Here is a 72,089-nt window from a genome sequence, read left to right as displayed (position 1 = left end):
ATTATGTTATTCTCACATTATTATGTTATTATTAATTGGTGTCTTTCTTCTGTTCACTTTTTCCTGTGGTCACCCTCTAGAGTTGCAGTTATAATCTGGGTGGCTATTTAAATCGATCTAATAAGGGGTTTTTTTTTTTTAAAGAAATAAAATGGCTCCCTGAACACTTATTAATGGCTGTTGTTACCTTTGTAATTAAAATGGTTTGTTTATATTCCTTCATTTTTGAGATTATTGTATGCTTCCCAGATAAATCTAATTAATAAATAAAATGTGTAGGGTACCCAGTTGGCAAAAAAGTGATGTCATTGAGCGACATCTCTCATCACTACTAATTTTTTGGGCCATGCTGAGTAAACTGAAGGAAACAAGAATCTCAAAACATTTGGAGGATATAAATGTTCTCTATCCCTGGAAAGGCAATGAACAAGCAAGCAGGCAACCATGCATCTTTTGCAACGCATGAAAGAAAGAAGGGAGAAGAGAAAGCAAACAAGACTAAAGAAAGATTTATCTTTACTGTAAGCAAGAGAAATGAAACAGAAAAACAGGATTTAGGCATTTCATAGAGTATATTATTCTTGCTATAACGCTGAAAAAAATCAACCTAGTGCTAAAATTAAATATTGGTGTTCTGATTAATGAAAAATTGTGTCAGCTAAGTGGCTAAAGTAAAATGGCTGTGTTTCAGAAGTAGCTTTGTATCACTAAGTTTCTTACTGAATAAAAATGCGTTCAGATTCTTCCTTTTCTTCATTCTTGACTTGGGGAATTGGGCACCCCTTGAGCTCTTGGGCCAAGGACCAAGTTTCCTATGGTCCTCATGACAATTTAAGACCTCTAGCTCATATAAATCTTCCACAATCTGATGGTCTCATATGGGCATATTCTATTGTTTACTTATAGAATATAATATATAGACTATACATTCTGCAACTTTTTATTTCCCTTTTAGGAATCTGTAGTGCTAACATAGCTGAGTAACCCATTTGGCAAGCCCATCTGTATATACATGAAGAACAAGCAATGAAAGTATACAGATCTAGTACAAATAATGCAAAATATATCAATCAAGAATATCTTAACAAAAAAAAACCTGTAGAGATGTTTGCCAGAAGATGCGTACTTACACTGATTGGTTGATTGATTGATTGATTGATTGATTGATTGATTGGTTATCCAAAGTAGCATCTGCTCCATTTTCTAAATTAATCACCCAGTGTAGTAATATCACTTCTTTTGAACAGCTGATTCCAAGCCTTTACTGCTGTAACTTTTATTTACTATAGAAATCATATGCATTAGCTAATGCAAAGGATAGAATTAGGCTCAAAATTTACACAAGAGATTCTTCTAACATAGCAATTGTTTTCATCTTGATATACAGTATCACAAAATATGTAACCTCGAGACAAATCTTTTTTTAAAATAGAAAGCATATTTTTCTCACCACATAAGCCAAGTAATATATAGTTTTAGAGATGTGACCTTTGGAACGAGCTCCCCGTGGAAATTCGTACCCTCTCCACCGTCCAGGCCTTCCGCACAGCCCTTAAGAACTGGCTAGCCCGTCAGGCCTGGGGATAAGGATAGCCGCCCCTCCCGGATGATGAATGTATGTTGTTTACTATTTTATTATATGTTCTATGTCAATGTCTGTATTCCCCCTCCCTGATTTTATGTGAGCCGCCCTGAGTCCCCTCAGGGAAAAGGGCGGCCTACAAATATTAATAAAATCAAAAAAATCAAATCAATCAGAAGAGGAAAGGTGGCTTTAGCAAACAGAGCATTAGTTTTCCCCAATCTAATCTTGAGCTTGTTAGGGCAGCTTCTAACATTGACTTTTGGAATATTGTGTGTGGGTGTAAATATTCTTAAACTAGCAGGATTATAAAGACAATCTGGCAATAATATGCATCCTCTGTCAGAACTAGTTTTGTGTTGTCCTATTTCTAAAATATTCCCTCAAGCAATCAATACCCATTATTCATTTTCACTTCTAAAGTACTTACAGACAGATTTCATTATAGTGAATATTAAAGGCCCAAGATTTGACATATGCCCTATGTAGGATGTAAGAAATATAACCCCATCACTGTGAATTAATAGCACTTCCTGAACAGGGAATAACAGCAGATCTAATAAGTAGCATTTAGAACAACTTTCCTCAATCCATTATTCTCTGCTGTGTCCATAACTAGAACAGTATTAATCCCAAAATAATAATGGCTGGAAGTTCTGGGAATTATCCTCACATCTGACTTGATAAGGCTAGTTTAATCCAGCATTGAATTTATGGATGAGTAAATTATTTTTTTATCCTAACATCTGGCCATCCATCCATCAATCAATCCATGATTTATTTATCTGAGATAAAGTGTTATTAAACTCAGTGTAATGCAATTCTGAACAAATATCATTGAACAATATAAATTCATTGTAAATTGCCCCCTCCATTTGTCTGTGTGTAATTATAAATCACTCTCTTACCTCTTCATACCATATCCCTCATTATTCTTCTACCCCATAAACAGGGGATCGAAAGTCACAGAGAGAAAGGGAAGGAAACCTTGTCCCCTGAATCTAAACTCTGTTCCATTCATGGGAACAATGTTCAAATTAACCAAATGATCATACTAAGTGGAGGCCTACTAAAATGATAGAATTTAATCCAGATATAATTAATCAATTCATTTTTTTCAACAGTTCTATTCTAAGAGTTATGTCATAAAACACACTGAACCATTAAATAACTCACTTGCTTTTGATTTTGCCCATTGTATGAATTCAACCATTTCATTTTTTAAAACCCATAATTTATTATTTAACATTTGTCCTAATAACTCTAACAACGATTGTATACCAGCCGATGTGTTTAATAAGACATGCTATATATTTCATGTAGTACAAATACTATCTAGTTTTCATAGCAATGCAGTGACGTTCCCAGGACGAGATGAAAAACTGAAAGATGGCCCCATCTTTGATGATTTTCTGGAAGCCCCTTAAAACCTGGTGGTGTTGTCAGACCTGGGAGTCATAAAGGAATGTTGATATGATGAGACGGTTCTATTGTTCATAATCTGATGCTTTCTCTTAGCCTTTCTATAATTTCTGTACTTATTGTAGGTTTTTTAAATTGTCTCTGTTTTTGTCTCTGGTTTGCTTTAAGTTGCTATCCAGAATCAGCATATTTATATGATCCCTCATGGTGAAATGAGGGGGTCATATAAATAATGATAAATAAATAATAAACAGTGACTAAACCCACAGCATATGACAAGCAGATGAAAAACAGTCGTCTCACTATTTTAATATTGATAGCAATTTGCCAAGTAACATAACTGCAAATTCTGATTGAACAGAATAATTTTCCATAACTTTAAGAGCAGTTAGACAGTAGAACTAACCAGGAAAGGTAGTGAACTGTTCTTCACTGAACTTAAGGTTGTTGTGGAATAGCATTTATAATACAGATATCTGTCCCTATTTAATGCAGAAATGCAAACATTGCATGAAAAAGAGATGAGACAGACATTTATAATTCTATCTACTGCTGTTAATGACATCTGGAGTTCGCCTGGTTGGGGACATTAAGCAAAAAAAGAAAAAGCCTGGTTAATCAGCATATAAGCAGACTGCAACCTTTCCACGATCATTATCTCACATCACATACAGCTTTTTAACCAAAGCCAAAAACATGATGTGTTTATCTGAGCTTTCATGACTTCCATTCTTGGTTGTAGAAACCGGAATTTAAAATATATGCATATCAAAATCTGGTTTTTATATTTCAAATGATGGCTGTTCTAAATTTAAACTATATGGTAAGCCTTATGACTGCCTGCAGTAGAGGATACACAACATAGAGTGGGGAAGAATTATGACACACACACACTCATAAACCAAGCTTTGTGGTTTAGCATGTCATGTAAACACAGTCAATAGACAAGCTAGTTTGTAACAGACCTTGTTTAACTTTACAGGAATAATGCACAGGAAATTTATTTCCTTGTAGTACTAATTGGTTTGTAAGGCAAACTCAAGATAACAAACTAAAGTAAATAATTTTGTAAATAAGGTTGCTGCATTTTTCAGCTTATCTACTGACTACTCTCACTTAATCTTTGCAAATTGATGCATTTATCAATTCAAGAAAAATAGGATTTAGTAATACAAAAAATAATGTCATATAAAAGGAGCTTGACATGTTGAAAAAAATAACTTGAATGGAAGAGAAATCACTTTGAAAGCTGAAATGAAATGCATTTATCTTCCTCAGTCTGTAATTATATAGCTTTACTGAGAAATCTAACATTTAATAGGGTCATAAATTAGCAATAACTTTGATGTGTTTTAAAAAATGTCCCATTTAATCAGAAGACTGCTAAGTGCCTTTTAGAAATGACGATTTGTTGTTTTGGAATGCCTGCCTTAGGGGAAACTGTTACATGCAGTTGGAAGTAAAAAAAAATTGCAAAAATTATTCTAATCCAAGAAACCCGTGGTATTTTACTCCTGGTTAAGTGGAGCTCTCTGGAGTGAAACTAAACTGACAGTTTCCATTCAGAAAAGTGTTATGTGAAATAAAGCACATGCAATAATTAAATATATGTTTCAAGTTGGGGGAACAGCAAAATTTTCAGTACAATTAAGCATTCTTCCAAGATACAACTACAATATGTTGGTCACCACACTATAAAAAAGATGTTGAGATTCTAGAAAAAGTGCAGAGAACAGCAACCAAGATGATTAGGGGACTGGAGGCTAAAACATACAATGAACTGTTGCAAGTACTCGGCATGGCTAGTCAAGAGAAAGATCAGGGGAAACATAATAGCAGCGTTCCAGTATTTGAGGGGCTGCCACAGAGAGTAGGACTCAGGCCATTTTCCAAGGCACCAAAAGGCCAAACAAGGAATAAGGGATGGAAACTGATCAAGGAGAGATTCAACCTAGAAATAAGGAGAATTTTTCTGATAGTGAGAACAATCAACCAATGGAACAGCTTGCCTTCGGAAGTTGTGGGAGCTTCATCACTGGGAGCTTTCAAGAAGAGGCTGAACTTCCATTTGTCAGAAATATTGTAGGACCTTCTGCTTGGGCAGGGGGTTGGATTAGAAGACCTACAAGGTCCCTTCCAACTCTGTTAATCTGTTAAAACCTATTCCACATTTTTCCTCCATCAAAATAAGAGCACAATTCTAAATCATTTTTAGGTCAGAAGTTCTGAATACACTAACATGTATTCATGAAGGAAATTAAAACATCACTATTTAGTACATTTTATAACTGAATGCAATGAAGATTTGATTTTGCCACATGTGCAGCCATATGCATCACATTCTATAATTAAGCCTACTTCAAATTAGGTTTGCCTTATCTAATTTATTTCAGATGCCTAAAGAATATTTATCTGTGAAAAATATTTAATGTAATAATGGTTACACTCTGGATTAGTTTATGAAGGTTCTGTGATTACAATATTTAGGCCCTAGCGAGTCAACCGTACCATTGGTATCTGATTTACATTAATAATGATCTATTAAATTTATATGCTGCCTGACTCTCAATGAGTCTAGGTGACTCACAATAATCCCCCCGCAAATGCAATCAAACATTATCATTATTACAATAAATGATAAAAAGATAAGAATAAAAGATGGCAAGTGCAATGAACCAAAGGACCTTCCTCTCCTCGACAAAGGCTGGGTGAGTAGAGCCAAGTCTTCATGACCATTCTAAACAACAACAGAGGCCCATCCAGAATGCAGGGGAGGGGACCTTGTTCCAGAAGGCAGATCAAGAGCTGTCTTTCCAGGATCCCAAAGAAAATTGTTAAAGGAACTTAAGAGTGTAACTTAACCTTGCAAGATCAAATCCATTAGGCAGTTGTTATGGGACATAGAGAATCTCCTCAAGTAAACAGGCCCTGTGTGATGTAGCAATGTTTTGGATAAAATTTATTCCGTGTTTTTCTGATAGTCCACAAATTAGCAGATTTTTCTGTACAAAGGTTTGTATAACTGGTACCATTATTCATAAGACAGCATTCCAGAATCACACAGCATAAATCCTGATGTTATGAATTTCTAGGAGAGTCGCTTAACTATTCAAGTCAGAACAGAAGTTCCTAAATCTTAGGCAAGTGTCAAAATAGCTACCACATCTACATTAACTGACTCTGAAATGTTGTTCCTGTCACATAATTTTGTAAAGTAAAAATATACTATCTTGTTTTGAAGCCAAGTTGCATACACAGAAAAAGGGCAACACTAGAAGCATAAACCAAAGGACGGTCTTTAAATTAGAAATGCTTTCATTGTAGCATCTTTGTAATCTAAGGTTCCTATGGCTCTTAAGATTACACATTTGTGCTTCAGGACATGACTTAATAACATAAGGTTTGCTGACTGAGAACAGCTCATTGTATTTTGAAGATTTGTGTGGGATAAATGATGAATCATTTATATTTAACTCTTGGTAAATTGTCTTAGATGTATAAGGGTATATTTCAGTGGTGGGATTCAGCCAGTTCGCACCTATTCGGGAGAACCAGTTGTTAACTTTCTAAGCAGTTAGGAGAATCGGTTGTTGGAAGAAATCTCATTTTGTTTTGTTTTTTTCACTTTACAGGGCTAATCCTGTAAGGAAGGCAGGAAGGAAAGAGTCTGGTGTTGTTTCTAGCCTAATCTTTAGAGCCCTGCTTACAGAAACTGTCTTTCTGGTTAACCTTTATGACATTATAACAACTGAGGCGAAGTGTCCATCAACCTGAGTGACGTTGAGTTGGCCATGCCCAACCAGTCATATGACCACCAAGCCATGCCTACCCAGCTGGTCATTAGGACAGAGAACTGGGTGTTAAATTATTTGAATCCCACCACTAGTATATCTAATGTATATTGGAAATATAAACTATCTAAAGGCACTTTTTATCATCTCTGGAGGACATTTAAAAAGCTAAGAAATAGTGGAATTAGGTATGCATTTTAATTCAGAGAATTTTCGAATTGAATGGATAGTTGAAAACAGACTTTTATTTTACACTTGATAGACAAGCAAATTGAGGAAAAACAGCAACACAGTGCCTTGTTGACAATAGCATAGCTTTTTATGTGCTGAGATGGAAGGAGTCACAAATACCTACAATGGAAGAATGGGTGCTAAAAGTAATGGAATTGGTGGTGGCAGCAAAATTGACCTCTTCAGTTGAAAAAGATTTTGCTTTTGTTTCTATTTGGAAACCACTTTTGGATTTTTTGCTTGAAACCAAAAGAAATGAAACTTTAACCTTGGAATTTGATTATTAGATTTGTTTATTATTGCAAAGGTACTGTGTGTTATGATTTATTGTAACTCAAAGGGATATTGTATTTTAAACCTGTATCAGTACCAAAGAAAATTGGAAATTATTCTTTTCGGCAGCTTTTTTATCTTCTTGTTTGCAATTCACAATTTTGCTTTTTTTCCTGTGTTCCCTTCCTCCTTTCTCTCTCTCCATCCCCCTCCCTCCCTCCCCCCATTTCATTCTTTGTAACACACACACATTTAATAAAATTTTATATTCTTTCAAACAGATAAAGGGGGAAAGGAGGACAGAAACAAGATAGTAATGCAAAGCTGTGTGATAGTGCAGAGACTACTATTATGGACAGGAGGAATGGCTGACAGAAGCAAATATGTGCAGTGGTAGAAAGATGATAGAAATTGTTATATGAAACAGAGAGACACAGATGATAGGAAAGAAATGGGTCTTTGGAAACAGACTTAAGAAGATCAAGTACTGGGAAGCAGTTTAGGATGTTATACGTGAAGGAAGAAAAAAAGGAAGAGGACAAAACATACAATATGATAGTGTCTGAGAAAAGAATGTAACCTGGGACTGAATAAAAAAGGAAGATCATGACTGAGTTCAGAGACAACCATAGGAGTCACAGAAATAAAAAGGGAAAATGATTAAGAAAAAAAATTAGCATTGCAAAACACTTGTAAGGGAGCGTCTAGTGGTTAATTATTGATACAGTTTTGTTATTAACCTCCACAACAATTTAAATTAAATGCGAATCTATTGTTGTATAATTGATGAGGGCACAAATTATACACCAAGGGTCAAAGTACTGTTTTATGTTCTCCTGGATAATATAGAAATGTTCAAAAGAAAACAAACAGATCAAATGAGTTGGTTTTACTGAACACGATACCTGGGTTAATAAATCAGAGTTAATGTGTTTATATAACACACTAGGCCCAAATATTGTTTGTTGGCTTGATTCTTATAACATGCTGAGACAATGCCTACATATGCATTACCACTGATTTTTTTTATGTGCCATCCAGTCGTTTTCAACTCCTAGAAACCACAGAGACAGATCTTCTTCAGGAACCTGTCCCTGACCTGGTCTTTCAGGTTTTCTAATGGTACATCCATCGCCACTCTAACTGAATTCATCCACCTTGCTGCTGGTTTTCCCAACATCACAGTTTTTCCAGATGTAACAGACGTAGTAAGGAGGTGGGTTCCCAGGAGGGAGGAGATGCAGTCCACAGAGTGAGAGTCAATTTAGGACAGATATTGTGTGAGAGAGAAAGAAGGTGAAAAGCCCCTCCCTCCCTAATAGTTCTCAGATTATATTGTAGCTGCAAATAGTGGAATGCTCAATCTGGCAAGATTTTGTCTATAGGTATGAAACAATAAAGAATTCAGCTTGGAAGAATCCACATGTTATTCTTGGTTTCAGGTCTGACAGAGCTTAATCTTCAGATAATGTGTTTGAAGTAGAATGTACGGATAGTGGTAAGCGAATGGATCATTGAACATATCAAACCAGATTTGATATCACTCAGGGAACAAATGACCTGGTTCAAATTATGTCTTTATCAATACATTTATAAACTTAATAAATATGATTAATAAATAATCTGAGCCTGGTCATTTGTTTGTTGAATGAAATCAATTCTAGTTTGGCATGCTTGATGTTCCGTTGGTTTATCAGTATCCCAATACAAAAAAAATAAGCATCACCACTACCCAAGGAATACCCTCAATGCTCTAGTGTAGAGGGAAATAAAACACACACACACATGCACACACAAAGAGAAGAAAGCAATGCAAACCCATCCATATTGTAGAAAACTGAAAATCATATACAGTCACCGGGAATCAAATTAAACTCAATATGGTCTTCAACTGTAGTATTCTCAGACTTAATCTGTGATGATCTTTCCCTTTAGCCTGCCAAGAAGTAGTGACACTTTTTTCTGGATGAAATAAAATCAATAAACTCAAAAGCCTAACTAAAGTGAATTGTAGGTTATATCAATTTGAGTGCTGTAACTGGCCTTTGCAATTTGAGTGTTGTTTTTAGATAATTTAGTTGGAGTTGATTAATTCAGAATTTACTGGAAGCTTGCCACCTAGTGGATTACATGATAGTTGCATATAGTATATGCATATTTCCCCCTTGATAGTGAGTAAAGATACAGTAAAAGCAAAAAGAATACAATATTCCAATAAAATATAATTTCATAACTTAATGAAAAAACTATACAGTTGACATTCTCAATGCAAGACACCCATTTATTTAAAATGCTTAGTTTAGCATTACTGCTGTTACTCAGCCTGGTTTTTCTCAATTATAGATTGTAGGTGGTTTCTTCTTAAATTAAGAAATTAATCAAATGGGGATAAAGGAAAGCTAATGATTATTACAAATTCTTGTGCCACATTGCCCTATTTTGATTTTGCACAATATGGTAAAATATATTTAAATGATTTGCCGGTCAATTAACATCAGTATTAATTATGGTCATTCACAGGAGGCTACAGATGCCAATAATGAATTAATGGAAAAAGTAGTGGAAAATTTATACAAATTATAGTGCAATGTCAGGCCTATCTACTTAGAGGCAGCAGAATTCTGTTTAATAGGATTTATGCCTCCTCGGAGATATACAGTATTGAACTGTCAATCTTACTCATCTGAAAGCTGATTATGTCTTATATATTTAATATTTTTGTCATACTATAGAATACTATTTATTGGTGCCTCACAGTTCATATTAAATGCATCCAGTAATATCAATATACATTGTGGTACAGCCACACACTTTCTTCCTCAATTCCTATGGGAAAATTGTTTATTTGCTTTCAGCCAACTATATTGCTGTTACCAAATATGAATTATTCATATCAGTTCTGCCTTAAATCATTATCCAACGCATTCTTGGAAAAATGTGTAATGAAGTAGCCTTTTATACTGCTTTGGGACTGAAATTTAAAATCAACTATTAGATTTGTTTCAAAATCCTTTAGAAAATTTGAATATACGATTTTATCTGCTGTGTTGTGTATTCTGCTGTAAGTAAATGACACAGTATATTTGTAACATAACTTACATGTTCACTCAGAATCTAAGAGTAAGAGAAAAATGCAGATTGTCATAGATTTGAGAGTATCTTCATATATGAGTTATGCTTCTCAATTATCTGTTAACAAATCCTAAACCTTGCCACTTAGAAGTTCTGACCCAGCTGTATGGATCAATGTTTAATGAATGCTTAATTTGAATTTTTTTTAAGTATGCAGAGTTCCAATAACTAAATCATTTCAAAACTGACAACAGTTGTTTGTTCTACATGGAATTTAATACAGAAACTAGGCCAGAAATCAAAAATTTAAACTACTTAATAGGTAGAGATGACCCTGACTTGAATTCAACCCTTAGTGATTATATGGACATGCATTTTACTGGCAACTGTGTGAAAGTAGCTTCTTCCCTTCTTCTGGGTTATCTTTTTGACTTCTGTATCTATTCTACAATCCTGGAATTCCCTTGTGTTCTCCATCCAAGTACTAACTAGATCTGATTTTGTTTGGTTTCTGAGGCTTGACAAAATGGTCAAGTGCTGCAGATACACCCAGCAGAGACTGGTGTAACATCAATACTGTGACAACTACACAACATGTATTTTACATATTTTTATCACTGCTTAGCTTTGGAAATCTAAATCAGCATTGGGTGTGTTCTTGAAGCTATCCCCTCCCACCCACCCACCCCCATGATTTTACAAAACTTTTTAAAATTCAAAGTCACCGGATTTTCTTTTATTAGAGTTTTATGGGAATGAAAGCTAGTTATATATCTTAGGGGACAATCAGTAGGGTGGAAGGGTTAAAGCATCAACCTAGAAACCAGGAGACTATAATTTCTAGTTGTAAAGCCAGCTGGAGTGACCTTGATGCAAGCACTGGTCCCTAGGAAGGAGGCAAAGGCAAACCATTTCCCCAAAACCTTGGCAAGCAAAGGGCCGGGATTTGTCCAGGCAGTCATCAAGAGAGGAGACTGACTTGAAGAAAAATAAAATAAAATTCCTGTTATTACAATAATTCCACGAAAACAAGTGCATTTAAAGCAGAAGAAAACCTTCACCTAGGAAGTCTAGCAGCCAAACAATAGGATGGGGAGAAGAGAGAATATTTGTAAGACTATTGGGCACACAGTTTAATGGGGGTGGGGTGCGTTAAAATTGAAAAGCTGGAATTATTCCACACACAAAAGCTCTGCTGATTGATCTTAATTCAACTTATTTCACCACCCTCCTCTGGTCCTAGCATCCAAGTCTGGATTTCATTCTTTCTCCAGCAACGCTATTTACGTTAGCGTAGCCAGCCTCCTCTTCTTTTTTTCCCCCCAGTAAAAGTAGAAACCGCCTCCCCGATTCCTCTCCTCAAGGTATAAAGGGAATAAAGACGCGACCCCTTTCCGCCCCCTTTTCCTTCGCGCCCCTCTCTCTGGCTGCCTTCGCTCTCTTTCTTCGTGGCTTCGCGGGGAGAAGCGGGGCTTTGCTGAAATCGACCCGCCTTCGCCCACCCACCTCCATCGATTTCAATGTTTAAAGAAAAAATGAAATTTTAAAATCCCCCCCCCCTTTTCCCTCCCTCCGACTTGCTTTGGGCCGGGCAGGTCATTTGCTGCCCCCAAGGGGAAAAAGCCGCGCGGCCGGTACCATTAGCCCGGCGACAGGGGTGGTAAGCTAGCGGACCGCCGCGCTCCCGTGGCCTCTCCCGCGACGAGCTTACTAAGCGAGGGTACGCGGTCCAGTTCGAGGTGTGGGCGTGGCTTTGCGCGGCCACCCTCCTCACTCGCTCGCGGTACGAGTGGGAGTGCCCGCCCCAGAGCGGAAGTGCCTTGCCAAACGGAGGGAACTGGCTGAGCTGGCGGCTGGGTTTGCCTCGCGCCGGGGCTCGAGCGTCGCTGTCATCGGCTTCAGCGCGGGAGGAAAGTTGGGCTCGCGCTAGCCCCTTTCGCAGGCGGCGTCTCGGATGCGGCGGAAGCAGAAGCGGCTGCTGCAGGCAGTGGGGCTGGCGCTGGCCGCCCTCGTCTTCCTCCCCAACGTGGGGCTCTGGGCGCTGTACCGGGAGCGGCAGCTGGATGCCGTCGGCGGCGATGGGCGAGGAGGAGCGGGAGCCGGCGCTGCGGGGGGAGCCCGCGGGGGGGCGCCGCCAGGAGCAGCCGCCGCAGCCCGAGAGGAGGCGCAGGTGAGAAGGTGGCGGCGAGGCGCCTTTCCTCTACTGCCCTCCTGCAGGAAAGGCTTGTTCCGCTCCGAAAAGGGACGGGAGGGGAGATCCTACGGCGGGGAGGGGGGGCGCGGCAAAAAAACGCGGACCACTCACTATGCCCTCCTCCGCCCTTTCTGTGGGCCAAGGACGGAAGGGGACGCCTGGCTTCCCTTGGGGTGAGCGAGCGGCCGCTCAATAGAAAGGAGAGAAGGGGGATCCGAGAAGTGAATGCGGACATGAACCCGGGGGGGGGGGGCAATTGAGGGGATGTGAAGAAGCAGGGAAGCTTGAATTTGACCCATAGGAGAGAAGGGAGAGAGAGGGACAGAGAGCATTTTTATAGTTGGAGGTCTTGGTTTCCTCTCTCTTGGAGAGGAAAGGCCAGCGGCGACTATTTGTGGCGGGAGAAGTTCTTTTATTTTAGGGAACAAATAAACGAGGGTGAAATTAAGGGGTTTTGCAGCTGCCCCGTGTGTGTGCGGACCGTCCAGTATCCCCCCAGATTAGTCTCCAAAAGCATTTCCCACTGCATCGCTCCCGGCCCCATTGGCTTTGAATGAAATTGTAGTGTCCTTTTAATTTCATTTCCTCTTCTCTTGATAGTGATTCCCTGGGGCTTTCTCTTCTGTTGAGCAGTTTGTTTGTTTGTTTGTTTTCCAAAAGAGAACTGTTCTGGGATTTGAAACTCTTGATGCTTGATGCCCTTGCTATTTCTTTTTAGTTGAGTTATGGTTGTCAGCTTTATTTTAATTTTTTATTAACCAGATCAATAAACCCATCTCATGATGCTGGGAAGTTTACAATAAAAGAGACCATAACTCTATACAAAAATATCAGAAGAACAAAACTAAGTATATCATTTGTACCTAAAGCCTCTTTTGTTCAAGTTACACAAGCCAATTAAAAGTCCCATGTAGGATTTCAGTTCTGGCCATAAGGAACCTGAGAAATAACATCACACTTATGATAATTTGTTTTTATTTTTACCATTCTATTCCTGTTTAATTTGCAAGAAAATTATTAGATTTACTTTTGAATAAAACTGTACATATAGATTAGATTGATTTGATGGGGTTATCTTATTAAATATTGAAACTGTTACAGAAATAGTATGTTATTGCAATCCTGTACTCTTCAAGGTTTTTTTAAGCAAACAAGAATCTGCTCTTTTCTTCCCTAAAGTAAATGCTATATGTAGTTAAAAACATTCTGATACTGTAAGATACAAGCAGGTTAATGGTGTTCTTTGTGCCTTCCAGAAATTAATAAGACACAATTCAGTGAAATATAACTATATAGAAACTACTGACATTAATGAATGCTGGATTTTAGCAAGGCTATTCAATGTGTGCTGGAAATTTATATGGACGTGTCACTGATCACACACCATGATTTCATTGCACTACAGTACTTCTAAACTTCATATTGAAGCTCAAGCTTTCATCATTTCTTGTTTTCATGCAATATTTCAAATTTTAAGAAATAATTTTTAAACTAAATGTTATGTGTAAAATTAACCAGAGTCTAATGAATTATATTTGTACGTTCTGAGAAAGAGAGACTGGTGTGAGTGTTTATTGTTATTCTCTGTTCTGACATTAAGCAGAGTATCTGCATGCTTTGTTTGAAGTCAGTTTACCTTTCCATACAATATAGCTTGTGTGACTGCAAGGAGTATAAAAATTGAAAAAATATTACATGTGAGTTTGTGCCATTTAATATGTTATCCGCATAAAACCAGAATTAATGGTGTATTAATGTTCAAACCAGGCCTTTGACAGTAAAAACCCAGTCCTTACAAAGTATTTACAAACTGTAATAGAAGGACTAATGATTTTCTGAAGGAAGCAGCCATTGAAATAGTGCATTTGTTATATACATTTGGATTTGAGGAAGATAGCAAAATTAAGATATAAAAGGAAAAATCTGTTTTTTCCCAATTTAGATTATGAGTATGCAGAATTTTATTTCAAGCATTTTCCTAGCTATATCTTTAAATTAGAACTGAAATAGAAGTGAGTAAACATGGCTTTCTACTGGGTTTGCAATTTTCTGATAGAATTACTGCTTTCATGTATAAGTGTTTTTTCTTTCTCCGCATCAAATGCTGGATAATAGTTTTACAAAAGTATCAGTTATAGATGTTGATTGTTCATTGTACTGTATTTGTGAGCTTCCCAGAATTGTTAAAGAAGTTAATAGCATCTACATTTTCTAATAACACCTGTCATCCACAAAGAACAGTTTTACTTAGAGATGTGGGTCTTCTGAATCTCATCAGGAGAAAGAAAGAGAATGTAGATTACCATGCATCATATATAAGACATTTCAGTGATAAATTAGTATTAGTCAGCATAATGTGGACTCCACAATTTTTGTAGATTTATAAGCACTGTCTGGGCCAGTTTTGTTCTAGTCCTATAGATAAGAATAAAATGATTGGGAAGTCCAACTATTTATATGTTTGACTCTTTCCTTGTCATGTCTTATTAAATAAAAAATGGAACAAGAAACTCTTTATAAATAAATAAATGAATACATACATACATACATATATACATACATACATACATACATACATACATACGCACACTATTCTTGTATGATAAAAATGGTAATGGTTATTGTCATTTACCTATTGATTTCCTGCATAAAGTAATCGAGTAGTGAATACTCAGTTTTAAAGATATTATATTGCCTCATTTATTAATAATTAAATAATGCATTTTCATTATTTCATTAAAATAAAAATGAATTAGTGTTGAAAACCTGCAACACACTTGCCAAACCATAATTGCTAAAATATACACTTATACCATATTTTTCAGAGTATAAGACACACCAAGATTTTGAAAAGGCAATTTTAAAAAAAAAAGGTTTTGCACTCTGCAGACCTCCCCAAAACAGCCCATTTTTTGCTAAGACTTTTTCCCCCCCAAAAAGGACATGAATAGCCTTTAGGAGGCTTGTACAGTGCTCCTGGGGGGTGCCCCCCCAAAATGAGCAAAAAATGGCCTGTTTGTCACGAAAATGGGCCCATTTTTTTAAAGGGCATGCATAGTCTTTAGGAGGCTTATAGAGTGCTCCTGGGGGCTGGCCTATTTTTCGCTCATTTCTTCCCTCCCCAGCCCGCAGGAGCACTCTTGGAAGCCTCCTAAAGTCTCTGCACAGCCATTTTGGTGAAGGAATGGGGTTTCAGGAGGCAAAAAATGCTGTATTCAGTGTATAAGATGCATCCAGATTTTCAGCCTCTTTTTTGAGGGAAAAAGGTGTGTCTTATACTCCAAAAAATACGGTAGTTCATAAATTGCATGGTCCAAGCCATGCAGACTAATAATACAAGTGTTATTCTCATTGGAACACACATTGATAAAGGAAGTAAAACAAGTTTAGTACTTCAACATATCATTCCTCTGTATTAACACTTTTTGCAGAGAGATCAGCTATAAAGTTGTTTTTAGGTTTTAAAAGCATTTTTTCTATCTATAAATATATTTAAAATATTCCCATGTAGGAGCTTTCTTAGGATTTGCAGCTATGAAGGTATCAAAATTTATGTTTTGAAATACAATGATTGGCATTCTGGATAGATCTTTTTTTTTTCCTAATGATGATCCTTTCACCAGAACCTCCAATTTAACAAAATAAAGCAGCAGCAACAGAAGAAAAGTAAGTATCTACAGTTTTGTTTTTTATTTTTCTAGAACCAGTGATGTCAAAACTATGATACGTGTGTCAAAGATCACATGCCACGACATTTTGGGACACAATGCAAGCATTTCCCAACATTCAACAATTAGTTTTGAAACCCTCCAAACTGACTTTGTTGTGCTTTTATTTTATTTTTGGAATTATTTGATATTTATTTATATAATACCTAGTGCCACACATTATTTTTTCAAATAACTACGTAGAGAATTGCCTCTCCTTTGTTTGTGGAGTGATGTCATGCCAGCAGAATCAAATTAGACATGCTGAGCCCAAAAGATACACCATCACTATCTTAGATTAGAGCAGTTTATTTCTTTGGTACATAGATTGTTAATCCCAATATTTACAAATGATATATTCATTATTGACACAATGTTAATTTTTAACTTAATATATTTGGGGAAGAATTGATTCTCTTTAGAATCTAATCATGTGCTCATTTTCATAAAGTGCTTTGAAATAAATGCATATTTACATTAAGTTTTGTATTCATGTATTGTTTACAAGGAGTTTTGTATTTAAAAAAATATTTTTTAACATTTTTCTAAAGGGTGCATTATTTTCTTAAATGTGCAAGGTCATAAATAATTCAGATATATTACCTTGGTAGTTTATCATAAGCACTTTTTGTGGTTCTAGTGGTAATTGTAATAGTATTAATGAACAAGATAGAATTAGGTCACATCATTTGACAATTATGATTTTTTCATATAATATTTCTTAAATAAACATTTAAATTATGACAATACTTTAGGACTTGTCCTTCTATTACAGTGATGGCTAACCTTTTCCTGACCGAGTGCCAAAAGCGTGCATGTGCCCGAATCCCCAAAATGCCATGCGTTAACACCCCCTGCGCATGCGCCCTGCCTCCAATCATGCACATGCACCCCCGCATATGAGCATGCCCCCTGCATAGGTCCTGCCCCTTGAGCAGGATGCATACCCCCCACACACATATGCCCCACCCCACGCATGCACAGCAGAGACCCAATGAGCAGCTGGCTGGTGGAAAGTACGTGCGCATGCGTGGCAGAGCAAAACTGGGGCAACTGCTCCCGTGCCCACAGAGAGGGTGCACATGCCATAGGTTTGCCATCATGGTTCTATTATATGGAAGGATTATATGAGCCTGGAATTATGATTGTAAATCATGCTGGTTGTTAATGGGTCACCAAGTGGCCATGGCAGATTTTAAGATTTTTTTGTGGCAGATATTAAGCAAATGCCACAGTCACTAAGTGAATGCCACAGTCATTAACCCATTTTAGCCAATAGGCATATTTCACTGAAAACTGGAAGTAAATGCAGGCAAAATAAGTCATAAATTGAGATTGTGTAACCATGGGACGCCTCAAATGGCAGTAAATGTAGACTGATTGTCAAATGCCCCAAATCAGGGTGTGCAGACTTCAGAACTTCAAAACCAGGTCCTAAGTACCTTCTGGGGGAATCCATGGTAACTTTAAACGGTCATTAAATGACTGCTTATAAGTTGAGGACTAACTGTAATTGTTCTCTGAGCCAATTCCACTTTAAAAAATCAAAATAAGAAGAGTGAAATAAAATGCTGTAGAATATAATTATCCCATGTATGAAAAGATATTTAAAAGTTTTAATAGAGATTTGTGGCACTGATTTACCACAAACCTAAAAGCAGAGAACAATGAATGAAAATTTTGGATGTGCTTCATATATTCTTATCAAACTTTTTATGTTTGAACAAATTAATGAAAGCATTTCTGCATAATGTGTCCCGGCACTAGAAAAGTACTCGCTACTTGTCAGTGCAATCACATTTGAAAAGAGAGTGCACCTGGATTTTTGAATAAATTATTTTTCTCCCTTTTGCTGCTTCATCTGTTTCGTCAGGATTTATTTTAGAAAGGTTTGGTATTACTGGGTAAAATTTATGAAGAATTTCAATGAAAATCCACAACCAATCGTGTAATACTTTTCTCAAAATATAGCTTATTTCAAACAAATGCTTTTGTATTATATAAAGATTTGCAGTTTATATTACTTAATTAATATAATTACTTTAAAAAGTACATTTGATAAGGTTATCTTTTGGCATACTAAGTCTTGTAGACTCTTATAACATACGTCTTTAAAAATTGAAATAATATAGTAATATGATGTTTAACATAGTTTAGTCTGCTACATGCATTGTGTGTCCTAATTTAGGTTTGAGCAGTGGTTCCAGTCCCCTATTTTCTTAAAAGGCCTTCTAGCTTATTTTCTTTTAACACTTCTATACTCCCCCAGTCACAAGTCTGGGCAATGCTCAACAAGGAATATACAACAAAAACAACATAATGATATATTAGCCATAAACATAATAATAATTTATGCTAACTTGTTGAAATAAATTCAGTACCTTTAGAAAATCAAGATCAACTATACTAAGGTAGTGCAAAACTTGAAGGCTGTTGCAGAGAAGAGATATCACTGAAACCAACTGGATATCTTTTACACCAATGAGGCAAATTCCCAGTAGAACATGTCTAGTTAGCCAGACAAGATAGGCAGAATCCTATTTGGCAAGACGGTCCTTATAGATGTGTGCCTTGTAGTGTTTTATAGATAATGATCAGCGTTTTGAATTGGGACCAAAAGTCTATTGGTACTTGATGCATTAACCTCAGAATAGACATAGTAGCAAATCTTTTCAAATAACAGTGGCTGCTTTGTTCTGCATGAACTTCAGTTTCTAGTCATCTTCAAAGGCAACTCCACATAAAATAGTTCAATTGTATGACAATCAAGTCACTCTTGCAAGAATTTCCTGGTCTACAAAAGAACCATAACTGGTGGTCTTGGCTTAGAATCTGAGCCATGCTTTCAGGAAGCTGAATATTTAATCTGTTCATATGAGGTTCTGTGAATGTGGGTGAAGCAAAATAATTGAAGTTTATGCAAACAATGGCTTTACCTGGCCCCTGCAAAATACCAGGACAGTATTTGATGAAAAATCTCCAGAAAAAACATTACAAAATCTGAGTAATATAATAGAAAATGCCTTTGCCTTGTTTTCTGACAGTATATAGGTTAATCAAAGAAAGACTTCCAATAATACCTCTAGATGTAGGACAAATTCATAGAGAAGCAGTGAGACTTTCATTTAAGTCTCTAATCTTTTTAGCGATTAACAGATAATCCACTATTGTTGCTGTAATATTTCACAAATATTGGTCTCACTGACCAATTTGGTTAGCATTAGCTGAAATATTTTGAATGCCATTGAATTACTCAGAAAAAATGAAATTAATTACTACTCTGTGTGTACAGGGATTGGTATTCAGAGTTATTTGCCAGATGCTTATGATACCCAAAGATTGCACCAAGCAATTCCTCCTCAATAAATAAAAATAATATAAAACAAAATGGCTAAAATTTCATGAAGCTAGCAAATTGATTGTATGAAAAATCTAAAAAGATTATTGACTACTGATCGTTGACACAATCACATAAATGTTAACTAAAAAACTAGAATCTATTTCTAGTGTTTTTGTAACTACATGTAGTCCTCAACTTACAACAGTTCATTTAGTGACCATTCAAAGTTACAACAGCACTGTATGACCTTTTTTCAAACAGTTATGACCTTTGCAGTATTCCCATGATCATATGATCAAAATTCAGATGCTTGACAACTGGTTCAATTTTATGATGGTTGCAGTGTCCTGGAGTCATTTGATCCCTTTTACAACCTTCTGATAAGCAAAGTCAATGGGGAAGCCAGATTCACTTAGCAACCGGGTTATTAATTTATCAACTGCAGTGATTCACTTAACAACTGCATCAGGAAAGATTGTAAAATGGGCAAAACTCACTTAACTATTGCCTCATTTAACAACAGAAATTTTGGGCTCAGTTATGGTCATAAGTTAAGGACTATCTGTATCTCTCTTGTAACTATGATAGAAAAGGCAACGGGAAATTAATTCTGTTGCTAAGAAAATATTGCTGTATCCATGTAACAAAGACTGAGATTGAATTGAGTGTAGGTTTTCCTACGACATACATCTGTGTCCATGGGGAGGTCAAAAAGACAGGATGATGGGTTCAGGAATACTATCCAAGTTCCAACCATTTGTGTGTGCAACATTGAATATTTAGACATGAGGGGCAGGCTTCAAGTGCACTACCACAACTGCAGTATTTTAGGAACAAAAGCTTTCCCAAAAGCATTGCAGGAACAAATATCTTAGGTAGGAGGAGCCTAAATAAGCATAAGAAGGACTGAGCATTTTCAATAAAAAGGACATTTTGGTTAAAAGAACTCTATAATACTAAAGTGCTCTGATGGGATGGTATCGGAGGACTAGTGTACAGTTCTTATGAGCACAATTGGGATTGGGATCTTGCTTGTTAAAGCAGTCATTAAGCGAGATGCCCAAGTAGACTTCGCTCAACTATTGCAATCCCAGATCTTCCAATTGTGGTCATTAAGCGTATGGGGCCGAAAGTGGACACGCAACTCCCTTCCAGGCACAAAATGAATCTCTTGCACTGGGCTGAAAAAAAGAAGCGGAGATCACAAAGGTCCCTGCTTTGTTTGTCCGGCCCACCACAAGAGTTCCTCTACCCTCTGCACTGAGCTGAAGAAATGAAGCAACGCTTGTGAAGATCTGATGATCTGAGCTTCATTTCTGCAGCCTAATGAAGGACTCCCCCCCCCTCCTCCCCCATACATAGAAGGGAGGGAAAATCCTTTGGCAGGCAGCAGCACCCTGCAACTTTCTCTACCAGCTTCCTCATTGACTTTCTGGGGGTGCTTGGCAACCAGTGTGCCAAACAGGTTGCCAAGTACCAGATCACAATCACACGACTGAGAGAGAGATTGTTTTACGAAGGCCAAAATTGCTTTATGGATCATAAAACACCTTGCTGAGCCATTGTAACTCTGGACTTAAATGGCTTAAATGGTACGTCAAGGACTACCTGTGATCTTGAAAGAAAGAGCATGGCTGCTGGCTGGAAACATTAATAGGAAGACTCCATTAATAACAGCAATTTGTCATTCTAGATGTCACCTCCTGATTATTCAACTAGTTGTAGATAAATTTATACTGACAAGAAAAAAGTATAAGTCAAAGTGATGTCTTATGTTTATTCTTCCTGAATCCTAAACAAATGTAGAAAAGTAGTCAGTATGTATAATAATGAATTCTTGTTGCCTGAATAGAAATAAATTACTAAAGTATAAAACAAGCTAAAATAATCTGACAGCATTTAAATGTAGATAAGACTCTTAATACAGTATGTAAAAGAAATTTATGCTTTTTAGGACTTTTATACTGGGCAGAAAGTTACATTTGAATTTATTTCTGTGTTTTTACTTAACATTTTATGCGATATCATTTAATTTTGCTTATAGTAAAGAATAGGAGGTTCTGGAGAAATTTAGAGAAGAGGGGAACCTGAATTCTTGCATCAACAATTCCAGAAATTATGAAAGTCTACAACATTTGCAAATGTGCATGTCTAATTCCTCATTATGTTATTCTTCTGAAATCCATTGTGACTTATATTTGCATTCTATAAATAATAATAAGCTTAACACTGTATTTTCCCCCCAATAATATATGGTTGAAACAGGACCTTTATGGCCAATGCTGATAAAGTTTAATATCCTATTAATTAATTACAGCAGAGGCAATGAGGTAAATGAAGTTGGTTTTAATTATTTGATTTTGATTCAGTTTCAAAAAATGAATACAGTAGGCACTTCTAGCTTCAGTGTGCATTATAAGGTTTAACTCCAGATGTTTAATACATAACTGTTTTATGGATTTTAACAAGCACTTCTAAAAGCTAGTTGTTTGGCAACATTTGAATGGGCTATAAATATATTTTGAAGAGGATATTACAATAAGACTATGTGAATTAAGCTCTGGGATTTTATATTCACATTTTTTGTTTGTAGAGATTTAGTGCTAAGGAACATTTCCGTATCATGTAGAAAGTCATATGGATGCTTTAGGGCCAGATGTTTTTCCACTTTGTTGGCAGGGAAGATAAACTACTACTTAGTGCCTGACATTTCTGAAAGGAAATATACTTAAAAACTGTAAAGGGCAGTGTGTAGAGGGGGGAGAGCACAGCAATAAATTATAGTTATCCTGCACGAATGAGTTACCAGTGTCAAAACATCTTTGGAGTATTGTTCAAACACAAAAAGAAGATTATGTTATTCCTAAAACATGACATACATCATTATGAATAAATAAAAATTGACAAAGATTTCTAATATTAGTGTTGGGTTAATTATCATCCTTTAATGGTATGCAGAAGTGCTGTCAGAAGAATATTCTGCATACCTTTGCTTATAGGGAAATGTTTCTAATTTACCCACACTTGCAATGAAGGGATTTAATGAACCTCCATCAGCTGCTTCCAAACTTACATCTCCACAAAAGTCAATGTAAATTAGAAACCATCTGCACATTCTCAGGCTGAAATTAACCCACAAAGCAAGATTTTTTTTAAAAAAAAAAACCCAATACAAGAATTAAAATGCTGCTGACAAATAGACGGAAAGAAAACTGCAGACAGGTTTTTGATTCTTTATTATAGTCCAAGCCCAGCATCATAAAATAATATATAGAAAGAATATGCTTAGATGGTAATATATTAAAAAATAAAACAATAATATGTTTAAAAAGTAAGTTTTTAAATTAAAAATGCAACATATAGTTCTGCTTGTAGTGAGAGAAGTAATCTAATCCATATGAAAAATCAGAAAATAATTTTCCACCCTTTTTCCAAAGTTGAATAACAATGCAGAAAGTTCAAAAATTATAACTTTTAATACTTGTGTTTCTTCAGATTTTATGTCTTTGAGAAACACATAACAGTTGTTGGTTCTTTGCTTATTTTACAGATAACTGTACTTCAGGATTTTAAAATTATGTTTGAAGCAAAAAGTAATGTCTGATTAATATGATATATTATATCATTAGTTACGTGTTATTTCTCCCACAGTTTACATGTGCCTTTACATGTGCCTAAAGTATCTTCATATCTACTTGCCCATGAATTTAATATGAAGATATTTATTTGTGACTGCTTAGGGCAGTGATGGCTAACCTTTTTTCTCCTTGTGGGCCAAAATTGTGCATGCACATGTGACAGCACATGCACTCATGCCCACACCTATAATGCAATGTGCCCCTCCTCCTTCCAGTGCATGCATGCATGACTCCCCATGCACCCCCGCACCCCCTGTGCATGTACACACATCCTCCCCATGCCCCATTTTGGGTCTAGCAGGCTTCCCTACAGCCTCCCAGAACCAAAAAAGGGGTGCAGGGGGATGCGCTGCACCCCCTGCGCTCCCCCCACCCATGCACATCCGTGTGTGACCGCCCTCCCCCCCCCACATGTGCATTCATCTCCCACATGTACAGCAATGACCCGAAAATCAGCTGGCTGGCAGGAAGCACACATGCATGCGCGATGAAGCTGATCTGGGCAACGGCTCGCGTGCCCTCAAAGAGCTTGCATGCCATAGATTCACCATCATGGTCTTAAGGGGTCTGCCTTGTGGGTAGACTAAGGAAAAACATCCTTAGGATGTACAATTATCCTCTTGGGTAATTCTTTTTCTCTTAAGTTTTGTTCCTAGAATGCAAAGAGTTTAAGAAATTAGCCTATACATTTCTAGTCTGATTTGATATTGTTCCCCTTGGATCAAAGTTTTTAAACTTGTTTAGAATATTTGAAGATATTGTAGCAGAGGTGGGTTGCTCCTAGTTCGGCCTGATTTGGCCGAACCAATAGTGGAATTCAGGCCTTGGTTGCAGAACTGGCAGCAACCCAGATCTACCACGCCCCCAAACCGTTCCCTCGCTGCCGCCATTTTGGATTTTAGTGACTGCGCACACACAGTCCACTAAATGGACATATGTGAAGAACAATTTACATTGGACAGTGCATGCGCATGCAGCATTTATCTGCCGTGCGCATGCGGGGGTGGTGAACAGTTAGTAAAATTGGCAGCAACCCATCCCTGTATTGCATTGTTTTAATAATGAAAAATCAAGCTAGAAAATCTAGCTAGAAAGGTGTGAGAACTGATAAAAAATCAGACAGTGATATTTTGGGCAAGCCAAATCTGATTTTGAAGAAGTGTCAGGAAAAAGTATGGGACATTTTCATTGTTTGAGATGGTTCTTGTGCTATTTTGAATGTGTTGCATTTCTTTTCCTCCTACTCCTTCCAAAATATTAAATTTGTTGGTTTCTACCGAAACCTGTCTTGTTTTAAAGTAGGCTTTGTTGGATGCTGTTATATATTTCTATGTTTACACGTACATTTTATATTTACCCTGATAGTTAATTTACCAGAATAATTACTTGTAAGATTTTAATAATATTTTTTTCATGCACAAATAGGTAGCATCCCACCATTTCCTTTTAGGGGTAAATAATATTATGAAATAAAATATAAGAAGTAGTAAAAAATATATACAGGTAGGAGTTAGGAAAAAAGAAAAAAAATAGCTAAATTCATTCTGTGGTGTTTTTTTTCTCCTTCCATTAAATCATGCCTGCCTGCCTTATTTATTTATTTATTTATTTATTTATTTATTTATTTATTTATTTATTTATTTATTTATTTATTTACTTATTTAGCCACTCATCTTGTAGCCAATTCTTTGACTCTGCCTGGACAAGTCCCTGTGGATTTCTTAGCAAGGTTTTTCAGAAGTGGCTTGCCATTATCTCCTTTTAAGTGTCAATAAAAAATTATTGGCCAAAAGCTTTGTGCATGAGGTGGGACTAAAATATGGTCTTGCAGTTTCTACCTTGATGCCTTAACCACAATACTAAACTGGTTCTCAGTATTATGTCATAAAAATTGCTCAGATTGTTCTGTATACATTTTAAATGTTTTACTTATTTACTTTATTTACTTATTAACTTGAAATTGTACAGCCACCCACAAAAAGCAGCTCTATAGATACTCCTTGATCACATTCTTTGTAACTATCTTTTCCTGTCTGCACATGTTATACACATTCTTATCTCATTTTTTGCTGCAGTCATTCTCTCATAGGCATTTCCCCCCTCATCAATAGCCCTTTTCATCTAATTATTCCACTGTATCATTTTTTTCATACTTTCCATTAGCATCTCGCCACATACATCTATGGTACTCTCTAACTGCTTTTCACTTTGTTCCAAGCAGCTTTCATATATACTTTTCCTTTCTATACATTCTCCTGCAAAGTTACCTTTCCAATGTTTTTTTCATATGAAACATTTTCTCTTCATAGAGTCATTCTACTTTCATTCTTTCCCTTTTTTCCATGCCCATTTATGATTATGTTGATTACAGTTTTTCTCTTATTGCAATTGTAAATTACAGATTGTCATCAATTTATGACCATTATGGATCCTGCCTGTTACGGTCATAAATCATGGTGCTTGTGAAGCAGATCTTCATGTGACTGACCCAATTTTACAATCTTTTTTTTTACAATTGTTGTTAAGCAAATCACTAGTGAATCTGCAGTGTTTAAGTGAATGTCACTGCTGTTATGTAAACCCAATGTTCGCTTTGGGGTGTTTTTGCTGAAAACTAAAAGTGTAAAACAGAAAAAGTGGTCACGTAGGACACTGCAAATGGCCATAAATGCCATCCAGCTGCCCAAGCACCCAAAATGCTGCCACATGACTGCAGTGGAGCGCCCTTGTCATCAAAACTTTGGAATCGGGTCATATGTATCTTGTGGCGGGGGGGCATCGTAACCTATTGTAATTTGAGGACTACCTGTATCTGTTGAACTAGGGCATAAATAAATAAATTTCATTGATTAATATACGTGCAGACTAAGCTGTACAGGTAGTTCTCGATTTATGATTACAAGGGAGCCCAACATTTCTGTTGCTAAGCGAGACAGTTGTTAAGTGTTAAATGTTGTAAGTGGAAGACTACCTATAATTATGTCCAATTCTTTGCTAATGGTAATGACAGGATGTCAGTCATTTTTACCACATTTTCTCCAGTATATTACTATCAAAGGCAAGTTTTACTCTAGGCATGCTTGTAAACTAAGAGCTTAATCTAGTAGCTATATGTCAAACATTCTGTTCCCTGCATCTCGCTAATTAGGAAGCATAAACAGTGTATGTCTAGAATGTATATATTTAATATTTACTAAATGTTTTAATTTAAAATTAAGAAAGATACCAGAGTAAATTTACATTTTAATGGATTGTACCTCCTGGGGTTTTACAGAAATCAAAATAAGTTCATCCATGCAGCATGGAACGGTTAATTTTCATAAATCCCAAGAATCTCCAAAGCATGGGGAACATATTTCAGAATATTAAAAGTACTGTACTTTTATGGAGAAATAGAATATTATGCAGAGCAGCCAATGACATCTGGGTCAAGGAAAAAAACAATCAAGACATACTGTAGGTATTAACACTGGTTCATCATTAAGTCTGCACTAACCCATTATATTTTAATATTTAGAAATTCAAAACAAGCTGACACTACAACCATCATTAATATTTACCAGTTGCCAAGCATCTGAATTTTGATCATGTGACTATGGGGATGCTGAAATGGTCATAAGTGTGAAAATGGCCATAAGTCACTTTTTCAGTCCATTGTAACTTCAAATGGTCACTAAATGATCATGCATTCAAATACTCATGAAAATTTAGCTTCATTGGGAACATAATTCAGGATAATTCTAATACATTCACATTGTCATTGAATTTCCTTTCTCTTGCCTATATCCTACACTACCTGATGTCAGAGAGCTGAGTAATTTGTATATGTCTTTTGGGCTGCTTATTGAGGGAAACATTTGTTGAATATTTGCCATACACATATACTGTAGTGTATCTATCTGCCCATGCATTTCTGCTACAAATGACTATTCTTACTCCTATTAGTTTCTCTTTCCAAAGACAAAATCCCCCAAATATCTTTAATATACTATGTGGTTGAAATAAAGAATCCCAAGGTTACATATAGGAAGTTGGATTGGGGGAACCCTCCAAGAACTCTATAGCAAATTGATTCCATATCATGCAAGAAAATTACATGATTGTATCCACATAGCCACGAATTAAACTCTATTTGAAGACAACTTATATTGAAGACAATATTCTGTACTTATATGCACTAAGGTACCTGTTGCAATTTTCAAGTGAAGCCCTAAATTAGGTTTGCGTTATGGTTTTATTGGTAGTTGAGGCTGGCAAAGCTTTAAGTCCACATAATAAGTACATAAGTGTGAAGTGAAGTAAGTGAGAGATTTCTTGCTTCCCAAGTCTGCTTTTTAGATATTATAGTGTTATAATTATTTCAATATACTACTCGATTATTGATGGGAATAATCAAATGTCTAAATTCTTTCTGGAAGAAAAAAACAGGGATTTTTTTAAATGGAAAAGTTACAAGTTTCAAAGAGAAACATTTGTAAATGCAAGTGGAAACAGTTCAGACAGGCACTACTTTTCTCATCCACCATTTTTTCTACATCTGTATTCTTTACCTAACATCTCCTGAAAGGTTTAGTGCCCCTTGTTAAAAAGAAAGAAAATGAATCTATTTTAGTACTCTCTACACAACATCCTATCTTGATAATTCCACCCCTTTTCGATGCACTTGTATCCTTGCATGTTCACACTTCAGAAACTAATTGAGCCTTTCTTCAAACTTCTGGGTCGAGTGCTTTAATGCATCCCCCGCTGTTTTCAGAGTTTCCTTTGCTGTCTCCCTGGCAGATTCACCCAGCTTGAATCATCCGTTAGTAAGAAACCCTGTTTTCTTAATAAGAGGTTGCTTTGTTTTTTAAAAAAAAAGAATAAATAGGAGAAATTATAAACTAAAATTTAATTTTCTTTACCACACTATTTTGATGCACCATTTTAAATCTTATTCTTAGTATTACTTGAGACAAACATGCTTCCAATGTTTCCTTGAAACCTGCTAATTATCAATTATGTGTCTTCATGAAACTTGCCTCCCGGACCCTAGTAATTTGAACAAAGGGTACAAATAGCAGCATCTCTTCCAATATCTATTTCTTTTGGCATTGATGCCTGTTTCTCTTCCTTTTTTAATTTGCTTCTTTTTCTTATTGCCCTTGGGACTACAAAGCTTTCTGTGAAGAAAAGAAAAGAAAATACTTACTCCTTAGGAACATCTAATAACATTGGGCAATACAGGATGATCAACCTTGATTTATTCCAGTGAGTGATTGCAGTTCAGCTGACAGTTGCATAGAGAGGACCATTTGTGTCTGTTTGTATAAACAGAGTGAAAACAATGGGGTAGATATTCATTTGTATAAAAATTAAGAATTTTATGTCTCTGAATTTTGTGCCCTCAGATCATATCTAAATGCATAAACGTAGATCAAGAAAGAACTAGGTAATTAATAATTATTAAACAGAAATAAAATCTGATTTTAATTTAATTTCAAGTTTAACTGGTTTAAATCTGTTTAAAACAGAATGTCAGAGCTGTATAATAGGGATTATTTCAACAGTCGAAAATGGCTCAGTGTTTTAGGCTAGAGCTTAAAATTGAGTATAGTGAGCATTTTTAAGATCTCTGCCTTAATTAAGTCAATACAATATAATTAACATGGGGGATATTAATAGATAGAGATATAGAAATATATAGATATTGTACTTCTATTTTGGATACTCAAAAAATGTGGATTTATAGTTACCTAGCTATACCGTTGAACGGATAATTCAGTAGCTGTGGATAAAAACATGCAACATTGGGAGGAAGAGGAGGAAAGTGGGTCAAGACCAGAAACCACCTATATAGGATTCTTCTTTCCATACAGGGCCATTGCTGCTACTATAGTTATACTATAAATTCATTTGTAAGTAATAGTTATTACATTATACATAATTATTTACAATGCTCGGATATTGCTAGAAGGATTGTTATCCTGAAAGTTGGAGTACAAGTAATTACAGTGCAAGAAGAAAGAGTTGGCGATAGTTCTAAACAGATTTATGAAAAAGTAATCCCATTGAATTTAGTGGGCATTTATCAATCAGATTATTTACATATAAATGGACAATATCATTCAAAATAGCCATCTTTATTTTTTTGTATTACCTATCTTCTACTACCATAAAACTCTTGTGTCTTTCTGATTGACTGTAATCTTCATTTGGGAAAAATGGTCCATCATAGTGCAGCAATCTTTGGACCTAGGTATCTCAAATACACTAGTTTATAGAATGCTTCTAAAATACAGAGCCCATGACTTCAATCCAGTTGGATTGAAATTTGATAAAGTTGTGGCCATTTCAATACTGCTACACTACTACATTACTATGTTGCCACGGTCAGCTGCGGTCATATTATTTCTGACACTCCCTGCCAGCTTCCTACAAGGAAATCAGTGAGGAAGACAACAGGAATTTGGAAATCACTCTGATTCCTGCTGCTTTTGTGCTCACCCATAATTATTCTGTTTCTCTGTTTAGGCAAGGAAATATCTCTGAAACATTGACCTAATGGGACATATGTTGTCACACTTGTGGAATGTTATAATCTTAACATTTAGACGTTGGATATAGTATGAAATTGTTTATAAGATAATACTTCAAAATAAGTTGGCATTAACTATTATACCAAAAATGTTTTAAAGTAAGTAGTTAATTTTGATATTGCTGCATACTTCTATAACTTACTTAATTATTTTGCTATGGAAGGAATGGTTCTTGCTTACTGATCAGAAGCATGGAATTTTATAGTAGCTGTTACTGTATTTAAAAGAGTTCAATATATTTTATAGGAATATTAGGTTTTGTAATAATTTAATAAAAGCATGATAAGCTAAAAAGAAAAATCCACATTTCAAATCTGTTTTTGTTGTATAATAAATCATTTTACAGAATTGTTGTAACTTAGAGTGGTGTCCCCAAATGGGAAAGAATGATCTAATCTGGCTACAATATTGCATTTCCAGTAATTTTAAGAAAATGAATTGTCTAATTTAGCAATCAGTACTAGAATAACACACAATCAGCAGAACATCTTATATTAATTTTCTCTAATTCTAATGGTAAAATTTATACTTTTCTTCCATTTATGTTCCCATTATAGTATATTATTGGTGTGTTCAGTTTCTGTATTATACAGTGCTTAGCTTATTCACTTTTTGAATCCTCCTTCACTAGCCATAAAGATAAATCCCAATAAATTACCTGGGTTTTGTGTGATTATTATTTTTTAATTCAGTCAAATCTATTGTTTTTCCTTGCTTTTGTAATTCATTCAGGAACATATAACTGATCAGTAGATATTGAAACCAATGATGAGGCTTTGAATATTCCGAAGAAAATTTTCGAGGACTTCAATTTTGTTTTATTAATAAGTAAATCTTTCAGTCTGTATGAATTATTATCCCCGCACTGGTAAAATTGCTTTGAATGTTCTCCTTCATAAAGTTAGATATTTCATATTGAAACAAGAGATGATAAATCTGGACTCTTATCCGATTCCTTTTAGAAATTCTAAAATGTTGCTGCTTTCATTTGTTTCTCTGTCTCCAAAACCCACTTTCCTCATAAATTAATTTTTTTTCACATTTTTTGAAGCTGCATAGCACTTAATTCTTTATAGTATAGCATTATCTGCTACTAAAACTGTACTTTAAAAAGTATGATGTACATCAAATAATGTAAAAGTTATCCTTCTTGATTTAACCAACATCTGGCAAACAAAGAGGGACCTATCTATATTAATTTTGAAATCAATAAAGACTCTTAAGAATCTCAAATAACTAAGTGCATACTTGCTCTGTGTGGGGACTTCATACTATTTAAAATAATTATACTGTTAATATTGATAGTACAGTGGAGTCAGCGTTCTTTGAGAGATAATTACCAGAAGAGCAACAATGTTAAAGAGTACACCAGCTGTAGGGCTTCACACTTAGTCCTATGAAGACATTTCAAACATTAGAATCCTGAAGTTCTAAGCCGATTCAACAAAATGCCTAAGTAGCTGAAATCTGTATTGGTACTGGCCTTTAATATTAATAAGAATCTGATATAATTGCTCTGAGAGCCAGTTAAGTATCTAATTCCCAAGGAAGTACAATCAGTTAACTTAAGAGAGGCTTTGGGAGAAAATAGAACACAAGAAAGAAATAGTTAGAGAAAGAAAGATTCCGTCCGATACAGAGAAGTAGAAGATTTGAGATGGGGGGGGGGAGAGAATCCAGAAAGGTGGTGAAAGCAAATCTTGTGTGAGTTTAGATAGCCAATGGGAAACCAGGGTGGTTTGGGTGCATATATACTTGCCAACAGCAAATCCAGGGGAGGTAGCACACAGATATTTTTGGGCTGTGATTGCAGAGCAGAGGAAATCTCTGGGCACATCAGATTCCTTTTGTGAGGCAGCAAACTTAGTGTATCACAGTATTTCTTAACTAATGGCCATAGAAAACATGTATGTTAAAATACACTATATTGCCAAAAGTATTCACTCACAACTGAGTCTGATTATGTGGATGGGTGAGCGAATACTTTTGGCAATATAATGTATATTGAAATAAAACATACCTTATTAATAACAATAAAGCATATTTTAGTACAATAATTGTTATAGCTGAGACATTGATTTTAAATGTTAATGGAATTCTATGTTTGCACATTGGAACATATCCGATTCATGTGTGGACTAAGATTTGTTAATAAAGGTTTAAATCAAAAGTTGTACTGTACTTAGACTTGGCTATAGTGACAACAAAGTAGCAAAATCATGTTGAAGGAAAAACATTAAAACTAACTCCTTGAAATTACTTGCAAAATACATTCAGATTTTGGAAATTATTTCGCTTTGTAAAGAAATCAATTAAAAAACATCATCTAGAATAGAAATGTAATTTTTATTTCAAACATTAATTGGTACACATCCAATCAGACCATTTCTTTTTTTCTATTTCATCCTTAGTATTTATAACAGTAAACAAAACAATGTATGCAAACATTTCCCAAGTAGATAGCAAGAATTTCAGTAAGTCTGCAAAACCTTTATATAGAAACAGAATACCAAGGGTTAAAGTGTTTAAATAGAGTATGCCTTCTTCAGGAAACCAAGAGTTATGACTATAATTCTTTCCCCTGTTCTCTGTGAATGGCTTATGGTAAACTTAGAAGGGTATCCATCCTTACATGAAAGAAACATGAAGCTCTGAAGATTTTACAAGCAAGTCGAATTCTAGGATTTCAAAAATCATTTGTCTAATAATGTGGTCAAAATTTCATATTAAGACAATAATGTTACAATATAGTCTGTAAACTTTTGACTTTTTACAAATCCTCACCAAGTAAATAGTAATATTACTGATTCATACAGTGTCTAGGGTTAAATCACTTTTTTAAGTTGCCTAACAAAGAATATCTTTTATCAGGAATCAAGAATATCCTCATAGTGTAGCTATAGAGGTCGGTATATGAAATAATATTTTCATTAACGGTACCTAGTGAATTAATAGAGAGTGGTTTGAAACTTGAAACCCAGCAAATAATCACTTTTTTATCCTGCAGTTCTTATATGAAATATCAAATAAAATGTTACAAATATTAAAAGTACATAAAATATAACTTAGAAATGTGGTTTGTCAGATATGAGCCAAGGTGGCGCAGTGGTTAAAATGCAGCACTGCAGGCTACTGCTAGATCAGCAGGTCAGCGGTTCAAATCTCACCGGCTCAGGGTTGACTCAGCCTTCCATCCTTCCGAGGTGGGTAAAATGAGGACCCAGATTGTTGGGGGCAATATGCTGACTCTCTGTAAACCGCTTAGAGAGGCCTGAAGGCCTATGAAGCGGTATATAAGTCTACTGCTATTGCTATTGCTATTGCTATTCAATATGGATTTTGTGTGTGTTTACAAAATTATAACAGCAATCATATTTTTTAAAGGGCTTCCATGCAAGACAAAGGAATGAAGCTTACCTTGGTAACCGACAAAGAAAAAAAGATTGGCATGACAGAGAGGCTATAAAGAATGATTTGCAGAGAACAGGTTTGTATAACTCAACTCAGTCTTAACTCATGCAGGTGCAAAATAGTACTAAATGCAGCATACTAGTGGATATGTTCATGTAACACAAAAGAAACTACCATTTTTACACTTTTTTAAAAATTAGCAAGTTATAAGTAAGTTAGTAGTCCAGAATAGAAATTGAACAAGACTTCACTCAATTCCTAATGCTTTATGTCACTCACCAGAGACAAAACCCCCACAGAGCCTTGTTTGTTCCAGGAGACAGGAAAAATGCCAAACCAAAGTTCTCGTTGGAAATTTGGAAATAACAGCAAAGGGCATGGCATAGGTCCTTAGAAACTCATTTCTGTATCTGCTTTTGTTAGTGCCATCCCATGTCTAGTTGAATGGAAATAAAAACTGTGTGGAAATGCACCAGCTGTGCCAGTAGTAAATTCTAGTAGTAATGATTCTAGATATGACTCTAGTACTGGAAAAGAGACGGGTGGTAAGGACTAAAAGTATGAGTTTGAAAGGCCTAAAAATAATTGACATATTAAAACTACATAGAACAAGATTTTAAAAACTGAACTGAATTATACTGTTATCGTCAGGAGCAGAGTAAAAATTCCGTTTTTCTCTGCTATTGTACATAAAAAGGAATATGATGTGAAGGAGGAGAATACAAATGGAAGTAAAGAGATTTGTAGAGAGAGGAACAGGGGACAAAAATATGAGTGAAGCTACAGTAGCCATGACAAAAGCACTATTTTAGTATACTATATAAACAAATCATATCCAATTTACTTGTGTTGGTTTTAATAAAAAATATATTTAGTAATAACAAAAACGTTGGCTGGTGCATTAGACAACATAGGGTAAAAAGATTCCCAATCAGTTTTTAAAATAAAATAAACAATTGGTCTTCCTTATGCAGGAAAACAATGATTCAATATTATGGTAGAAATTAAAAATGTATGATTATTTGTATGTCAAAATGGAGAGAAGAGGGGGAATTTCATGAACATGGTAAATGATGCCTTGAAAATCTGACTTTTTCCCAGGTTCTAAGTGAGGCTGGGATGGTGCATCCATCTGAATAGCATTGTGTTTGGTATGTTTGTGGTGTGTCTTTTTGTCAAGCTGTAGCTATTTTTTGAACTGATTTATTACCACCCAGAATCACTGTGAGTTGAGCAGACTTATAAATTTAAATTACAAATTATAAGGCATATTGATTCATCAGGACAAAAATCTAGTAAGTCTATTGTGACCTTTTTCAAAAGGAGAAAATTACCTAGATGTCTCTTTTTAGCATTATCCAATATTCATAAACTGTATAATCTGCTTCTTAACTAGGGAGTTTAACAATTTGGGGCGTATTATTAAGAAATCTCAGCTGCAGTCCTAGAATATAGCATAATAAGTATTGCCTAGAGCTGTGACGAATGAGAAGGCTGATAAAAGGGCTTCTTGAATTTTGAACGTGGATGAAATTATTGCTCTGTTAAATCTCTGCAGTTAATATGTGGAATGTTTTAAGATTACTCCTTGCTTTGCTTATCTCTGCAGGAAATGGAGAACAAGGAAAACCATATCCTATGACTGATGTTGAGCAAGTGGACCAGGCATACAGGGAAAATGGTTTTAATATTTTTGTGAGTGATAAAATTTCTTTAAACCGTTCTCTACCAGATATACGACATCCAAAGTAAGTATAAAATGTTCTTATAGTTGAAAATATGACTTTTCTTATTTCTATAATTTATTTTCCTGAATTTTCCCTTAAATTCCATTCCAGCCGACACTAACATTTTTTGTTGTCAGAGTTTCAGCTGATGTATTAAATATGATATCTAGTAGCATGACAACTGGGGTTACCCTTTTTTTAAAATTTAAACAGTTTCATGTTTGAAACACACCTATTTGTATTTTAAACACTCTATTTTAAGTGTGAAACAAACATATTTTACTTGAAACACTCAAGATAAAAACAATCTCAGAATATTCAAAACAGCCTATTCCATATTTGAGATGGAACAATTTGCAGTGAGTATGAGGTGTTTCAAATATGAAAAATTTTGGACATTGTTTTTGGAAAGTAAAATTAAGTAACACAAGATATTTCCATGGTTATCAAATGTTCTTTATGAATTGAAATAATATGGTCCCACTGGATGTTTAATAATTACATGAGATAATATAAGCGATTTCTTTAGGTGCTGGAACAGTGGTAATATTTTATAAATACTGATCAAGATGGTAATTCTTTTCATCTTTAAGCTGCAATAGCAAGATATATCTGGAGCAACTTCCCAATACCAGTATAATAATCCCATTCCACAATGAAGGATGGTCCTCACTTCTTCGAACAGTGCATAGTGTTCTCAATCGCTCTCCTCCTGAACTGATAGCTGAGATTGTGCTGGTGGATGATTTCAGTGACAGAGGTACATCCAAAGTATAATATAATTGTTAATACATTCATGACTCAGCCAAAACAATGGTATATATTGGATTATTTTGCACATAAAATACATTTTAATGTTGGGGTTTTAAGTACTTCCTCGGTTGTTTTTTTAAAAATATTAATGTATCTCATGTGCCACACTTATTAATTTTTTAATGCTAAGGAAAACATTTCTCTTACTTGAGTAAAACTTTTTTTAAAAGAGTTGCAGAATTAGATAAAACAGATGAACCATGCAGAATCAAATTTTCTGAATGAGATAATTATATGTGTGTTTTAATGGGCAGATGTGTATTATTGACTTATATACTGTAATTTAACATAGTAAATGTGTTTTCTAATTTTGAGTACTATTGTTTAAGAATCTGGTTGGATCAGGATAAGCACACACACACATGTAGCCCATGTTGTATGTCACGTGGCAGGCAGAATGTTGACAAGCATGGACAGAAGAATTCTACTCTTTTTTCTCTATTACTCAGTAGCATCTCATATTCAAGGTAGACCTTCACGAGCATTCAAGTAGCAAACAGCCATTAAGATCAGTGATCATCGATAGCCCAATTCTCCATGAATTTATTCAGTTTCCTTTCTAATTTGATAGTATCACATTCCAAAGATTAATTGTGTATTATTTGTGGATATAAGTATAAAAGACACTTTCTTTTACTATTCCTAAATTTCTCCCATTTAGTTTAATAAATAATCCCACTTTTAACTTTGTAAGAGGAGAAAATTCCCTATCCCAATTATCCATATGATGCATATTTTGATATACATTTCTCTCTCCTTACTGACCTTTACTCTGAATTAAAAAACCATAATCACTGTGGTCTTTCCTTGTAGATAGCCGCTGAAGTCCTCTAACTATTTTGATTACATTTTCTAAACCTTTCCCAGTACCACATTAATCTTTCTGAGATATGATAGACAGAACTGTACATAGTATTCCACATGCTATGGAATATATGATTGATGTAGAGGCAAAACTATATCGACTTTTTTATTTCATGTTCCTTTCATAATGATTTCAAGCTTAGAATTTATATCCTTACAGCTACTGTGCAGTGAAGTGACATTTTCATTGAACTATCCATCATGATTCCAAAATCCCTTTCTTGCTCAATCACTAACAGTTCAGATTCCGTTAATATATGTGGTTTCTGGGACACTTTGCATTACTTTGCATTTGCTTGCACTGAACTATGCACAGCTTAAACCTAGGGGACTTACAAATATATATATAAGTTTTTAATGGCTATTTACATAATAACCTCTAAGACTCTCAGAGCTGTTAAGGGAATTGATAAGTATATATTTTACAAAAAAATAATTAACTTTTGATGCCCTCATCCATATTGGAAAGACCCTTTTGGAACGCTTCGAACTCTCTTTTTTATTGTCCTAAACAATTTGGTATCAAATGTTTTCTTCTTGCCCATAGTATTTATGAACAAATTAAATAGTCTTTGTCTCAACACAACCCTACTTTGAGAATATCCTCAATTTGATATTTGATAACTCTTTCTTGTTCTATAGCCTATTCTCAGACCAAAAATGTTTGCTCTCTTACTCAATTGGTGCTGAAATTGTTTAGGAGTGTTTGGTGAGAAACTTTATCAAACATTTTGGAAGTACAAATACACATTATTATAGGATCACTTCTGCCTTTATGCTTTCTAATAGTCTTAGAAATGACAACATGCTTAGTTGCACAGGCCTTGCCCTTAAGAAGATTATCTGATTACAGGTAGACCTCAATTTATGACCAGTTGCTTAGTGCGTGTTTGAAGTTACAATAGACCCACTAAAAGGTGCTTGCAACCCAGTTCCAAAATTTCAATGGTTGGGGTTTCCCATAGTTATGTAACTGCATTTTGGACACTCAACAAGTGGCCAACATTTATTGCCATTTGCAGAATCCCACAGTCATACGACCATATTACTGTATATAGCATTTTTGCCAAAACTGCTGTTTAATTCCAATTTCCCTGTAACAGCATTCCATGACGAACAATTGTTTAATGGTCATGGTGTTTGCTTAACAAACACTGCAAAAAGTCATCAAATTGACTTGGGCACATGACCTGCTTTTTGACTGCCATGACTTGTGTGGCTCAATTACGGTCAGAGGTCAAAGACTATCTGCATTTTCTCAGCTTTGTGCCATTACTGTTCAGCTTGTAAAGCTGAGGTAGAATCTCCTTTTTAAACTTTATAGTTTCATTTTTAATGCATCTTTGTTCCATGCAGAGCATCTCAAAAAGCGCTTGGAGGATTATATGGCCCATTTTCCGAAAGTTAGGATTCTTCGAACTAAGAAGAGAGAAGGGCTAATAAGAACTCGAATGCTCGGAGCTTCTGCAGCAATAGGAGATGTTATTACCTTCTTAGATTCCCACTGTGAAGCAAATGTGAACTGGTTGCCACCTCTTCTAGGTAAGAATCCTATTTGAAATGCATTTCTAAATGATCAATTGCAGATGCAGTGCCTTTCTGAAAACCAGAATCTGATATTATCCAAGCCTTCCGGTGGCATAGCAAGATTTTGTTGACAACATTAGAATATCCACATGCTTGTTAATATTCTAGCATTCAAATTGCTGTTTTTTCCAATTCAGGGGATGGGGAAATACGAGGATAATCAGTTATTTCTTTTGCGCTCAATTGAAGGCTGCTCTTCAATCACATTTCATTTTCACAATTATTCATATGATTTACCAGTATACAATACAGCCAATATTTTTTTAAAAAAATAGCTATACAAACAATGCAAACATTAAAAGTTAAATTATTAAAATCGGCATAATCACCAGGAGAGAGGAATAGTATGGGCTTCACACTCCTCACTAATCTCCAGACCAGATGGCAAAGCCAAATCATCAGACCCTTCTGAAGGCCATCCAGATCAGGACCAACCTGACCTCAGCAGCAGAAATGTTCCTCCTCCAGAGTGCTACCAAATGAGACTTTCTAGTGGATGAAATCCACAACAATCTTCTTCTGCTGGACCTGATGTCACTGGGGAGAGGCAGTCCCTTAAGTAATTTGGCCCCATACCATGTAAGGTACCATAAGTTACAAAGTTAATATCTAAGTTATATCATTATATTACTGTATATTATTTTGATATTTATAATACAATATTAAGTTACATTACATTGTAAGCTATAAAGCTTAGAAAGCACCTTGAATTGACTGGGAAACAAATTAATCAATTCAGCTCGTACAGCAGAAGTGTAATGTGTGTACGTCTAGGTGCACACATAATTGCTCATTCCATGACATTTTGCACAAACTGAAGCTTCCAAATACTCTTCAAGAGTAGCCCCATGTAAAGTGCATTATAGTAATCCATGTGGAAGGTGACCAGAGTATGAATGAGGGAGCATGGAAAGTGCTAGGGAGGATTGAGGAGGATGCAAGGAAATGTGCAAGAGGCATTACATGGGTCAAGGATGTACGAGGATACAAGAAGATGACTGGTAGTGGGAATCAGGCATCCGTTTGCGTACCAGGGCAGCCGGAGGCCCCATACCGGTACGGTCCCTCCACTGATTTCTCACACACACACACACACACACACACACACACACACACACACACAAGCACTGGAAATGTGGCGGCTGTCAAAGAGAAGGAAGTGCAGACTTCTTCCAACAGCCAAGGAAGGAATAGGAGCGAAGGCCTCGGTGGTTGGAAGAAGTCTGCGCTTCTTTCTCTTTGACAGCTGCCTCGTTTCCTAGGGGGCGGAAATTCATGTGTTAGAGGGAGGAAAGGCAGTCCCTAGCAGAAGCTCGGCCTTCTCTTCCCTCTAACGCATGGATTCCCCCCCCCCATTGGAAACAAGGCGTTGGCAGAGGGGGAGTTGGTTTCATCACCCAGAGATGGGGGTGATTCAGGCTGGGGGAACAGCTCTTATTAATATTAATTGTCTGTTAAGTCACCCTTTCTAACCTGAGAATATGGAAACAATAATGGAAGGGGGTGACAAAATACTTCCTATGGGGGTGAGTTATGTTTTTCTAATGAAAGTAGCACACATCTGGAATCTTAATTTGCTTGTTTGTTGAGTGTAATTCCCCCTGTAATCCTGATCTTCAGAAGGACTCAATAGTGTTTTTAGCTTCAGTTGGAGAACTGGAGAACTTCATAATGGCTTACCTGTGTTCAGAGTTTTGCTAATCATAAGATAACGTTCTGGTTGAATCATACTCCTTTTATTTGTGTTGATATTTGTATTTTCCAATCTACTGTATTGGCTCTCTATATAGCACAAGGTAGTGTAATCCTGTGCATAATTGACTTGAGGGTAGGTTTATGAATTTTACGAAATGTCTTGACAGAACAATTAGAAATGGGATGCCTTCAGAAATTGTGGGTATACCATCACTGGAGGTTTTTAAGAAGAAATTTGTCCATAATAGTATAGGGTCTCATCTCATGCTTCAGCAAGGGTTGGACTAGAATAACTCCAAGGTCCCTTCCAACTCTGTTATTCTTTATAAATCTCTCCATTCAATCTTACCAAGAGAATGGTGACGAATAATATTTGGAAATGTACATCAGGCGGTCTTCTGACAACAAAATCTCATCTTATTGGCTAGTATCAAGGGGAAGATGACTTTGAAAATGCTTCCTCTCCCACCATAACGTGCAAGACAAGGTGAGAACTGGCTGGGAGGGGAGGGGCAAGGAGAAGCCAGGCGAGTTGCCCCTCCATGTGAGTGACATAGAGTTGGCCATGCCCACCCAATTACACACCCACTTAGTCACGCCCACCCAGCCACATGACTGCCAAGCCACTCCCACCCAGTCACATGACTGCCAGGCCACACCCACAAAATAGGCCATGGCCACAGACTAGGTAGTTAAAAAGTTTGAAACCCACCACTGGTTGAAGAGTGCAGAGGGTCAGTGAGTAACCAATGGAAACATAGAGGAGCCATTGGAAAGGAAGGGGACACAGATGGGGGACACTTTTTCCAGTAACTTGCAAGCTTTTCTGCCTGGCTTCCCACTGACTTTCTGGGGAACCCAGAAGGGAAGGTTGCAAATGGTGATCTTGTTATTGTGGGTACTTGGCAATTGGTGCTAAATGTGAATGGATTGCCAAGCACCCACATTCTTAATTAACCATCTGCAAACCTTGCTTAATGACGACAATGACAAGATAGTGGCACTAAGCTATTCAAGCCAGTGGTGTTGTGCTTTACAACCACATTGCTTAGTGATAGAAATTCCAGTCCCAATCAGCATCATTAACCAAGGACTGCCTGTGTTCTTTTTCTAATATTCTTTTTTATGTTCTTCTGTAAGAGTGTCATATTGTTACAAATGAAAGTATAAAATACAACTTTATTTATTCCCCAGACCGCATTGCTCGAAATCGCAAAACTATTGTTTGTCCAATGATTGATGTCATTGATCATGACCATTTTGGCTATGAAACACAAGCTGGAGATGCAATGCGAGGAGCATTTGACTGGGAGATGTATTATAAGCGAATCCCAATTCCTCCTGAATTACAGAAACCTGATCCCAGTGACCCTTTTGAGTAAGTTCATGAGATAAAGTGAATACTTGCTTAACAAGCTAAGAGGTTATCAGTTTTCAAACAGATATAACTGCTAGATGTTCTTTCTTATCTCTCCTCTAAAAAGAAAAGAAATCAACAAAGGTAGAAAATGAAGGTCAGTCACAAACCGGACAAATTAAATCATGTAATTATATCATAGACTATTGTTCCTTGAAATAACATTCCCTTCCAGTTATCAAAATCATCTGTTTTCAGATTAGTTTCTCTTTGTTTCTATACAGTTGGCACAAAAGCAGAAGTGGTCTCTGTCTCTAAAAACATTATTACCATTGTCTGTTGGTATTGCCTCAATTACTGGGGTGAAGAGTATACTCTCTACTAAGCATGAAGTTTGAAAGTCTATGTCACAATTACTATCACTATCATTTTTTATTCTTCTACTGTAGTCAAGAATGTACTATTAAGAATGTACATTTGTGATAGGTGGCGTTGTTATATGCTACCTGATTTTCAGGTACATATACTTATAGCAACAATTCTTTTAATTCCCTTGATCTGAGTTCTATCTCTACAGCTACAATCTCTGTCCTTGTAAGAGGGAAATTTTGAAAAATAAAGCTCTAATATTTCTTGCTGAGTACAAGATTATACAGCTACTATCCAAAATATTAAAATACAGTGATCTCAATTCACAGTATTCACAGTGATCTCAATATAGAGATAGTCCTCTCTTAACAAAAACAAGAGCTTCCTGGAGGTTTTGTCAGATAGTAAATCCCTGCAGTCGTTAAGCAGATCATCATGTGATCTGATTTGATTTTAGAACCATTTTATTATGGTTATAAAGTGAGTCACAGTGGTTGTTAAGCAAATCATGTGGTTGCTAAGTAATATATTCTCCCACATAGGTATTCTTTCTCAGGAACAGGCAAAAAAATGTCACAAATTACATGATTGCAGGATGTTGCAACGGATTATAAATCCAAGCCAGTTGCCAAGTACCCAAAATATGATTATGTGACTGTGGGCGGGGAGGGGGGGACTGCAGCAGTCATAACTTCAAGGACAGGTTATGAGTAACTTTTGGAGGGGACCTCATAGTAACTTTGAACCATTCTTAAGTGATGACTGCCTATATATACACTGTTGGAAGTACAATTCTGTTTTATTTTATGTAATAAAATACTGTTAAACATAAAATATTTTAATGCTTACAGTTTTATCTCTACAGTTGTTTAATCGCCAGTTATGTTGTCATCTACTTCATTTCCCAATATTTATATTGAAAATTGCATTCCTTGTTGCAGTTCCAACTACTGTGTCAGCAAATTCTGTGTGCTATGAGGGGACCAGCAGCTTTTTAAAATTCCATTCAATCATATCAATTCTTGGATACTGTCGAGACAAGTCCCTTCCCTTTCCTTAGCAAGGTTTTTCAGAAGTGGTTTGCTACTGCCTCCTTCCTGAGGCTGAGACAAAGGGACTAGCCCAAGGTCACCGAGCCAGCTTTGTGCCTAAGCAAGACTAGAACTCACGGTCTCCCAATTCCTAGCCTGATGCTTTAAGCATCACACTAAACTGGCTTTCTACCAACGGTTTATACACATTATAACACATTTATATAACATACTTCATATATTACCTGCATGGACAATTAATATAAAATAAATTTGAACTGCATCTAGCCTTTTAAGTTTTTTTCTTTTTTCCAGTAATTTTCTCTTCTCCATTTATTATGTCCTTCATTCTCTGAAAATTCAGGGTCCTAATTTTCTGTATTCAGAGAATATCAACAGACTCAGTGCTTTCTTCTCTGCTTTATGAATACATAGTCTTACCATTCTGTTTTTTGCTGTTTCTGCTATATTGTATATTTGGCTACTGTTTTTCAGAGTATAAGACATACCTTCTTTCCTCAAAAAAGAGGCTGAAAATCTGGGTGTGTCGTATACATCGAATACAGCATTTTTTGCCTCCCCAAACCCCACCCCCTTCACCAAAATGGCTGTGCATACCCTTATGGAGGCTTTCAGAGAGCTCCTGGGGGCTGGGGAGGGCAGAAATGAGCAAAAAATGGACCGTTCCCTCCCCCAGCAGCACTCTATAAGCCTCCATAAGGATATGCATGCATTTTTTTTTGACAAAAAACGGGCCCGTTTACATGGAAAACGGGCCATTTTTTGCTTGTTTTTGCCCCTCCACCATCACCCAGGAAGACTCTGAAAGCCCCCCCCCAAGGCTATTCATGCCTTTTTTTAAAAGGGTCCGTTTTCGTGAAAAACGGGCCATTTTGGGGAGTTTGCAGAGTGCAAAAGCTTTCCCCCCACTTTTGGAAAGCTCTTTAACTGATTGATGAGAATTACATTGATCAAGTGCTGTGCCAGCAGAAATTGTGTCTTAGGTGCTGCAGATTGTCAGTGATTTCCTTCTCCAGCACATGGATAAATACACCTGAAAACATCTACCTACCTATCTACTCTTACTCTCTCTCCCCACCTACCTACTGTATTTCCCTCTCTCTCTCTCTCCCTCTCTCTCTCTCTCTCTCTCTCTCTTCCTATCAACTTACCTTCTCTCTCTCTCTCTCCCTCCCTAACTACCTACTGTGTTTCTCTCTCTCTCCCTCCCTACCTACTGTATTTCTCTCTCTTTCTCTCCCTCCCTATCCCTCTACCTACCTACCTACTTTTTTTAAAAAATTGCCTCTTCAAAACCTTGGTGCATCTTATACTCCGGTGCATCTTATACTCCAAAAAATATGGTAATTCCCTTCTCTTCCATCAGTGAATACCAGTTTTCTGAGGGATCTCTCAACGTTATGTTATACCACTCTGGTTTGAATTAAATCTGAAGCAAATCATTTCAAGGTCCTGGTAACATCCTTTTTCTGCATAAAGCTGTTAAAGAGGAAAAAGCAAAAAGAGTGGTGATAAAAAAGAACAATATAGATTTCCCCTGGGGGATCTTTATTTTCTTATAGAAAACATTCTGAACGTTAGTTTTTCTAGGTGTACACCTGCATAAAACTTGTTCAACAACTTCTACAGCTTAATTACATTCCCCCTTCTCATATTTCACGTGACTGGTTTTTCTAGATTTGTTTTCAACTGTCATACCAATAACTGCTCTACTTTTTTTTTATTTCCTTCACTTTAATTTGTTTGGTTTTAGTTGTTTTAACACATGTGTTTTCAGATGAGATGCCCCTCTTCCTTTCCTTTTAAATTTTCTGGCCTCAGCTCTGTATCGTAAAGGCTCCATTCCATAAGTACCAAGTTTGCAGGAACAAACTTCCATCCTCATATAGGCACAGACTTTACCCATTCTACCTTGGGAAGAAAATGATGCCATAGACTCTTGTAGCTGATGTCAAACAGTTACTGAACAGGCTTGCAAGAATCATCTAGCCTGTTTGTAGGCATCTCTTTGGCATCAGGTTGTTAGCAATATCAGACTCCTATAGTTTCTTTCACTTCCTGCAAAGTTCCTTTTGTGTTCCAGAAGTTGCTGTATAGTATAAATGACACTGTAGTCAAAGTGCAAAGTAGCCACAGTGGGAAGTAAAAAAAAAAAGGTAAAATGCAATGTTAGAGTTGTGCATGTAATTTGGGCAGACTTTACATAAATATTATAATATGGAGTTTATTTTTTCTTTTAAGGTCTCCAGTTATGGCTGGAGGATTGTTTGCAGTTGATAGAAGATGGTTCTGGGAACTTGGAGGATATGATGCAGGCCTAGAAATCTGGGGAGGAGAGCAGTATGAAATATCATTTAAGGTGAGTTATTGAAAAGATATTGTATAATATTTTTAATGGAGTGTGACTTGGCAAAAAAAATCTTGTTTCTATATATAAAATTATTGAAAAAAAGAAGAATTTAAGCAATTTGTTAAAAAAAAATTAAATATTGTTAAGAATCTAATGCTTCTGTTGAATTGCCTAATGACCCCTATTTATGGCATCTGATTGTTAGCATATGAGAGGTCAATTTTCCTGAAACTAAATGTTTTATATAAAAATCAGGCTAAATTGGTTAATTGTACCCGGATTGTCACTATTTTAAATGCCAACTGAGCTCTGGTTTGATAGGTAAGAATAGAATTTTGAGTACTCAATCCCTACCGGAAAAAAAAGTCTTAACCAATCCTTTATCCTGGTTCTCAAGCCATTTATGTCTTAATGGACACACTGTATTGTCCATTGTATTGGGTGTATTTCATTTGGGTAATATACTTAACAAAACATGAATAAATGGTAAATATCTTAAATACTAAGTCTGTGATTCATTCTTCTATAACTGCCTGGTTTGATACAGCAATCAAATAAGATAGGTACAGATATTCAATAGATAGGTCCACAGAAATTTCAACCAGCCTGCCGTTCATTGAGGACCTGTATATTGCATGGGTCAGAAAGAGGGTTGAGAAAATATCTACAGATTCCTCACATCCTGGACATAAACTATTTCAATTCCTCCCCTCGAGGCACTGTTATAGAGCATTACATGCCAAAATAACTAGACACAAAGACAGTTCTTTTCCCCAGCCATCATTCTGCTGAACACTTAATTTCCATAGTTCTGTCTTATGTCTAAATATATTCCATGTAGTATTGCTATATTACTTTTATCCTTCTCATCTGTTCCACTACATTCTCTATTGGTATCATTATTATGATTGTTATCCTTTATTATTATGATTATTATTACTTTGTAATAATGTAATTGCCTGTACACTAAGAGCTTATTTGAGAGAAATTCCTTGTGTGTCTAATCACACTTGGCCAATAAACCTATTCTATTCTACTCCATTCCATTCTATTCCACTCAGGGGTGGGTTTCAAAAATTGTTCGAACCTACTCTGTGGGCGTGGCCTCCTTTGTGGGAGTGGTTTGCTGCCCGTGTGACCGGATGGGAGTGGCTTGCTACCCATGTGACCAGATGGGAGTGGCCTGTCACCCATGTGACCTGGTGGGAGTGGCCAAGACGATGTTATTACTAGATATTACTAATTACTAGATATTATTAATATTACTAGATCATTATTAATGCATAGATAACTGCGGGACATTACACACCCACCCACACCCACACCCACAAACTATGACAGTGCTAGGAAAACACCAAAAAAATAAAAATTCCCCCCCCTCCTGTTCCTAAGAACAGGAAAGACAAAGTCACTGGAATAAAAACCATCAAGGCAATGTGGAAAATTATAAAGGACAGGCACTCACAGAACCATCAACCACCTCAGAATTACCTAAACAAGGAGGGTGAAACACACTGCCTTGCAACAAACCTGGCCTGCCCATAGAAAAGCAGCCACTTTGAGACACATAAACCTGGTCTAAACACTTAAAAGCAACATATTGCATCACAAATAAAACATTTGCAAAAAGGAATAACATTTCTTGTAATAAACATTCTATAAACAATAAATAAATAAAAATTCCCTAAACTAATTAAAAACTACCACGTTCAGAGAACACCAAAGGACCCCACAGTCCTCTCCCTCCTTATCTTTTTCTTTTTTGTCCTAACTTTCTCCTCCTCCCCCCCCCAACCCCACTCCCTTCTAGCACTGATGATGTTACCAAACTAGGAGTGCTGGAGAGGAGCTCTCACAGGGCAAAGAGCTTCCCGCTACAGGCACAATCTATCTGCAGCCGTAAATGACTGCAAGCAGCAGCTTCAGTCACCTGCTCGCAGCTGACAGTTGCGTTTGGGAGCGGAGGTGGTGGCAGCAGAAGTGGGCACAGATGGGATGTCCCCACTTGCTGAGTAGAACGAGGCGGCGGGGATGCGTTGTTTCAGGGCGCCCCAAGTGCCGGCTCCTTTGAGTGTAGCCCATTCCCCCTCCCAAGAAGACCGTTTTCTTTTTAAAAACGCCTCTGCAGACGATCTTGAAAACCTGCGAGGTTGCTTTGGGAGGAGGAAGACAGGCAGCAGTCCCCCACCCCATCTCTGGTTGCCTGCAGCCTCGGAAGCTTCCGAAACTTCACAGTAAAAGCAATTAAGAACTTCTCTCGCTCGTGAGATTTTCTTTACTGTGCAAACGCTTGCTTTAAGGCTGCAGGCACCCAGGGAGGGGGGCAGGGGGAAATGCTGCCCATCTGTCCCCTTCCAAAGCAACCTTGCAGGTTTTCAAGATCATCCGGAGAGGTGTTTTTTAACGCCATTCCCCCACCCAAGAAGACCGTTTTTAAAAACGCCTCTGCAGACAATCTTGAAAACCTGCGAGGCATTCCCCCACCCCATTCCTGGTTGCCTGTAGCCTTGGAAGCTTCCACAGAGAAGCTTCTGCAGAGGCGTTTTTAAAAAGAAAACTGTCTTCTTGGGAGGGGGAATGGGCTGCGCTCCTGGTTCTGGGGATTCCCCCCCACCAAAGACCAGTTGCCCATCTCTCCAAATCCTTTTCAGGATTTTCTTTTTAAAAAACGCCTCTCTGCAGACGATCTTGAAAACCTGCGAGGCATTCCCCCATCCCATTCCTGGTTGCCTGTAGCCTTGGAAGCTTCCACAGAGAAGCTTCTGCAGAGGCGTTTTTTTAAAAAAAATGGTCTTCTTGGGAGGGGGAATGGGCTGCGCTCCTGGTTCTGGGGATTCCCCCCCACCAAAGACCAGCTGCCCATCTCTCCAAATCTTTTTCAGGATTTTCTTTTTAAAAAACGCCTCTCTGCAGACGATCTTGAAAACCTGCGAGGCATTCCCCCACCCCATCTCTGGTTGCCTGCAGCCTCGGAAGCTTCCGCAACTTCACAGTAAAAGCAATTAAGAACTTCTCTCGCTCGTGAGATTTTCTTTACTGTGCAAAGGCTTGCTTTAAAACTGCAGGCTCCCGGGGAGGGGGGGTGGGGGAAATGCTGCCCATATGTCCCCTTCCAAAGCAACCTTGCAGGTTTTCAAGATCATCCGGAGAGGTGTTTTTTAAAAAGAAAAACCCTGCAGGCACCCAGCGACAGGGGCTAGGAGCTAGGAACCCGGAAGTTAATTACTTCCGGGTTCACTGACGAACCGGTTCGCACGAACCGGTGCGAACCGGGAGGAACCCACCCCTGATTCCACTCCACTCCACTCCACTCACCTTCCCCATGTTCCCTTGGCTCTTCTTACAAAGAGATAAATTATTCATCTGTGACTGCTTTATAGTTAACTGTATTGTCTAAAATTTGAGCAATGCAATTATTACACATTAACTAACCATAAACTAATCTATTACAAACCTTGGGTGTTTTATGGCAGTACAAAATAGTGTGACAGAGTGAGGTGGCATAAAATACAGTATTTTTTCCATCCATGGAAAAGCCAATGGATATGTGCAGGGACTAACTGTAGCACATTTGCTATTTAACTTTTTTTCTGAGTGAGCATGTTATCTAAATATACTGTAAGAGGTCATACTGGTATACTTTTACTATTAATCATGGTTTTAAAGCAGTAAGTGTTTGAATCATCATGGAACTGAAATAATATTCATACTATTACTTCACTTTAGAAAGTTTTTTCATGTATCACTGATCCACCGACCCATAAGAGTATATTTGTAAAAGAAGGCTAAGCTCAAGCAAATGGTTAAATTCTTACCATTCTTTGCATTAAAGATAAAAAGCTTGGAAAGTAACTAATTAAATAACCATATAAATATTTTAATAGATGAATTGGTCTGTATGGTTTGTAAATTTACTTGTTTATAATAAATGGAATTACTATTAACCTATTTGATTAGTTACTAAAAGTTAACTATTGGTTTGACAAACATTATATAATTAAGAGTATAAATATTTTACAAATATTACTTTAATTTTCTCTATGTTTGAGATTACCTCAGAAAATTATTAGTATGTCTACTTTAATAAGTCCTTTATCCATTTGAATGAGACAGTTTCAGCATGAATCCAGGGGGAGACTAGCAAAACATTGCACTGTAGATAATTCAGTCTTACTAACAAGAAGATGTAGCTCCCTTGATAATTATAATTTCTTGTCTTCTGTTTTGTCTGAATAGTTTTTCTGAATATAAACACCTTAGTGTTCTTAGGATTCTATCAAACTACATTCATTTGGCAATTAATATGTAATAAATGAAATGTTCTTCCCATTGTTTATCTCAAAAAACAGTAATAAAGACATACTGGAGGCTTCTTATTTCCCCTTTGGTTCCATTTATCCATTTTACTATTGTGTATAAAGAAACGGTATAACAGTGTAATTCTCTGTGGGAGAGGTACAAACAACATTCATCATTTCTAGTTGGACCTTTTCTAAAACAGTAGTTTCCAAGAGTGATGACAGTGCCTGGGAAAGTTCTTTGTTTCTGAAATGCTAGAGTAGGTATTCACTGCTTGATATTCAGGAAATAAAGCTACTGTATTCATTTGACTAGTTACACACAATATTTCAAAGAGTTTTGTTTCATGCCAGAAATAATAATTTATGGTGGGTTATATTCACTCTAATTAATCCCGGTTAAGGTCCTTTCTATTTCTCTTCCTTTGTGCAATAGAAAATGACATTTAACTGAAAGGGTATACTTTCAGAAATTAAGATCAATTAATGCATTCAACTACGTTTGATAGAAGTCACTATTTTGATGAAATTATAAGAGAAGAATGCCCCAAAACACACTTATTTTTAAACTATGAAACTCCGTTATCTTGTTTTAAGGATTCATTGACATATAAAATGACACAAAAAAATCAGCCTCTGAAGAACAGAATAAATTAAGTTTGGACAACATCCAAAATAATGCTTTCTGTATTTTAAAGACTGATGAGAACTTTAAACCACGCCCCTATTGCCAGGCAGACCCCAGCTTCGACGAAGGACTCTATCTGACTCAATATGTCATCTTCTCCAGACGATTGTTGTAGTGAAATACCTTCTTTTAGTATTCACAAAAAACCACAAAATAGTAATAGCAGTAAAGCATTTAAGAAACATGACAATTCCACGGAGGGGCTGGATACTCCTCCCTCACTATGAGAATAGGTGTATCAGGTAAGAACCAATGCCCTTTCTCCATAGTAAAGGGAGGAGTATCCACATTGGGACGTACCAAAGCCATTTCGTCCCTCGGTGGAGGGGGAGGTCTATGCATAATCTATATAGATGTATACAAGAATTATACACAGTGATCTGTTTTACTGTCTCTATGCACAGATTGTAACACCCTGCGTCCAAAGGCCGCTTCTGCCGAAGCAAGAATCTTAATTTATAGTTCTTTATGAATGGTGAAGGAGATGCCCACATAGCAGCCCTACAAATCTCAAAGAGGCCTGCATAGCCCAGGCCGCTGAAGTAGCCACACTCATCATGGAATGTACTGTGATAGACTCTGGTACCTAGACCCTTATGCTTGGTAAGCGGTAGCGATACAAACCACCTCCCTATGGTAGTAGATGTCCCCTTATTCCCCAGGGATCCCAGCTGGAAAGAAAAAAGCAATGCTTCTGTCTGTCTGGTCGACAAGGTTCTCTTAAGAAAAAACCTCAGAGCCCTCCTCACCTCCAAGGTGTGCCATTTTTTCTCTAAAGGGTGAGAAGTATCCGGACAGAAATTGGGTAAAAGTTCCTGAGATCGATGGAAGCAAGAGCACACCTTGGGTATGAAGGAGGGGTCCAACCTTAAAACCACTCTGTCATGATAAAGTATACATATATCATTCCTGGTAGATAATACCTGTAGCTCAGATATCCGCCTAACGGAAGTGCTAGCCGCCAAAAAGGCCACCTTGAGTGTCAGGAACTTGAGAGCCACTTTTTGCAGCAGTTCAAAGGGGTCACCTGTTAAAGCGTCCAGCACCTTGTATAAATCCCAAGAAGGGTACCTATGTACCATAGGTGGCTTAAGATTAGAAGCACCCTTGAGAAACCGCCTGACCATAGGGGGCTGAGTCAGTGTTTGTGACCTACCGCACAGTAGCACAGAAGAGATTGCAGATACCTGTCTCCTAAAAATATTAGGAGCCAACCCTTTATCCAGGCCCACTTGAAGAAAGTCCAGGACCTGTGGACTTGTGGCTGGAACTGAGTCAAGGTTGTTAGTAGAACACCACATGCAGAATGAGCATCATGTAGCACTGTAGATGCACTCCGTGGATGGTCTATGGTAGCCTGAATAGTCTGTATGACCCTGGAGGAATATTTGTTCTCCCTCATTACGCTCCGCTCAATGCCATATGGTCAACTGGAGTCATGGAGGGTCCGGATGCTCCAGCGACCCCTGGCTGAAGGAAATCATTTCCTAAGGGATCTTCCAGGGTCTGTCCACCAAAAGTGATTGGAAATTGGCGAACCCTGGCCGGCTAGGCCAATGTGGGGCAATCATCACCACCTCTGCCCCTCCCCCCGCAAGATCTTTTGTATGACCCTGGGAATCAAAGGCAAAGGCTGAAAGACTCCACGTTCTGCAATGGGAACCGGGAGAAAAACCTCGGGAGCTGAGCACTGAGAGGGGTGGCAAACATGTCGACTTCCGGGTGGCCAAAGGGTCCACAAGTGTCCGGAAATTGCTGGCTGCAGCTGCCACTCCGAATTGTCCACCTCGGTCTGGCTGAGCCAGTCGGCCCTGACATTGTCCACTGCCGTTATCGAAAGTAGGTTCCTTTCAGCCCAAAGACCCAGTCTCTTGGCCTCCAACATGAGAGACCTTGATCTGGTTCCGCCCTGCCTGTTTATATGAGCCTTAGTGGCTATGTTGTCCGTGAAGACCAGAATATGTCTGCCACTGACAGAATGGCTAAATTGTTTGAGAGCTAGGTGGACTGCCCTGAGTTCCAACCAGTTTATGTTGTGAGCTAATTCCGCCTGGCTCCATTGTCCCTGCGCCATCTGTGTCTGTAGATGGGCCCCCCATCCAAACAGACTGGTGTCCGTTGTGACTATCACTTGGTCTGAAATTCTGAAATATTTCCCCTTGGTGATTGCAGGGGACCTCCATCCTATCAGGGATTGGGATACTTCTGCCAGTAGAAGGACCTTGATCTGGGAGCAGCTCATGAGCCTTTGCTGAAATGGTAAAAGAAACCATTGAAGGTCTCTGGTATGAAGGCGTGCCCAGGGGACAATACCAATGGCAGACACCATGGTGCCTAAAAACCTGGACAATGTAGCTAGGGCCACCTTATGCTCCCTAATGACCTGAGAAACTAACTCCCTGAGAGTTTTCTACCTCTCCGGCAACAGAAAGACTGTGCCTGACATAGTGTCTATCAAAGCCCCTAAGTGAATCAGTCTTGTTGTAGGGTGCAAATGACTTTCGCCAAATTAATGGAGAATCCATGATCTCTCAAGGTTGACATAGAAATGTCTAAGTCTCATTAACTGGAGATGATTGCAATAAGAGGTCATCTAAATAACCTTGGAGCCTTACAGGTACGTGCCTCAGGTACGCTGCCAAGGCTGCTATCACCTTCATGAAAAATCGAGACGCAGATGATAAACTGAAGGGTAAGGCCCGGTACTGGAAATGGTGCCCTAAGTAACAAAACCTGAAATACTGCAGGTGTTCAGAGGCTATGGGTATATGCAGGTAGGCCTCTGTACGGTCTATGGAAGTGAGAAAATCTCCCTGCCTAATACCCTCTAAATTAGAATGCAGCGAGTGCATTTTAAACCTCCAATAGCACACGAAGTGGTTTAGCCACTTCAGATCAAGAATAGCTCTCCAGCAGCCCGAGGCTTTGGGGATCACAAAAAGAATAGAATAATAACCCAGCCCCTGTTGGTCTGGAGGTACCAGTTGGATAGCCCTTATGACCAATAGATGTTGAATGGCTTCCTGCATAAGCTGCCTCCAGGTCGAGTTATTGGAAACCGGACAGATCCAAAAAGAGCTCATTGGACTGGAGAGAAATTCAATGGAGAGTCTTGACCCAATGGTGGACTGAACCCACGCATTGGAGGAAGATGAATCCCAACAGTCGGTGAAATGCGCCAAGCATCGCCCGATGGGGGGAGAGGTGGGCCTAGAATTAATTCTTACGGTAGGAGCGCCTGCCGTCTCTGCCCCCTCGAAAGGGACACTTCTGCTGCCTGTCCTTTTGTTGCCGATCTGGCTGGAACTTTTGCCTAGGGGCGCAGTTCCCGTGATACTGCAGAATACCCAAAATCAGGTCCCTTGCAGTAAAAGGCATAGTCCTGACCACGAAATGAAGACCTGTAGTCTTGGCCATGGAAGGTAGAGTGCCGGGGGTAAGGCGCCACCCGGAAGTTGCCCTTCCTTGGAGAGGTGGGAAGCACTTCCCGCTTGTCCTTGCCATCCACTAGGAAAGGATCAAGAGCAGTACCAAATAAAGACACCCCCCCAGTGAAGGGCGCCGAGGTGAAATGCCATTTGAGGCGTACGTCTGCCTGCCACTGACGTAGCCAAAGCAGTCTACGGGACGCCACAGATGACACTATGGACCTGGAGGCAAACCTGGCTGCTGACAAGGTGGCATCTGATGAGAACTGTATGGCAGCTACCAGTTTGTTAATGTCCTGATGAGCCCCGACATCAGTAATAGGCACTCTCCGCTGCAAGTCCTGTAACCAAAGCAGACAAGAGCGGTTAAAGAAGGAGGCGGTCGTGGCTACCCTCACTGCCCATGCCACTGCCTGATGACCCCTTTGCAGTGTAAGGTCCACCTTCTTGTCCTCTGGTTTCAGTGCATCTTCGGGAGCCCCTGGCCTATTAGCAGATGTATGCAAGGCCGACACTGGGGCATTGATAGAAGGAATTAGAAGTACTTGGCCCTTATCTACATTGAAAAAAGTCTTATCTGTAGAATTTGGTGTGGGCCCTGAAGTGGGGGTTGTCCACTGCCTTTTTACAAGATTGAGAAAGATTCTTGATAAAGGGTTGTGGCATTAGGAAGGTTGAGACCCACTGCTCTAAGGGCTGCTGCCCGCCTCCACTTGCCTTTGGAAGCCACTCCATTTGGCCTTCGGTTTCTCTTCAGCTGAATACACCATAGCTCCGAAAGCTTTAGATTCCGGCTGGAGATAATGAGGGCTCTTTCCAATAATCGGGGAATAAAAGGTTCCCTCAGAATGCCACATTAAGGCTGACAGCTCCCTAACGGTTCTCAATGCCACCCCCTGAGGGAGTAAACGCAGGGAGACCACCACCCCAGTAGAAATAGTGGTGTGAAATGGGGAGATACTCATAATCAGGCAGATCCGGAATTACAATCAAATTACAATTGTACTGAAAATTTCTCTGGAGAAACTAGATGACCAACTGTCCAGATTGATGGACTGAGTCGAAGCTGGGGTCTGCCTGGCAATAGGGGCGTGGTTTAAAGCTCTCATCAGGCTCAGTCCAATCATTGAGTGGATGAAGTCAACCCAGTCTCGATACTCCTCCCCCCACTATGGAGAATAAATCCTTATCTACTCTTTCCAGGCAGCTCATTTTCTTTCTTCCATTCCTTTTTTTCTTCTTTTAACATTGTATTTGTTGCTAGTTTCTTATTCAAATATATATATCTTCACTTAAATCTACTTCTCTGTTGTTTTTTTAATTTATACAGGTTTAATCTTTGGTTCTTTTTAAATTTTATATAAGTGTTAAGATTTTTTTGTGCTTTTTTATTCAGTTCAGATAGATAATATTTGTATTGCACCTAGAATGGCAGAAGACTCCTAATGCAAAGTTTATGTATTTAAATATCATTCATATCTATTGAAATAATATCATTATTGAACCATTTTTGAATGATGTCAGGGGCCTACATAGCCAATAGGAAGAATCTAACTGTGACAATGCTCTAGTCAGATGTGGATATCTAATCCATGCCTTTAGGAATCCTCTTTTTTCCCTATATATACTGGGGAAGAAAAAAAACTCCCTTTTATTTTAAAACAAAGTATTCTCTATTAATATTCTAAAATAGAGCCAGTTTCATGTAGTGGTTCAAGTGCTGGCCTAGAAACCAGGAGAAAACTCTATTTTCTACTCATGAGAGCTAGCTCTTTGGGCCAGTCACTTTCTCTCATCTCAACCAACCTTTTAAGGTGGTTGTTGTGGGGAAAATAGGAAGACGGAATATTAAGTATGTTTGCCACTTTGAATTCCTTATAAAGTAATAAAAATTGGATAAAAATCTAATTAATTCAAATCTTTCTCCTTCAAAGAATGAATAGCATTTATTCATTTAGCAGTTATTATTCAAATGGATACGGATACAAAAAAAGAATTTAAAGATTAAAATGTATAACTTGATTGTTACAAGCAGAAGTTTATATATGTATGTATATTTGCTTAGTTGCATATTACAAAGCTATACATAAATGGGAGCAGCAGAACAAAAACGACAATTGAAAATATGCCATCTGTATTTAAAGCCAAATTTCCATTTCTCTCAAAAAATTCTGAGTTACATTCTTCAGCATCTACTGTATTTTTATAATAGGTCTAGTTTGCCTTCAGGATGTATTCTTTCAATTCTAAATCACAATACCTTTTGTAACTGACAGTTCTTTCTACTGGTACCAAGTACTAACTCTGACCCTTTCTGCTGAACCAGTTTTTACCAAGTGAATAGCAGTTCTTATAGTTCACCTTCATCTTCAAGAAAATCACAAATCTTACATAGACTCCTAGTGGCTTGATCCAGTTCCACTTTCTGAAACCACATTCATTTTACACTTTAATTCTTCCAGGTCCTCAAAGAACCTCGAAGTAATCAACTACTTCAGGTACCCAATGAGCTACCCAACAGCATTAATATACAGTAATTACTTGATATATGGACTTTCCAGTATTGTTTCTCTCAACTTATTGCTTCATCCAAAGACTCAACTACTGTAGGTAGGTCAGGATTCTCTTCATTGGCAGGGCATCCCCATAAGCTCTATTATTGTGAGCCACCCATTGTTCTGTTTCAGATGGGAGATCATACAAATCTTTTAAATTAACTAAAATTAAATTGGCCAAAAATGTTGGCCTTAGTCAGGTTTTAAGAAGCATAATGATAGAGAATTTTGCCCCTTACTACCACCAAGTACCCATAACAGAAAAGAGGGATGAAAGGTTCACCGTTATCCTTTCAAGAGGGGATGGGATACATGTGCAGAACTCCCAAACTTGTTATAAATATGCCTTTTCATTTCCACAATGGCCTTTTTCTGAACCCCTACTGTAGCTCCCTCTGTTTAAGATCTCTGGAAGCCATCCGGGGGGAGGGGGGGAATAACAAAGGAATTTTCTATCATAAAATACCAGTGGCAAACACTAAATAGCGAGTGTGCTAATGGATTATCGAGTTAATGTTGCTTTTAAAAATTATTTTAAATTCACATGGTGGATGTAAATGTTGATTGACAGCAAAATTCATTTTAAGAGACAATAACAATCAATAACAATAGCAATATAGCAGTAGACTTATATACCGCTTCATAGGCCTTTCAGGCCTCTCTAAGCGGTTTACAGAGAGTCAGCATATTGCCCCCAACAATCTGGGTCCTCATTTTACCCACCTCGGAAGGATGGAAGGCTGAGTCAACCCTGAGCCAGTGAGATTTGAACCGCTGACCTGCTGATCTAGCAGTAGCCTGCAGTGCTGCATTTAACCACTGCGCCACCTTGGCTCTTCAAAGCTTGCAAGGAAAATATTTAATCATTTGGGTCACATACATGTGTCCTCATGTCTAGTGAAACAGACTACTTCTATATTTGTGATAGATGATGGTGATAGGCAGTTCCATAAATACTCAGGCCTAAGGCAGGATGTTCCAATTCATCATTCTTTTTATTTTTTTCTTACATCTTTGTATTAAACAATTTTTGGGGGGGGGGGGTTAATTACAATTTAATGTTTATCTTCAGCCAATCATCAATCTCTTTATGGATCACTTTTTCCTACTGTTATATTTATCAACATGCCCATAATAATTCCTGATGACACATTGTTGCTTAATGACTTTTAGTTTGGATTCATAAAACACAAATGTTCCCATTTTCTATTTTCTAGACTTACACAATACAGTGAGCCATAAACTATGCAAATATGTATGTAGTGCATTCATAATTGCATTTACAGTTTAAACAGTTGCTTAACTGTGCAAGTGTTGTGTAAACACATCCTTAAAGTAATTTTTCTTACAGTCAGTTGTATTTTTTGCTCCTAGGTCTGATTTTCTTATGCTTCATTAAAAAAAGTTGTTAATAAAATCAAGTATAGCCTTATTCTCTAAAGTTGCTTCTGATTTCTATATTAACCAGTTTATACTTGAAGCAAACATTGTAACATCTCAGCAAAACATTACTTTTCAGAAATAAAAATGTTTACATAAAATAAAAATATGAAAGGTTGTCATCCCATTTTAATATTTTTATATGTGAAATGATTTTAGGATAAAGATAAGGATTTTTGGAGGAAATAATTCTGGAATAAGCCTACATTTAATCCTTTCAGCAATTTCGAATGTAAATGGAGAAAATCTTAGTTATATGAGAAGTTAATGATACCCACCAACTATCAGGGTTTTCATAGGATACCTATCCCAGCTTGCTGGTTGAATCATAATGCTACAGCATTTCTGTACAAAATCATTGAATATTGCTCTATATACATTTCAAATATTATATCTTAGAAAGTTTTCTATTAATTTGATTTCTTCCTTAACCATACATTAATACTCAAGGAGAACTCAGTAAGAAATACATGTTCATTGTCTTCCTCTATGTCCTGTGATCTATTGAACAAATGTAATAATCTTAGCATCATTATCTTTTGAAAAATAGAAAAATTAGAACAAGATGAGCTAGAATTGGTATCGTGTAATACAGACACCTTTTAGGAAAAAAGATCTGTCAGTTTTAACATAAGAAAAACAAATTGATGAGAATTATGTTCTTTTTTGCTTCTTATTTTGCCTCTACCATGGATACTGGGCAATATCTAGCAAGAGAAATAGCTTATCTGAATTCACTTTGCTTGGTTTTCATACAGCAAAGATATGTCCCCAGACTTTAAATGGGTAAAGACAGTTTCATGGTCACACCAAAAAGCTGGTTTCAATAATAATAATGGCTAAAAAAAGAAATTATATTATGTACCTTATTCCAAACCACATAATAAAGTACAACACTGTTTCCCAAATCTGGCAGTTTTTAGAATTCTCCTTCTTTGAAAATTGTCAAAGTTGGGAAACATTGACCCAGAACAACAGTTATTGTACAACTACTGTATTTTTCAGAGTATAAGATGCACTGGAGTATAAGACACATCAAGGTTTTGAAGAGGCAAATTTTAAAAAGTTTTTGCACTCTGCAGACCTCCCAAAAACAGCCCGTTTTTCACAAAAAAGGCCCTTTAAAAAAAAAAAAGGCATGAAAAGGCTTGTAGAGTGCTCCTGAGGGTGGGGATGGGAGCAAAAATGAGCAAAAAACAGGCTGTTTTTTGCTCATTTCTGCCTTCCCCAGCCCCCAGGAGCACTCTGCAAGGCTCCTAAAGGCTCTGCACGGCCATTTTGGTGAAGGGGGCGGGGTTGCAAGAGGCAAAAAATGTTGTATTCAGTGTATAATATGCACTCAGATTTTCAGCCTCTTTTTGAGGGAAAAAGGTGTGTCTTATTCATCAAAAAATACGGTATGACCTGATCTTATCCTCATTTATAATTTCTTGTCAAGATATGCTAACTTACCATCTTTGATTCTAGTTCTTGTAGACATCAGCTTACTCCCTTGTATGATGACCTCAAAAATATAATTTTAAGAATAATTAACTAGAAAACTCTGCATTCAACTATAGTCAGTTGCACTAAAAATAAAATTAAAGCATTATATGCCATTTTGCCAGTTAGTACAACGCTTATAGTAAAACTGCTAAAAACAGGTTTTAGAGATATAGTATTAAGCTAGTCTGCCCTGTTTATTTACATTTTCTAAACTTTCGTAGAGTAGATGCTATTATTGTATTTATCTCTTGTATTGTTGGCTTTGCAATAGAATCCAATATCACCTTGTAATGTTTATTTTTGTGTAAAAAGTAAATGATGTCAAAAAATGACCAATATATTGTCTGAGGATAGCTTTCAGATTATAAGGCACAAACAATTTTGTGCGACAGACTATTAATTTTGAATGCTTCAGTGAATAGCATGCTGCTTCATGGAAAGATCCAATCAAAGGGGATTTATTTCAAGAACTACTGTTTGTCTGATACTTGCTCTTTTTTTTCTTCAGTAATGTTCAATTCAGCCTTTTGCTTTTTTTCTTTCTACAGTAATGTGATACTCGTTTCCATTGGTTTCTTTTTTAAGGAGCTGCTCGTTTTCTTGTAATGAAATTTTTCATCAGACAAAGATTTTGATAATAAAATGAATCAAAGCAGCAATAAAAATGAATAGGAAGCCTGCTTTTGAAATTATATTTGCTACTTCAACAGTAGAAATCATTTTTTTTAAACCATGGAGTTTAGCTAGTTAAGACTGAAGTAAAGAGATTTGTAATACTTTAGCATTAACGTATACATAATTCACCTAGTTTATAGGTTAATGGCAGACAGGTATTTAAGTGTGGACTTGTTCTGCAAGCTAAGTTGCCATTTAATCTGAATTTTACTCTGGCTGAGGCTCTTCCCCTTGTCTCCCAAGCTCTTTTCCACATACTATTACCTCCTGAAAGAGGAACAGCTGTCTGATTTTGACCTCTAGGGAATGCCATCTGGAAGATTCCTAAGAGCCGCCGTCTCTGGGTCTGCATTCTTTCTGTGAAGAACATTCCCCTAAACACTAGACAAGCCCCAACACTTCTGGCTTTCTGTAGGCAAATAAGATCTGACTATTTCAATATACTTTTGGGTCTGAGCAGCTGTATTTGATCCTTCTGAAGGATGAATACTTACATACATATGTACACACACACACACACACACACAGACACATACACACATACATACATACGTACATACATACATACATACATACATGAGCTGTTCCTCATTATCAGGTATTACTGGTGTTATTGTAGATTGCTTTGATTATTTTACTATTTGTAGCTCCATAAGCTGATCATAGTTAAAATTGGAGAGACATATAAGCTTAATAAATAACATATAAAGCCCAAGATGCAATTTACTACTTTGAGTTGTTGTTGTTGTTGTGGGAGGTTATCAGTTGACATGCTTGACTATAGTCAAAGGCCATTTTTATTTTTCAAGAATCGATATATACTTATGGACATAAGTTATACTTTTATACACCAGATTCCCTAACCAGCCAGTATCTTCTTGTTCCACTACTATTGTCCACAAATGAATTGTGGATCTATGTAGGATTTATTTCTGAAATTTATGTTCCCAAATCTTGGGGTTTTCCTGTTGTTGTAGTTTCTTTGTTTAAATTGCATGCTTTAAATATGAATTTGGAACACCAAGTGGGACATTAATAGACCTAGAAATAAAATAATTTTCATTCCAATCTGATCCTATAAGAATCATCTAAGGCAGTTTTTTAACTACCGTATTTTCAAGACCATAAGGCGTACCGGATTATAAGCCGCAGTATCAGTTAACGGTAAATTTTCAAACTTTTTCCATATATAAAGCGCACCGGGTTATAAGCCGCACGGTTTTTTGCAACATTCATCCGCGTGCAACTTTCGCAAACAAACAAATTACTAACGAAATCGCAACATCTGCCACTCCTCGGACTCCGCACTACATGATACAACACCCCCCCGCACCGTTCGTCCAGTAAGGTCGGGGAGGCGTTGGGCAGAATTGGGAGGGAGATTTTCAAAGAAGCGCACCAAATATCTCCCGCGAACTGAATCGGCTATAATAAAGCAATTACCTGCTCAGCTTTAGTTCCCTTTGTGAAAGTTAGAATCCGCAGCTTGAACCCGAGAAACTATTAATCCTTCTCCCATTAAGGGCCCTAATCTTGCCTCTCTTCACAAAGGAGGCGCCCTCGGTTACATCTCGAGCAATCCATGGTCTCTGCGCCGTCGCCCCGGACGGAAATGTCTTCTGCTGAGCATGCTCGGTAGCCTCTGAGGCTTTTGCCCGTATTCTGCCCTTACTCCAGCGAAAAGAAAGGAGCGAAATGCAGAGTCTGTTGAGTCCTTGGGAAGCTTTTCGAACAGGATGATAAGCATTAATATAATCCGACTGCATTTAAATTGCAAAGAACTAAATAAAAGCAGGGCGTGGGTTTTCAGTAAGGATCCTAGTGACAGTTGCACGGCTCTTTTCCATTGTTTTGAAAATTACTTTTGAAGTCTACAATGTTACTTAAATACATTCTTTATTAATTTAAATACATTAAAACACTAAAAAATACAGAGAAAAATCAGTCACTTTTATTAAACTTTTTTAACTTTTTAACTTTTAAACATCTTTTAAATAACTTTTAAACATCTTTTAAACAACTTTTAAATAAACTCTATTCATCTTCCATGAAACCTTCGAACTTTTCGTCCTCCGTATCAGAGATCATCAATTGGGCGATGGTGGCATCCAGCAAACCCGAATCCGTATGGCCCGTATCTTCACTGTCAGAGTCATCAGTTTCGATACTCTCGATGCCGTCGCTAGTCAGTCCAGGAATGATGTCGGCCTTCGCGAACCCTCGGATGACAGTTCTGGCGGATACTTTATGCCAGGCATCCACTATCCACTGGCACACAGTGGCATAACTGGCCCGGCGTTGCCTCCCGGTCTTCGTGAAGGAGTGCTCTCCTTCCATCATCCAGTTTTCCCACGTGATTCGCAGTTTCGCCTTGAAGGAACGATTGACACTTATGTCCAGTGGTTGCACTTCTTTGGTCAGACCGCCCGGTATTACAGCAAGCTGCGAGTTGGTCTTTTTCACCAGGGCTTTCACATTTTCTGTTTTGTGGGCACGCATGGAGTCGTACACCAACAATGCCGGCGACGCACGAAAAAATCCATCCGGTCTCCGAACGTAAATTTCTGATAGCCAATTCTTCATTATCTCCTCATCCATCCACCCTTTAGGATTCACTTCAACAATTATTCCAGCTGGAAATGTTTCTTTAGGCAACGTTTTTCTCTTAAAAACTACCATTGGGGGTAATTTCTGCCCATTTGACAAAACACTGAGAACTACAGTAAACGATACCTTTTCGTTTCCTGTGGTGCGAATTGATACCGTTGATGTTCCGGTTCTCTCTACAGTTCGGTTCACCGGAATATCAAAGGTGAGGGGGACTTCGTCCCTGTTGATGATGTGGTCGGCCTGTATATTTTTTTCAGAGATCTTGCTTTTGCAGTAACTCCGGAAGTTGGCCAACTTTTCCTCGTAATCCGCCGGCAACTGCTGAGACACCGTCGTCCTTGTATGGATAGAGAGCTGCCATCGTTTCATGAAACGGAAGCACCAAGAAGGCCCTCCTTTAAAGTCATTGATATCCATTTCATTTGCCATCGCTTTGGCTTTTAACTGAATGGCGACAGTTGAGATGCTTCTGCCACCTGCTCTTTGTTCCGAAATCCATCGGTCAAGTCTGTCTTCTAGTTGCGGCCACCTTGCTTTATTGCCGCGGAAACTTTTCTTCGTCTTCTTTGCAAGACGTAGGTCATCTTCTTGCTTTCTCCACCTGCGCACCATGGACTCATTAATGTTGAATTCTCTAGCTGCAGATCTATTCCCATGTTCTTTTGCATGGTTGATTGCTTTCAATTTAAAATCTGCCTCGTAAGCAAGTCTCCTTTGTGGAGCCATTTCGAAGTCACTTTGGATTTACAGGATTTCTGATTTCACAGAATACTATAATACCGCGTAAAGTCAGGGTCGCGTCTCCCCGTTAACACCCCCCTCAATAACACCGTATTTGTGCGTACTCGGAAGCAATGAGATAAGAATTTCCCGAATGGAAGGGGAATGTGAAACCTTTTAGGAACGTGCAAAACACTACCGTCTTGCTTGTCCTTACGGCGGGAAAAGGGGGTAAAGGTCATATAGCGTAAAATTGGGAGGGACAGACCCGAGGGACGTGTGCGTGCCTGCTCGCGGTCATTCGATTGCGAGCTTCAAGTTTGTTGCTGCGCAATGTGAAACAGAATTTTTTTTGAGATCCCTTCAATACTCAAGGTTCATATAAGTTAACGGTAAATTTTCATACTTTTTCCATATATAAAGCGCACCGGGTTATAAGCCGCACTGCCGGTTTTTGATCAGATTTTAGGATTTTCAGTGCGCCTTATGGTCGTGAAAATACGGTACATTGAATTCTCAAACTGAAAAATACAAATTGTATATACAACCTAAGGAGAAAGTGAGTCAGTTTATTTTAATCATTTTTAGCATTTTTTTCCAGGCTTTAAAATGGTCAAAGAATGTGTTTCTGAAATGCAATGGTCCACAATTCATAGATCCTCTGAAATATTGGATAAAAGTATAAAATGACAGGTTTTCAAAAAGAAAACTTTACCTAGATATTAAATAAAATGAACATATATAAAACTATGTAGGATAAGATTTTCAATGAGAAACAACTGGTGATAGCAGAATGAAGAAACATGCAGTCAAGCAGAATTCTGCAAGCTTGTTTAAAAGTTCTTGTACTAGTTTATTTATTCATGATGTTTTTTCTATCTTAAAGGCTTTACTCTCCATTCAAGAATTGCTTAAAACATAAGAATGCTGTCATCTCCCAAACCAGTATTACATTTTATTGCTATTAATATTAAAATACTATTTTAATTCATTAAATGGCATCAGGGACAGCTCACTATTGAATTTCTTTTGCAAAATGAAAGCTCACAAAATGAAGTTTTCAGCATTTCAATATCAGACATCTAACAAGACTTCCATTGGAATGTTTGCCATATTCTTAAGCAGACAACCTTTAAAATCATTTTGTAGCTCATTAGTTTATAAATAAATGCATATTTATATTCTATAACTAATAACAACACACTTAAACTGTTTTAAAGTGTGCTATTATTCATCACAGTATTTAAATATAATTTAAGTCTATTGGAAGAAATATACTAAACAAAAGCTGTACTTCAATTAAACCAAATGAAGTTAAATTACTGAAAATTGCAGTAAAATGTTTTCTCTTTGAGTAACAACACAAAAACCTCTTACCCAATCACATAGGAACATTAACATCAACTTAAAGTGTTTTACCTACATTGAATATAAAAGACTTTCCGAGAAGGAGTTTTGAGTAATGAAGGAAAACATCTTGGGAAGCACTAACATAGACTGACAGAAGTTATATCCATACAGGTATGAAAGAATGTTCATACAGAGTTGACAAAAAATCAGAAATAATAAATTTCTTGATCAAATATAGATATTAGTGGGATGATAACTGCAAGTACTAGTCAAGCTAATTGAGGCTCAGTTTTAAATTCAGAATTAAATTTGTCAGTACGCTATTTGTTTGTTCATTTTATAGGCCACCCAATTTGCAATCAGTTTGGGTGGCTTACACCTCTTTTTAAAAATTATAAAATGCATGCACACATACAAAAAGAATCATTAATAGCTCTAAAAACAACATAAAACCAAAGAAAGTCCATCCAGCTTATTGTCTAGCAATTTTGGGCCTTAGTATAAAATCAAAAGTGGAAAATAATTATCTAATATAGGTTAGATAGGTACCTAATCACTAAGCAATTAACTGTTAATTAAAAGTAGTCGTCCCTTAATAACACAAATAGTTGGCACCAGAAACTCTGTTGTTAAGCAAAACATTATGTGACTGTTCTACTTAACAACACACCTATACCTGACCCATCACAAGACCCACTAACCACACAAAGCCCTTATAAACAGAAGAACACTGAGATCCCATAAATTCAGAGAATGCACTTTCTCCCTCAATTAGACATTTGGGAATTACAAAATATGTATTAGATGATTGAATTTACCTGTATATAAAATGTCAGTATTTTTTGAGATGAATTGACATAAGACAAAGAGAAACCTTATTTTTCAGTTAGTTTAAAGGCATGTGTTATAGCCTGATACCTTTATAAATACAGTTGGCTTAAATAATTTTAGATGCAGTACACACTACTATAAAAGGGTACAGAACAATATATAAGTCTAAATGTATTTTGCTGAAATAACAATATTATCTCTGCTTTCAAAAGCATTGATTTCCATCATAGTAAAAAAAATGAATTGTACATATTCTTTCTCCTGTTTCACAGGTCTGGATGTGTGGAGGTCGCATGGAAGATATACCTTGTTCTCGAGTTGGCCACATTTATAGAAAATATGTCCCTTATAAGGTTCCAACAGGAGTCAGTTTAGCTAGGGTAAGAAGCTATCTTGTGCTATTCTTGCATCTTCACAATGGAGCATTTAAAAAAAACCACCCACTTGATCTGTGGTAAAAATTGTTATTGTTAACACAGGAAACCTGTTCTTATGCCTTTTATTTTAAAAATTCATATCCCTATAAGCAGAAGATAGGTAAGTTAAGGAAAATGCATTAGTAAGAGGTTTGAAGATCTAAAGCTACTGTTAAATGCATGCAAAATTCATATCATTATTAAGTGTTCACATGCATAACTAAAATGAAGAACTTACCAGTTTTTAGAATATTTGAAAATATGATCCAATGAGAAATTGTCACTACCTAACTATAAATTCAAGATTTCCTTTTCAATTTGTAAATATTTATTTTAAAAGATATTTTACTTCCTGTTCAAAATTAACATATCTTAAAATGTGGTTAGAGGCTCCCTCTTGTGGGAAAAGAAGTAATGGGAATATTCCTTTAATAACTTTAAAAAATATTATACATTCTCTTATTTGACTCCCTATATTAAAAGCCTAGCTTTAAAATATTTTATCTGTTGAAGAGTTAAGTATTAAATTTTAATCAATTTTAGTGGATTTACTCAGTCTTATAATTTCATTATGAAATAGTGTATCTTGAATTCTACAAAATGAAGTTGCCTTTGAGTCAAGCTGGCAATGTATACATCAGTCAAATACTGTGGTGAGCTCAGTGTCTATCTAAAATATATTGTTTAACCTTTTAACATAGTCAGTCTTCTGTATGTGCCAATAGTAAAGAAATATTGAGAAGAGTTGCTTATCACTAGTTGTTCTGATCCTGTCCGTTACCATTAGCCATTTTTTATTTTCCTTTCCTATTTATCAAGATAATTTTTTATTTTTATTTTCATTTTAAAATATTGGAATCTTGTAGAACCTGAAACGGGTGGCTGAAGTGTGGATGGACGAATATGCAGAATACATTTATCAAAGGAGACCCGAATATCGACATCTGTCTGCGGGGGATGTGACTGCTCAGAAAGAACTTCGTATTAAACTTAACTGTAAAAATTTCAAGTGGTTTATGCATGAAGTTGCTTGGGACTTGGGAAAGTTTTACCCACCTGTAGAACCTCCAGCAGCTGCCTGGGGAGAGGTTAGTTTATTCAAGTCACTCAGCCCATTTATCTACGCTTTAGCATACAGCTGCAAATACTGTAATAACCACAGAATTTCTGGTTCCTCTGATTCCATTCCCCAAGGCTGGTCAACATGTTTTAATGCATGTGTTTTTAATTTCAGTGTTATAGAATTACCTATAGGAATTGAACAGCACATGTATTTATATCAACAGGAATTTGCTATATTAGTTTCTATGATGATTAGATATTAGAACACCCACAGAATGGTAATACAGGTTCCTCTTCTCTCTCTTTAAATTATACAGGGAGGAGGAACTGAAATAGCAATAGCAATAGCAATAGCAGTAGACTTATATACCGCTTCATAGGCCTTTCAGGCCTCTCTAAGCGGTTTACAGAGAGTCAGCATATTGCCCCCAACAATCTGGGTCCTCATTTTACCCACCTCGGAAGGATGGAAGGCTGAGTCAACCCTGAGCCGGTGAGATTTGAACCGCTGACCTGCTGATCTAGCAGTAGCCTGCAGTGCTGCATTTAACCACTGCGCCACCTTGGCTCTTTTTGAAAGATTTTGAAGGTTTAGTTAGGAGTGAATTGATAGAAGGTAACCTCAGTTGTAATCTTAAGGAGAGCTATCAAAACTTATATGTCATCCCCAAGAGTTATTTTGAAATAAAGCAATAGCAATAGCACTTAGACTTATATCCGCTTCATAGTTCTTTACAGCACTCTTTCTAAGTGGTTTACAGAGTCAGTGTATTGCCTCCGATAATCTGGGTCCTCATTTTACCAGAAGGATGAAGGCTGAGTCAACCTTAGTTGATCAGAATCCAACTTCTGGGAGAAAGCAGTCAGCCTGCAATACTGCATTCTAACCACTGCGCAACTATGGCTCAAAAATAAATGATTGTGATATTTCTTGATTCATGTCAGTTTAACAAAAGTAGTCAATCACTCAGTTCAGTCGTAAATATATTCCATCCTGTTTCTTGCAATTTTTAAGGTTGTATAATTTACAGCCTTAAAACCTGAACTTATTGCAGTTTTCTTGGCATACATATTTTGGGATGCATTTTTAAACTAAGAATTGCGTCACAAAATTCATCCAGTGAAGCTGCTGCTTATTAAATGGCCCTCATCTCTGATTTTGTTTCTCAGATCCGTAATGTAGGGACCAGTCTTTGTGTAGATACAAAGCATGGGGCTCTAGGTTCACCACTAAGAGTTGAAACCTGTGTGAAAGGTAGAGGAGAAGCTGCTTGGAGCAATGTGCAGGTAATTGCATTTTTTTTAAATGAACTTATTTATGTATTTACTTATTTTACTAAATTTGATACCTGAATACTTGCTATATTCAAATTATTCTTGGCAATTTATAAAATCATCCTGTAAGTTAAAACATCTAATACACAATATAATCAAATATAAAAATAAAAAAATACAATCAATAAGTAAGTGGCAGTAATCACAACTCAAATGTCCTTCTAAAGAATTTGTCAGAAAGCTATCATTTAATGCAAATGTTGAAATAATATAACAGCTTCTTTAATGGAACAGTTTTGTGATATTTTATATAGTGTAATAACAAATCAGTTTAAATTCCTTATATTATTACCTATTTTATCAGACTAGTTCTACCCCTTTTAAGCATGAAAGCCAACTGGGTGACTTTGGGCTAGTTACTCTGTCGGCTCAATCCACTTTGCAGGGTTGTTGTCAGGAAAATTGGAGGAAGAAGTATCAAGTAAGTTTGCCACCTTAAGTTATAAAGTAATAAAAGCAGAATTTAAAAAATCAATCAAATCAAATATAATACTGGGAGGTAAATACAGTATTATGTTCACATAGTATGGATATATAAATATAATATACATAGAGCAGTCGGAAGAGGGTTAAAAATTACTTGGAAAATATATGCTATCACATTATGGCAATATTACTATTTAGAACAATACTTCCTCAATTCCTGCTCCCTAAATTGTCTTTTAAAACTGAGATTTGTGGATGATATTTTTATTATAGAGTTATGGACAAGAAACTATATCAAAACTCCTATCAGATGTCTGTTATTTTCACCTCACTTTCACTCCACGTCTTTATCAGTTCATGCAGTAAATGCCCCTAGAGACCAATAAAGCACTTATATTACCTTCCTTGTAGCATTTACCATTTGAAATTGGCAAATCTTTGCGAAATGTAGATGAACACAATTCAGAAATCTTTCAAAAATCACTGAGTAAGTATTTCACCAATGAAGGCTTTGTAGAATATTCTTTCATGGATCATGGATTCTTGAAAAATGAATTACAATGACTGATTCTGTCACAAAATGCAACATCATTTATCACAGACCGATGCGTGCTAATAGGCCAATTTAAAAGTGTTTTTGTGTTGGCACATACGCCAAAGCATTTTTTTAAAATTGAATGAAAATGCTGCATATCATCAAAACAGTGGAAAATAATTGTTGTTAATGATAATCATAATTACAGAACTCTTCTTACCATTGCTGAAATAGATCATCTTAGTGGCCATGACCCAATCCACAGGACTGTCTATGACTGTCAAGAGGCAGAAGACATAAATATATCAACTAGATTGGGTTCTTGATTTAAGGCATCTACGGCATCAATTCTTGCATAATTCCAATATCTATTATATTGAAAGACTCCTAGCAGCATACAAAACCTTAATATGCTTATCTTTGACCACATAATGGCAGCCTTTTATTCTGATACATAATTTATTGCCCCAAAATAAATTATTAAAAATTAAGTAACTATCTGAAGACAAATATGGTTTTTTTCCTCATTTATTTCTGATAGCATATGTTTATTAAACAGGTATTCACATTCAGCTGGCGAGAGGATATCCGTCCAGGAGACCCTCAACATGCAAAGAAATATTGCTTTGATGCTATTTCCCACAATAGCCCAGTCACCCTTTATGACTGTCATGGAATGAAAGGAAATCAGCTATGGAAATATCGAAAAGTAAGTAGATATAGTTGAATCAAATGGTGTGATCATCTTGTAACATTTTGAATTATGCTTTATTTATTTTTTTAGATAATAGAAAAAAAGGAGCTATTAATAATATGTTGTTCAGAAGAAGATATTCAAGAAGCAAATACCTTCATAATTTCAAAAAATTAACAAAATTCCTCTTTTGCAAAACATGTTTGCAAATAAAGTCTGTTGGATAATATATTGACTTTTGATATGAAAAAAGTTATTTATGCAAAACTTGTATAGAAAGCTTATTTAAACAATAAAACAATACATGCAGTGAGACTAATTTTAACTTTCGTCTTCAGGACAAGACACTTTATCACCCAGTAAGTGGCAGCTGCATGGACTGTAATGAAAGTGATCGAAAAATCTTCATGAACATGTGCAATCCTTCATCTCCAACACAACAATGGATATTTGAACATACAAATTCAACAGTCTTGGAAACCTTTAATAAGAATCTTGATCTTTAAAGACATTATTTATATGTAAATATTACAGTCATACTTTTTACAGGGGATATGACAATTTTTAAAAAAATAATTTTCTAAAAAATGAAAAAGGGAGAATCTCAGGAGAGAGTGACTATCAGGCCAGTCTTTACTTTGATGATGCTGCATCTATGTGTCTGGATAATTCATCCCCATTAGCAAGAAGTCTAGAAATCTGCATTATTATAATTATAGATTTGGAAACAGTAACAACCTGTGAAGTATATAGAGGGACACAGCTGGAATTCAAAAATGAATCATGTGAAAATGTCTTTTATTCAAGTTTTAATTATGCAATTTCTTTCATTTTATTTCCTTTTCCAGTCTTAGTTAAGAAGCTGCAAGAATGAAACATCATTGAACATTTCTAAATAACTGACATAACTAAATATCAGGAAATATGTAGATTACAGTAAAATGTCAATTAAGACAAGAATAACACTAGTATTCGTGTTATTCTTGCATGCCATAATTTATAGTACTAGTATCAGTAAATACTGTAGATCAGAGGTCCCCAACTCCCAATTCATGGACCATTACTGGTCTGCAGCATGCCAGAAACTGTGCCGCGCAACAAGCGAAGCCCCATCCATGGGATGCAGGCATCATGGAAAACTAGCCCCATCCAGTCCGCAGAAAACCTATTCCATGGAACCAGTCCTTGGTGCCCAAAAGGTTGTGGGCCGCTGGTGTACATGGCCAGTTGCCATTTTAACTTGTTTGATTTTTCATGATGGGCCTAATTAAATAATATATAATGATCAGTATATGTTCACACAATGTTCACAGATATGAATGCCAGATATCTGTGATAACAGGTAGGCATTGGACAAATCATATGTGGCAGGTTTAAAAATAAAGTCAGATTGTAAGTATTAATTTCATAAAGCAGTGATGGCGAACCTTTTTTGGCTCACGTGCCATAAGGGGGGAGCGCAGGGGGGGGTCATGCGTGGGTGTGCCCATAATGCAATGCACAACACCCCCAGTGCGCATACGTGCATGAGGGGTGCTCCCCCCTATTTTTTTCATCTTTTTTTGACACACACACCCCCAGGCTCCAGAGGCTTTATAGGAGCCTGGGGAGGGCGAAAACAGGCTTCAGGGACCTTCAGGAGGCTTCCCTGAAGCCTCCAAAGGGCAAACAATGATCCTACGAGCAAACCGGAAGTCATTTCCAGTTTGCTCGTATGGTCGGTTTAAGCCCTCCAGAGGCTTCAGGGACCTTCAGGAGGCTTTCCTGAAGCCTCCAGAGGACTAAAAAGGACCCTACGAGCAAACAGGGACTTCCTGTTTCCTCTTAGAGCTGTTTTTAGTCCTCGGAGGCTTCAAGGAAGCCTGCTGAAGGTCCCTGAAGCCTCCAGAGGGCTTAAACCAACCCTACGAACAAACCGAAAGTCCGTTCCCGAACTTTTGGTTTGCCCTAGGGCCAGTTTTTTGTGCTCCAGAGGCTTCAGAAGCCTCCGGAGAGCCTCTGGGGAAAGGGGGAAGCTCTTTTTGCCCTCCCCAGGTTCCTATAAAGCCTCTGGAGCCTGCGGCGGGCGAATAATGGCTTTTAAAAAGGCTGAACTCAGCTGGCCAACGCGCACATGTGTACTGGCCAGCTGACAGGGCAACGCCTTGTGTGCCCTGACAAATGGCTCCTCATGCCACCTGTGGCACGTGTGCCATAGGTTCGCCATCCCAGTCCTAAAGTATATTCCTAATCAGGTTATAATGAGAGCCTTTACATCTAATATGGCAATACTGTCAATCCATTGGAAACTGGACGGAAATTAAATCTTAAGAGGGACAGTGAAAATTTTTGATTTCTCTGCAGCAATAATATATTTGCCATTTTTTTGCCAAATAAACTGACAAATTAATATTTCTTGATTTCTAATAGTAATGATTCTTTTAGAATTCTTGAAAGTTTTGTTATAGTAATAGTTGACTAGTTGAGAAATGAACATTTATTTTACTAT

At 37.1% G+C, this 72,089-nt stretch overlaps 1 protein-coding gene across 1 annotated transcript; it reads left to right on the top strand.

Moving 5' to 3' along the window:
* Window positions 1-12,204: 12,204 nt before the first annotated feature.
* Window positions 12,205-71,386, top strand: GALNT10 (polypeptide N-acetylgalactosaminyltransferase 10). The gene is made up of 12 exons (XM_014061876.2): window positions 12,205-12,541; window positions 33,213-33,315; window positions 34,849-34,987; window positions 35,560-35,726; window positions 38,000-38,185; window positions 41,120-41,303; window positions 44,945-45,062; window positions 65,406-65,513; window positions 66,416-66,637; window positions 67,782-67,898; window positions 69,467-69,616; window positions 69,940-71,386. Exons 1-12 carry the CDS (start codon window positions 12,326-12,328, stop codon window positions 70,105-70,107), a joined length of 1,878 nt encoding a protein of 625 aa, XP_013917351.2. The 5' UTR covers window positions 12,205-12,325; the 3' UTR covers window positions 70,108-71,386.
* Window positions 71,387-72,089: the final 703 nt, after the last annotated feature.

Source organism: Thamnophis sirtalis, unplaced genomic scaffold, assembly GCF_051295495.1.
Source record: "Thamnophis sirtalis isolate CommonGarterSnake01/CBP01778 unplaced genomic scaffold, rThaSir2_p1.2 scaffold_3, whole genome shotgun sequence".
NCBI lineage: Eukaryota > Metazoa > Chordata > Lepidosauria > Squamata > Natricidae > Thamnophis > Thamnophis sirtalis.
This window is presented reverse-complemented; position numbering and strand designations above follow the sequence as displayed.

Excerpts from the sequence above, each read along its gene's own strand:
- GALNT10 (XM_014061876.2), top strand. The coding sequence starts at position 12,326 with ATGCGGCGGAAGCAGAAGCGGCTGCTGCAGGCAGTGGGGCTGGCGCTG. Across the intron at positions 38,186-41,119 it reads CTGGTTGCCACCTCTTCTAG|ACCGCATTGCTCGAAATCGC; the intron begins GTAAGAATCCTA and ends TTTATTCCCCAG. Across the intron at positions 67,899-69,466 it reads CTGCTTGGAGCAATGTGCAG|GTATTCACATTCAGCTGGCG; the intron begins GTAATTGCATTT and ends TTTATTAAACAG.